This window comes from Lycium barbarum, chromosome 6, assembly GCF_019175385.1.
Source record: "Lycium barbarum isolate Lr01 chromosome 6, ASM1917538v2, whole genome shotgun sequence".
Lineage (NCBI taxonomy): Eukaryota > Viridiplantae > Streptophyta > Magnoliopsida > Solanales > Solanaceae > Lycium > Lycium barbarum.
This window is the reverse complement of record NC_083342.1, coordinates 5,682,256-5,753,646: the sequence shown is the minus strand read 5'-3', so window position 1 is coordinate 5,753,646 and position 71,391 is coordinate 5,682,256. Positions and strand designations below refer to the sequence as shown.

Below are 71,391 nucleotides of genomic sequence, written 5' to 3'. Positions count from 1 at the left end.
GTTATGTTTTGTAAACTGAAAAGTATTGTCATATTTCATAAATATACCCTATTCATACATATATATACGTCAATCTCCCTTAATTGTATCAAGTACTTCTAATACGGAGCTTAGATATACATATAAAAACTATCAAAATTTCGCAAAATATAATTTTGAAGTCGTAATTCTAAAAGTGTAATAAGTGATAAAATCATAAAGATTGAACTAATCAAATTAAAATCCTAAATCCACGGCGCACCATCATGTGAGCCACAACAAATTCGTTATTTGTCCCCTTCAAAACACATAAAGGGACCAACAAAAATCGAATAAAAAGGAAACAGCTCATGTTAATAAAGTAAGCATTTGATTTTCTTTGCTCTGAAGTATACCCCCATTATAAAAGCTGAAAAAGAAAAAGGCTGAGAATAATATATTTATTAGTTTTATTTTAGTATTAAGGTCGAAGATAACTTTGAAACAATTAAAGGATGAAGTTGCCATTACTGATAGTTATTCTCCTCCTTCATAGCCATCTTCTTCAAGTTTTCTCATTATCCTCTCGATTTCTCCTTCATTCAGGTAAATTTTCTTATTTTGTTAGCTAGTTTCTTGTCTATATTGTTATGATTTTTTTTCTTGATTCGAGTAAATTGTATTTGTGTAATTTCTCTTCCTTAAACATGTCGTCATGAGGGTGAATTAGAGAACATACTAATTACCACCAAATTAAAAGATATGGTGGGCTGGATTAGATCCGAGATCACTTCCCTAAATCGAAGGTCTCGGATTTGAGTCCTAGAAATAGAGAAATTAGTATTTCCTCCTTAAATGAGCTTATGTGGAGAGAATTCAGATTAGTCTGGCTTAAACCCCACGCCCTCCCCGTCCCACCCCCACACACAACCCCAAAAATAACACTACTACTACTTAATTTGAATGTGATTTATTAATTTTCTTGCTAGTTACAACTTTCAAGTTTAAAGAATCATATTGTCATGAGTTCTAACAAAGTAAAAAAATTACCAACCACTGAAACAAATACTCCCTGCATCTTAATCATATAGTGCCATTTTTGTTTTGGTCCGTCTAGGAAAAAATAATATTTTTTTATATTTAGAAATAATAGAACTTTTAAACGTTTCATTTCAATTAATAAGATGATCTATAGCTACACAAATATCTATTATTTATTTTTTATCACAAATGTTAAAAATTCTCTTTCTTTTTGAAAATTCCCTCCAGTCAAACAGTATCCACTAATATAGGAGGCAGGGAGTACTAGTTTTCATACTCTACCATTTCAATAACAAGACACTTAATTTGAGATGAAAAATGTTTCAGACATTAAGGTTTTAAATTCTAAATTTAATTTCTTATGTTTCAATTTATGTGGTAATTTGAATAGACATGGAGTTTGAAAAGGAAAAAGGAGTTCTAAAATTTGTAATCATGAACATGCCATTATACTTGTGTGATTATAAGACGTTTGAAACTTTTAGTCCTAAACATTTCATAACATATATCAACCCCCGTAGACAATGAAGTAGTGACGATCGATAAACGTGGAGGCGCCGGAGCCAGTGGACACGCTAGTGCCCACGGCGGCTCCTCAGGAGGACGAGCATCGGGGGGACGCGGCGGCGGGGGTTCTAGAAAGTCACCTAAAACTGGCAATGCAGGTAATAATATTCCACTGTATGCAGGTGCAGCAGGAGCTGCAGGAGCTATGAACCATCACAATTACAACAGACCCAATCGTAACGTTGGGACTACCCTCAACTGCATTTGTTTTTCTTCCTTGTTTTTTTTATCATCTGCAGTATACTTGTTATGATGTTGTAATTATATGGTACCCCTTTGAAAGTAGCGTTTGTAATTAAATCATGTTAATATGAGAGTCCAAGGCGAAAAAGGGAATGTAATTAATGTTAATACCGTTATTGTGCAATGGGGTTGCATTAGTTGGTTTGATAATTTGCTCTTTCAAGAGGAACATTTTGTTGAAGGAACTTTGAAGTGCCTTTTAACTGTTAAGTCTCTCACGCCGATTGAGAAATTTAAGGATTTTCTCGTTATATGGTCTTGAGTAATTCTTAGTTTCTCACTTCATAAGCTTGTTTCAATGGTCGAGTTAGGCCTTAGGTCTAACTTTTTAATTTGTTATCAAAACCAAATTTATCCTTATTTTTTTATTTACCTCAATATTGGAGTACTCCTATGTTATGTTATATTTATGATCCAGGTGTCCAACTTTTAATGTGCAAAAAGAGGATGTTAGCAGTGGTGACGCTAAGAATTTATATAAGACTGTTTGGACAAAATTCTAGAATTATATGAACCTATGGCTTACAATAACTTTAGAAACTCCTTGACTACTACAATAGATTTTTTCTTCACATTAAGGCAATTAAAAAGTTTCAACGCAAATTAAAATTGATCAGATCTCAAAACGAGCATCGAATACGAATGGAAAAAAAGAAAAAAAAAACTAGCCCCAATATGCCTCATGATTACATTATCCCACCTTGAGTTACCCTACTCTATCCCCACTATATTTCATACTTACCTTTTGCCATATTAATAGGAGTAGTATTTTTTAGTTTGTCAGTCATTCTACTCTATCCTCTTTGCCACATTAATCATTCATTCTTCTCCATTCACATTCCAAACTATTCTTTGTATATTTTGTTGTTATCACAAGTTAAATTTTCATAATGATAATACTCCCTCCACTTAAATTTAAGTGTCTTAGTTACATTAGGCAAGAAGTTTAAGAAATAAAAAGAGATTTTTGAATCTTATGATCCTAAATTAAAAATGCATATAATGTACTAAAATGTTCTTTGAATCTTATGGTTATAAACTTATCAGGTAGGATGTTTGGCTTGTCAACTTACTAAATATATAAAGAGACACTCTTTTTTAGACAGATCAGAAAGGAAATTATGACACTTAAATTGAGATGAAGGGAGTAGTATTTTAATAGAGTAACTGTGTTGGTTCACTTTCCTAATAATAGTAGTTTTTCATTAAACCACCAAATTAAGCTGGATTCATCTCAAGCAGCAAGCAGGGTAGCCATTTTTCTCTCCTCTTTTTTCTTCTTACTAGTCTTTATAACAAATTAACAAGTACTCCCTCCATTTCAAAAGAATTGAATGTTTTAGCCTCTAAAAGTTGATTCAAAATAATTGATACTCCCGTTTCAAAATAAATAATTTTTTGAAATTTGGCACACCCCTTAAGAAAATTAATTCATTACAATAATCAAAGGGGCATTTTACAATCTTACTCTTTGACAATTAGTGCAATTCGTGCATTGAAAAATACTCCCTCCGGATAAAAATGTCCACTTACCCTTTTTTATTTTGTTCAAAAAGAGTGTCCACTTACCAAATCAAGAAACAATTAACCTTATTCTTCCAAAATTGCCCTTATTAAATGTTAAGTGATCAAATCCTAAAACCTATTTAATTAAGGGTAGCTTAGTCAAATTATCTATGTACGTCTAGAAGTTAGTATTTTCTTAAGGAGTGTGCAAATGGCTAAGTGGACACTCTTTTTTATCCAGAGAGAGTACTATATTCCTAGAAAATTTAAAAATAGTTGAAAAAAATCATTTGAGAGAAGGTTAATTCTGGAAACAAAAGATTACTACCTCCTTGAACTTTAAACAATTTATTTATTTTGATCCATAGAAAAAGCTCCAAAAATTCATTTATTTTGGACCGGAGGGAGCATCTCATAAGACCAAGAAAGTATTTAACTTTTTTTTTTCTTCAATTTTTCCTTTAATACATTCTTAGGCCACGTTTGTCCATAGATACCAAAAAAAAATCACTTTCTTTTTGGAATTTTGGAGTTGGAGTTGTGTTTGACCATAGTTTTTGAAATTGTAGTTTTTAGTGAAATGTAGTTGTAAAAAATTGAAAAAGGAAATTTTTTTTGAAAAACAAGTTTTTTGAGTTTTTGGTATTCCTGAATACAACTTTAAGTTGTATTCAGAATTTTCATGGCCAAACACTGATTTCGAAAAAAAGTGAAAAAAAAATCCGGAATAAAGTGAATAATTCTTATGGCCAAACGGGGGCTTAATCTCTATGATAATTATGTCTACCTAAAAAGAAAAGAAACTCATAATTAAGAGTATTATTATTAAAATCCCTTTTAATTTTTAGAAATAAGTAAATCCTTTAATACATGTGTCCAAACCTAAAACATCAAATATTTTGGACTGGAGTATTTTTCCAATACAAACAATTCTAACGAGTCCGGACCAAAATGACCCAAAAAAAAAAAGAGTAAATGAACCAAAATACCCAAACAACAAAAAAATTGGTACGAAAGTAACTTTAACGCAGTAAATTACTGTGTTAAAGGAATTAACCGTAACGGCACGGTTAAGTCCAATAGCGCAGTAATTTACTGCGATATTCTGCTTCCTCTTTTTTTTTTTTTTTTTTGGTTAGTTACTCTATTTCTTCTACATTTTCACACTTTTTACGTACTTTAGCCTTAGATTAATCATGCTTCGAGACTCTGGAACTTCAATATTTTATATAGAACCCGACTTATTTTTGTGCGATTAATAAGGTAAGCTTAATATATCAAGGATACGCAAAACTTCAGATTGTCGTTTTAGTGATTGAAAAGTGCTCGAAGTAAGTTTTTGTTTGAAAACTTGTTGTCATTAGCTTTAAATTATTTATTTATTAGGGTTTAGATTTAAGAGTGTTATTTTTTAGTCAAAATTGCATCATTCATACCAATCTCAAAATAATTAAATTGCATCATTCATAACAATATGAAAATACTTAAACTAGTTCATTAATAACAAACCGAAACTAGTTAAAATACATTCATCAAAGAAAGAAAAAACTTAAAATAGATTCATCAATTCATGCCCTTGACTAGATGTTTTGTCGCCACGGGATGTGCCACCACGCGAGATTTGCCGCCACTATGGAAGTTTCTTCCGCCACCAGAGGTATTTCCACCCCGAGATGTACTTTAACCACCATGTCGTAAGGGACACTTACGCTTATTATGACCAACATGATTGCAAAATGAGCATTTTTTAGTGTATCTCCCTGGTGGAACATCCATTTCATTAGGAATACCAGAGTATGCTCGTTGTTTCAATTTACGGATAAATTCTTTGTTAGCAACCATGGAAAATGGCTCGAGTGGCCAATAACTCTCATCACCAAGTGGGTAGAACCTTTCGGCATACATTTTTGCATAATTTTTCACTGTATATTCCTTAGCCACGTATTGCGAGGAGTTCTTTCCCATTGTGATAAAACACTTGAAGGCATGAGAACATGGCATGTGGTATGATTGCCACTTGCCACATGTGCATGTTCTTGGTATGTCACAAATTGTGTGAACGTTACCTCAACGACCTTGGTGCACACACTTGTTGTGAGTTCAAATATATGCTCTGCATGGTTGTACTCATTCCTGTCGTGTTGCTGACACTTAAATTTGTGATATTCGAACAATTGTGTTGGTTTTGGCATCCATTTTAGATCGTATGCCGCAATTCCTTTGACCGCTTTTGATCGAGTCACGAACCGCTCCACAACCTGCATAAAAGTCATTCTCACCATTACGGTAACGGATAGTCCCCGTGCAGATTTCAACAAGCCATTGAATGACTCAGAGCTGTTTGTTGTTAGCATCCCCCATCTCCTACCTTCATCCTTGTGTAATGTCCATTTGTCGTTTTCGAATTTATTCAGCCAGTGGTAGGCTTCCTCATCCGTCTGCCTAATCAACTCCATCCGCATATGAAACATCTCCTCCTGATGCTCTGTTCCAGCCGCCCACATCCAATTACTTAGTTCTGGGCTTCAATATTTCTGCTGAAAATTTGCCTTCAAATGTCTTAAACAATAACGATGGTAGGCAAAGGGCGGCTGCCACCCATGCAAATCCCATAAATTGCTCAATATGCCAGCATGTCTGTCTGATAAAACACATATACCCATTCGATCCTTGACAACGTGTTGCCTCAAGTAGATAAAAAACAGACCCCATGTCTCTGTGCTCTCATTAGCTGCAATTGCAAAAGCCAGAGGGAATATATATCCATTTGCATCCACTCCAACTACAATTAGTAGCTTGATGTCGTATCTTCCGTTCATATGTGTGCCATCTATTGATATTACTGGCCAACAATGAGCAAAACCATCAATGCATGATTTGAATGCCCAGAACATTAACTGAAAAATATTACCGGCCACACCAGGTTTCGACTTGAGCTTCCATTCAATAACAGTACCAGCATTGAACTGTTGTAGAGCTGCCATGTATCTCGGCAACGTCTAGAAAGAGATATCCCAATTGCCATAAACAATATCACGTGCACATCTACGCCCAAGATATGCCTTTCGCCTACTTATGGTTTTGCGATATACTTTCAGAACTGTTGTGATGCATGTTATACCCCATTTTAACCGGGTTGAAGCGGAGTACAACATATTGGAGATTCCTAAATTGTTTTGTTTTAAGGAGTCGCCACCTAATTGATTTTACGGTGAATTAGGACACCTAATTATTAACTAAGGTAATGCTAATTAAACCTCCGTTAATAGTCTGCTTAACCAGTGTGATTCTAGGTAAGGGTTCTATATTATCTTAAAGGGAAGGGGTTAGGCATCCTTTAGAATCCGCTAACTTACGGTTATCCGACCAAACTTAGGTTAACTAATTAAAGTGGAAGATGCAAATATAGTGCTTAAACTTTAAGAAAAACGACTTGCAAATGCTGCTGGGGTTTTAAAAAGAAAATATACTAATACTTTGAAATAAGACTTATAAATGTTGTTAGGCTTTAAATGAAAATATAATAATGCTATTTAGAAAATATAATAATTTTCATAAGAGGCCATTTAAAATAGAACTTATGAAAAGTTGATAAGGCTTTAAATAAAAATGCTATTTAGAATGAGTTTTGTAGAAAATATAATAATTTGCATAAAAAAACACTTCAAATGCCATTTAAAATAAATTTATGAAATAATGCTATTTAAAATAAGATTTGCATAAAACAATAAATAGAAGAAAACGCAAGTTTGTGCAATGTTTTAATAAATACTTGAAACAAACTAAACGATGAGGTACTAATTAACTTCGCATTTTCGGAAGTATAAACAAAATTATGTTTTATTAACTACATTCGGCTAAACTTATGCATAATTTAGATAACTTTAAAAAAACATGTTTATAAAATATTCTTTAATTCTTTTCCTTGAACTAACTACCCATTCCCAAACTAAACCTTCTAATTTATTAGGATTCATCTAAACTAAGAAAATGAAGCAAACAAAGAGTTAGTCGCATGATACAAATTAAATGCACAAAACGAAATACAAGAGTAGATATATTAAGGATGGCTGATTTGCTGCAGTTGGCTTTTTAGCCCAGTAACTTCTTTGCATTATTGTGGGTTGCTGCAGTAATATGGGCCTTAACCCATAATATTTTATATGCTTGCTGCGGACAGGGGAGGCTGGACACGGAGGAGATTTCGTTGGGCTTTTTAGCCCAACACCAAATGCGGAATAAGATGAATCCGAGGGACTCGTATGCGGTGGTCCTGCTTCGGATGCAGCGAAGTGAGGCGCGGGGTTTCCAATCTATGCTCGAACACTACCAAATCCGAGCTTGCGACGCTCGATGCAACAACAAAATAAACGAATACGAACTGAACTAGTATTCTTGACCCAATATTGAAATAAGCTTACGACTGCTGAAGACAAACTGATTTTTTGAGGAATTCTAGGCGGCTTATGCTTTGTTTAGGAGGATTTTGCGGCTCGAAAAAACTTGATTCTTAGGGGATTTCATGAATCGAAAACCAAGCCCTGAAAATGATTCAAAACCCCCTATTTATAGGGTTCTTGGTTGAAGAACAAATGACGGAGGAAGAAGAGGAGTGGGGAACAGACTGTGGTGGGGTGACAGAAGCGTGGGGGTGTCAGACGCGTGGGGTGTCAGTGGTATAGTGGAAGTAACGTGGGGGTATGGGGGCGTGATGGTGTCAGTGATGAAGTGGGTGGTAACGTGGTATGGTGTCAGGGTGGTAGTGGGGCGTGATGATGTCAGGGTATGGTGGAGAAGAGGCGGAGAGAAAGGCGAGGGAGTGGAGAGGAAGTGGTGTGTCGATGGAGACGGCGGTGATGTGGAGTGGCGATGGAGAAGTGGGGGAAGGGAGAAGATGAAGACGCGGCGTAAAATGAAGAAGAAAATGAAGGGGAACCCTTTTTAGGGTTTCCCTTATTTTCATGAAAATGGGTCGGACCCGGTCCATAAATGGATTGGGTCGATTTTTTTAGACCGGGTATTAAAAGAATGGGCTAGTATTAAGACATGGACTGGTCAAAAAAAATTGAGATAAACGATATGGGCTAGTCCAAAAATATTAGGAATTAATCGGACTTTGATTTGGGGTCCGGTAAGTCAAAATACGGACAGAGTGCAAGAAATAGTTTGGCTTCTAAATTTGAATAAAAGACCCATTTAGATTAACGGTGTACTGAGGATGCCAGAATATCACCTAGTACGGAAAATATGTAATTATAAAAGATCCGGATAACAAAATTATATGATGTTGCAATGACCGTGCAATAATATTTTAACAATAAATAAACACTATCATTTTAAATGTGCGAAATAAATGCGGTGTGCATGCGAAAATCAGTAAAACGCTGAGAAATGCAAATTTCAATAATACCAAATAATAGCAGCAAATAAATAGCAGTAGTAATACTGCTAATAATAATGACAATAATGATAATGGTAATAATGATAATGCTGATGATAATGATGATAAAAAATAATAATAGATATAATAATAATAGTAGATAACAAATATTGATAATTAATAACAAAATAACAATAAGAATAATGATAATAATTAATAATAATAATAATAATAATAAATAACAATTATTGATAAAAACAATGATAATAATTAATAATAAAATAACGATGATAATGATGATTGATAATTAATAACAAAAATAACGCTGATAATAATGATTAGTAATTAATAATAATAATAATAATAATAATAATAATAATAATGATAATGGAAATAACAAGAATAATAATAATTAATGACAATTAGTAATAATGATAATTTAAGAATAATAATAATAATTAATAATAATAATAATAATAATAATAATAATAATAATAACAATAATAATGATAATAATAATAATGATAATAATAACTGCAGTAGAATAATAAAACGAGGGTGTTAATAAGAGACTAATAATTATAGTAAAACTTAAATGCATATTTTTTTAAAAAAAAATTCTCAAAATACCAGAAGTATAAATTAGGGCAAAGACGTTGACTTAGTAGCCTATTTTGTCCCGGCTAAAGGATTATGGGGCCTAAAGGTAAAGAGTATTATAGCCGAATTCTGGTCTCTGAATCGCCTACATATCTCGGGCTGTACGAGAATCAGGCCGCGTGTAGTTCTGGAATGTCTACGACACTTATGACTGGCAACTCACGATTTGATGCGAATCTTCGCAAAAAATATTGTCCCAGTGTCGAATTATGATGACACTGGGTATTGTGATAGAACCCTGAAAATTGATTGTGCTGGAATGTGAACGGGAAATTCGAATTTGGAGCCGAGTGTTCGAGGTAGATCTTTGACCCTTGTCGAGAAGTCTGCTTGTCCTTCCCGACGTATTGTCCCAGTTCGTTGCCGAAGAAATAGTTCCACGTTGCGCTAAAGCTCCTGCGAAACTAAAACTAGATGAAAATAGTCAGTAAGAATAAATATTGAAATACAGCGACGCAAATGCGGTGCAATGCGGCTGCAAGCATGTGCAGGGTACTAATAAAATAATAAAACAAGGCAGGTGCGGTGCAATGGCCTTATGCGGAAATTTAAAAGGGCGGTGCATGGCCCATGTGATATATGAAAGGCAGTGCTCAGCCTTATGCAGAAATTTACAAAGGGCGGTGCATGGCCCATGTAATATATGAAAAGCAGTGCTCAGCCTTATGCAGGAATTACAAAGGGCGGTGCATGACCCATGTAATATATGAAAGCGATGCGAAGGGCGGTGCGCAGCCCATGCGGAAATTTTAAAAGGGCGGTGCGCAGCCCATGCCTCATATGAAAGGCGGTGCATGGCCTTATGCAGAAATTTTAAAAGAGCGGTGCATGGCCCAGGCAATATGAAAGCGATGCAAAGGGCGGTGCGCAGCCCATGCGTCATATGAAAGGCGGTGCATGGCCTTATGCAGAAATTTAAAAGGGCGGTGCATGGCCCAGGCGATATGAAAGCGATGCAAAAGGCGGTGCGCAGCCCGGGCATCATATGAAAGGCGGTGCATGGCCTTATGCAGAAATTTAAAAGGACGGTGCATGGCCCAAGTAATATGTAAAAGCGATGCAAAGGGCGGTGCGCAACCCATGCATCATATAAGAGGCGGTGCACAGCCTTATGCAGAAAAATTTAAAAAGGGCGGTGCATGGCCCAAGCAATATATGAAAGCGATGCAAAGGGCGGTGCGCAGCCCATGCATCATATAAAAGGCGGTGCACAGCCTTATGCGAAAATTTAAAAGGGTGGTGCATGGCCCAGGCAATATATGAAAGCGATGCAAAGGGCGGTGCGCCGCCCATGCATCATATGGAAGGCGGTGCACAGCCTTATGCAGAAATCTAAAAAGGGCGGTGCATGGCCCAGGCAATATATGAAAGCGATGCAAAGGGCGGTGCGCAGCCCATGCATCATATGGAAGGCGGTGCTCAGCCTTATGCAGAAATTACGAAGGGCGGTGCATGGCCCTGGCAATATATGAAAGCGACGCAAAGGGCGGTGCGCAGCCCATACATCATATGAAAGGCGGTGCACAGCCTTATGCAGAAATTTAAATGGGCGGTGCACAGCCCATGCAACATGAAAGGCGGTGCTCAGCCTTATGCGGAAATTACAAAGGGCGGTGCACAGCCCATGCAATATATAAAAGGCGGTGCTCAGCCTTATGTAAAAATTTCAAAGGGGCGGTGCATAGCCCATTCAACATATAAAAGGCGGTTGAGCCCGAAATGTCCTATTTTAGGGTGGAAGAACCTGTGTATCCTGTTTTAGGGTGGACGAACTCAAGTATCCTATTTTAGGGTGGAAGAACCCAAGCATCCTATTTTAGGGTGGAAGAACCCAAGCATCCTATTTTAGGGTGGAAGTACCCAAGCATCCTATTTTAGGGTGGAAGTACCCAATATGTCCTATTTTAGGGTGGACGAACCCAATATATCCTATTTTAGGGTGGAAGAACCCAATATGTCCTATTTTAGGGTGGACGAACCCAAGTATCCTATTTTAGGGTGGAAGAACCCAAGCATCCTATTTTAGGGTGGAAGAACCCAAGCATCCTATTTTAGGGTGGAAGAATCCAAGTATCCTATTTTAGGGTGGACTAACCCAAGCATCCTATTTTAGGGTGGAAGAACCCAAATATCCTATTTTAGGGTGGAAGAACCCAAGTATCCTATTTTAGGGTGGAAGAACCCAAGCATCCTATTTTAGGGTGGAAGAACCCAATATGTCCTATTTTAGGGTGGATGAACCCAAATGCTGTGCGTTTGCGAACAATGATGTTGTGCCTTTGCGGGGCATTTGAAAGTAATAATGCAATGCAGGTGCGGTGCTTTTGCAGTGCGGGACATTTGAAAGCAGTAGTGCGTATGCAGTACGGGAAATTTAAAGCAATAGTGTATATGAAGTGCGTGGTATTTAAAATAGTAGTGCATGCAGTGCGGGGAGTTTAAAGCAATAGTGCATATGCAGTGTGTGGTATTTAAAATAGCAGTGCATGCAGTGCGGGAAATTTAAAGCAGTAGTGCATATGCAGTGCGTGGTATTTAAAATAGTAGTGCATGCGCAGAGCATTTGAAAGCAATAATATTTGTGCGTGTTATAAGAAGATTCAAACCGCTCGATGCGCAGTCTCTGCAAAGCTGTAAGCATACTTCAGCTTCCGCAACTGGAAACCTTGGTGATATTTCACCTTGCTAAAATGTTTCCATGAATAAAATTCCTACGCTCAAAGAAAATTATGAGTTTCGAAATTTGTGTTGATTTTGAATCATCATTTGCTTTATGACTTTCGTGATGTTTTCTTGATGCTAAGATTCGTATGTCGTGCATTATTGTTGAGGAGCAGCTAAAAATCGGTTCTGCGTTACTCAAAGAAAATTTGTTAGTATAAAAGGAAGTGGTTGCCTTGCGTTGAACATTGAAGCTTTGGCTTTGAATCTGTGCTTCTCGTTGCTATGTCATTGCGGAAATCTGATTATGTGAATATGGCTCGGGATAAGCCGTCTGCAAAATTTCTCCAGTTCGACTATGGGAGGAAACTTGGGATTTTTATTTATTGAGACCGGACCCAACATGGGCGCCTACGTATCCTGCTACTAACAGGAATCAGGTCGACCGTAGTTCATTTATTTATTGAGACCGGACCCAACATGGGCGCCTACGTATCCTGCTACTAACAGGAATCAGGTCGACCGTAGTTCATTTAAAGTCTAGAAAAGATTACAAGATAGCGGCTATTCCTAAAGATGGGCATGTGGAGAATGATATTCTCGAGTGGCGAGATGATGTCCCTGTCAGTCTGCGTGCTTTCTTTTCAAATGCCTTGGTGCCAGTTTCGATGAATCACCCTTAACAACAGTTGTCTTTGTGTTTGCAATATTACCGGTTGAAGGCTCTAGCTGTAGCTTTATCTTGCCACTTCCAATCATGCTTTGAATCTTAAATCTTAGTGCTGGACATTCTTCAATGTCATGTCCTTGAATGTTTGAGTGATAAGCACAACTCTTAGATAAATCAAAGTTTGGCGGTGGATGCTTAGGTATAAATCCCTTCTTTGGTTGTAGAATACTCTTAGCACTCAACCTCTTAAATATATTTGCCAATGGTTCATTTAGAGTAGTGAAGCAAAAAGATTTCCACTTCTTTTTATGTTGAGAGCTTGATTGTGCTTGGTGAACCCGTCGTTGGTAGCCTTGCTAGGAGTTTTGCTGACGAGGACATTGCATAGTGGCATAAGATTGAAAAGTTTGGTGATTTTTATGGCATTGCGCTTGATGCATAGTCGTGGAAGCAAATTGGTTTTGCTTCATTTCACTTTGCAAATTTCCTAGTATCTCCGCTTGGAAGGTTTGGTGAACGGCTTGTGTTGCTGAGCTATCTGTAATTCTCCCTTCTTGAATGGCATTTTCTAGTTCTCTACCAATCCTAATCAAATCAGAGAAGTTGTGTGCACAAGCTCCGAGCAACTTATCATAATATAAGTCTTCCTGAATTTGGATGAAGGTTGAGATCAATTCCCTCTCGGATAATGGAGGATGTATTTTTGAAGCTTCTAACCTCCATCGTATGGCATATTCTTGGAAAGACTCATGTGGCGTTTTCTTTATTCTAAGCAAATCGGCTATGTGCGGATCGCCTCCATTGTTAAACTCGAATTGCTTTATAAATCCGCGGGCCATATCTTCCCACGTAAGCCATTTGCTAAAATCTTGTTTAGTGTACCAATAGAGTGCTGATCCTGATAAACTTTGAATGAACAATCTCATTCGTACGGCTTCAATATGTCCAATACCAATTAATCTGCTGCAATAGTCTTTTAAATGAGCGACGGGATCTCCCTTCCCATTGAAAGTGTTAAACTTAGGTATTTTGTACCCTGACGGAAGCTCAACGTTTGGATGCACACATAAATCTTCATACTTCAAAATCTGGAAATTCCTTGAACATAACTCTTCATTAACGACTTTCCTCAAATTGTGGAGTTCTTTTCTCAAATCTTCATGGTAAAGCGACTTGATTTCCTTTCCAGGCCTCCTGTATGGGGATATTGCCAGTTCGTTTTCCTTACTTTTCTCGAATTGAGTGGTGGCTATGGAAAATTGAGGATTAGGAATTATCGCTACTTGATCGGGAGTGTAGGTTGAAGCCATTTGTGGAATGGTATAGGTAGGATCTAAGTGAGGCGAAATGGCTAAGGAAATGTTACAAATTGAGCTGGAAGTTGAGGTTGTGTTAGGAAGAAGGCTTAAGGTATTTCCCAGATTGACTACAATATTTTTTCGAACCACTTTTCCCTTGCTATCGTTTTGTTCTTGCACCAAACCCATACCGGTGTTGAAAGCTTCAAATCTCTCTGCCATTGTAGTCTCGTCCTTAATGCAGATTCGCAGCCAAAACAATGTTCAATGCCAGACAACCTCTAAAGAGAAAAGTAAAACTTTACAAAATAAAATGTTAGTGCATGAAGTAAATGCCCAAAATAATATATCTTTTTTTTTCTTTAAGTTAGATTAGTTCGTGATCTAATTAAGCAGGCTCTAGATTACAGACGACTTGAGTCATATAAAGGAAACGAATGGACGAAAATGAATCATCAGCTATTTAGCTCTAACGGTTGAGAATGAATCAGAAGAAAAGAAAACTACATTGGAGTAGAACATGCAATTTTGAAGAAAGGTTGACTCATATCGAACGCCAAAGCTCGGTTCTGAGTTAATTCTAACCAATTCCAGCATATTTTAAAAACATTTGCCCCAGTTTTAGGACGTATTGAAAAAATGTCTTGGTTGCATCCCAAAATTGTCCCAGTTTCATGCTCCTTCGTTTGGGGAATATTAAAATTTGTAGTAAATAAGACCGGACCTTATATAGGCTGCCTACGTATCCTGTATCCGACAGGAAATCAGGTCAAACGTAGTTCGGGCTGTGTAAAAAGTTTTTTTTTTTTTTAATAATGCAAGAGATTAGCTTAGAGAATATCATGATTGATCGGGCGCAAGACAGTTGAATTTAATGTACCCGAGAGTTACGAAGCACTGGCGGGTTGCAAAATGTCAAGGACATGAGACCTATGAGATTGTCCTTCGACTTGCATGCCAAAAATTGAAATTAATGGGTGCGCGAAGATAAATTTCAGCGACCCAGAATGACGCAATTGACTGAGCGAAGACTCCGCAGAAGCAAGGTACTTGAACAGTCATTCTTGAACAACTTGATGGCAAAAATCGAACAAATATCGAGAAGTGTCATTTGATAGATTGGACCAATAAATTTGGACATCTACCAATTTAAGAAACGATAAATGCCGAAAATGATAGAATTTGAAAGTAAAAGTTCCATGACGTAAACCGAGTGCAAAATAGATTCTACGAGGCATGGAGCTAACGGGTCAAATGTTTCGTCGTTTGAGACAGAAGATCATACCCGTAAAAGGACACAAAAAAAGCTCTAGAATTTGCAGTTTGATGCGAGACAAATTGTTCAACACTAATAGATTTGAGTAACTAAGCAAATAACGATAAGAGAATGCCTATTAAAACAAAGTTGGAATGATAAGAGTTAACTTTAAGGATTTTCAAGGCTAGTTCATGTATGTGAAAATTAGGAAATTTCCTCCGATGATTAGAAATTTGTCGGGAGTCATGCTAAGAATGCGAACGATCTTAAAGGTGCTCTAGAGTGGCTAAAGTGCGCTAACCGCGGAATAAATAGTTTTTTTTTTTTTTGAGGTGAGGATGATGCAAAAATAATTAATGAACAATATGCAATTGTGCGGCAAAGCAAATATGAATTTTACTTTTCTTCTGAAACAAAGATGATGTTAGCAAATATCAAGTAATAACTTTTCACAAATAAATTCAAATAAGAGCCTGCAAATAATTTTAAGTAATGAGCTTGGCATCAGGTGATAATCGCAAATAAATTCAAAAGCAAGCATATTGCAAATAAGTTCAAGTAAACCACTTAGCAAGCAAGCACGCAACTTAAAAGCTTATAACACAAGTATATAAAATAACAGCCACGCGTGTTAATACGTAGGGGACCACCTTATGCCCGAGGTAGGCCTAGCGTGTATTTGAGAGATGAAGGTGCCATTATATGTCATCCCATTTGCTCTTTAATTAATTAAACGAGTCTATTCCCAAAATGAAGTACATAAATATTTTTAAGCTTTATCACATGCCAAATAAGAAAAGGAAAAAATATTTCTAAAAATAAGCTAAGTTCAATTGCGTTCAAGCTTCTTTCAAAACTTGCGATCTTCATGGCTATCTGCATCACAAAAGGTTAGTCAAACCCCACCCTCCTAAAGTTTTAATTAATCAGAGCAATGGTCGATATTTGGCACAATCAACTTCAAATAATGCACACATAACATGATAAGCGTCGCTTGGGGTCATGAACCCACTTGGACATTTTGGTAACGTTTACTAATGGACTTAATACACCTTGGGTATTAAGCCTCCTAGGCTCGTGCATGTCCTTAAAAGGGTTTTAGCTTAGCTCTATCTTAGGGTTTTCTGAGATTTGGTTTACTATGACACAAGGTTCCCAAGCGGACTACTCGAGTGAGAAGGCTACACGGTCCCCGTTACTCGGGCACCCCGCGCATACGCCAACTCCCCTAAAATTTGGATTCTACGAAAAAAATTCGCGGGTGCGCAAAACACACCTCGCGTGTACGTGTGATAGTGTGAGTTTTCCAGAAGTGGAGGAAATATGAACGGAATGCCAATTTAAGGAAAGCAGTAACATATTATTACATAGAAAATTTCACATAATAAAGAAATCATTTAAAATAACATAAAGGAAACAAACAAGGCAATAATAAAAGCAAACATAAAGAAAACAGTCAAACATCCAACGAATTAATTATTAACCTAAGTTTGTTATGGTTAGAACCTAGAAGTCACCAGTGGAGTCGCCAAGCTGTTATACCCCATTTTAACCGGGTTGAAGCGGAGTACAACATATTGGAGATTCCTAAATTGTTTTGTTTTAAGGAGTCGCCACCTAATTGATTTTACGGTGAATTAGGACACCTAATTATTAACTAAGGTAATGCTAATTAAACCTCCGTTAATAGTCTGCTTAACCAGTGTGATTCTAGGTAAGGGTTCTATATTATCTTAAAGGGAAGGGGTTAGGCATCCTTTAGAATCCGCTAACTTACGGTTATCCGACCAAACTTAGGTTAACTAATTAAAGTGGAAGGTGCAAATATAGTGCTTAAACTTTAAGAAAAACGACTTGCAAATGCTGCTGGGGTTTTAAAAAGAAAATATACTAATACTTTGAAATAAGACTTATAAATGTTGTTAGGCTTTAAATGAAAATATAATAATGCTATTTAGAAAATATAATAATTTTCATAAGAGGAAATCTTAAAGGCCATTTAAAATAGAACTTATGAAAAGTTGATAAGGCTTTAAATAAAAATGCTATTTAGAATGAGATTTGTAGAAAATATAATAATTTGCATAAAAAAACACTTCAAATGCCATTTAAAATAAATTTATGAAATAATGCTATTTAAAATAAGATTTGCATAAAACAATAAATAGAAGAAAACGCAAGTTTGTGCAATGTTTTAATAAATACTTGAAACAAACTAAACGATGAGGTACTAATTAACTTCGCATTTTCGGAAGTATAAACAAAATTATGTTTTATTAACTACATTCGGCTAAACTTATGCATAATTTAGATAACTTTAAAAAAACATGTTTATAAAATATTCTTTAATTCTTTTCCTTGAACTAACTACCCATTCCCAAACTAAACCTTCTAATTTATAAGGATTCATCTAAACTAGGAAAATGAAGCAAACAAAGAGTTAGTCGCATGATACAAATTAAATGCACAAAACGAAATACAAGAGTAGATATATTAAGGATGGCTGATCTGCTGCAGTTGGCTTTTTAGCCCAGTAACTTCTTTGCATTATTGTGGGTTGCTGCAGTAATATGGGCCTTAACCCATAATATTTTATATGCTTGCTGCGGACAGGGGAGGCTGGACACGGAGGAGATTTCGTTGGGCTTTTTAGCCCAACACCAAATGCGGAATAAGATGAATCCGAGGGACTCGTATGCGGTGGTCCTGCTTCGGATGCAGCGAAGTGAGGCGCGGGGTTTCCAATCTATGCTCGAACACTACCAAATTCGAGCTTGCGACGCTCGATGCAACAACAAAATAAACGAATACGAACTGAACTAGTATTCTTGACCCAATATTGAAATAAGCTTACGACTGCTGAAGACAAACTGATTTTTTGAGGAATTCTAGGCGGCTTATGCTTTGTTTAAGAGGATTTTGCGGCTCGAAAAAACTTGATTCTTAGGGGATTTCATGAATCGAAAACCAAGCCCTGACAACGATTCAAAACCCCCTATTTATAGGGTTCTTGGTTGAAGAACAAATGACGGAGGAAGAAGAGGAGTAGGGAACAGACTGTGGTGGGGTGACAGAGGCGTGGGGGTGTCAGACGCGTGGGGTGTCAGTGGTATAGTGGAAGTAACGTGGGGGTATGGGGGAGTGATGGTGTCAGTGATGAAGTGGGTGGTAACGTGGTATGGTGTCAGGGTGGCAGTGGGGCGTGATGATGTCAGGGTATGGTGGAGAAGAGGCGGAGAGAAAGGCGAGGGAGTGGAGAGGAAGTGGTGTGTCGATGGAGACGGCGGTGATGTGGAGTGGCGATGGAGAAGTGGGGGAAGGGAGAAGATGAAGACGCAGCGGAAAATGAAGAAGAAAATGAAGGGGAACCCTTTTTAGGGTTTCCCTTATTTTCTTGAAAAAGGGTCGGACCCGGTCCATAAATGGATTGGGTCGAATTTTTTAGACTGGGTATTAAAAGAATGGGCTAGTATTAAGACATGGACTGGTCTAAAAAAATTGAGATAAACGATATGGGCTAGTCCAAAAATATTAGGAATTAATCGGACTTTGATTTGGGGTCCGGTAAGTCAAAATACGGACCGAGTGCAAGAAATAGTTTGGTTTCTAAATTTGAATAAAAGACCCATTTAGATTAACGGTGTACTGAGGATGCCGGAATATCACCTAGTACGGAAAATATGTAATTATAAAAGATCCGGATAACAAAATTATATGATGTTGCAATGACCGTGCAATAATATTTTAACAATAAATAAACACTATCATTTTAAATGTGCGAAATAAATGCGGTGTGCATGCGAAAATCAGTAAAACGCTGAGAAATGCAAATTTCAATAATACCAAATAATAGCAGCAAATAAATAGCAGTAGTAATACTGCTAATAATAATGACAATAATGATAAAGGTAATAATGATAATGCTGATGATAATGATGATAAAAAATAATAATAGATATAATAATAATAGTAGATAACAAATATTGATAATTAATAACAAAATAACAATAAGAATAATGATAATAATTAATAATAATAATAATAATAAATAACAATTATTGATAAAAACAATGATAATAATTAATAATAAAATAACGATGATAATGATGATTGATAATTAATAACAAAAATAACGCTGATAATAATGATTAGTAATTAATAATAATAATAATAATAATAATAATAATAATAATAATAATAATAATAATAATAATAATGATGATAATGGAAATAACAAGAATAATAATAATTAATGACAATTAGTAATAATGATAATTTAAGAATAATAATAATAATTAATAATAATAATAATAATAATAATGATAATAATAACTGCAGTAGAATAATAAAACGAGGGTGTTAATAAGAGACTAATAATTATAGTAAAACTTAAATGCATATTTTTTTTAAAAAAAATTCTCAAAATACCAGAAGTATAAATAGGTGTTTCGGAGGAGAGGCTGGACAAAATTGGGTGTTAACAATGCATTCTTTAATTTTGAACCTGGAGAAGTTGAAATATCAGCATATAGCAACGAGGAACCTCATATTAACATCAAAATTAAAATAAACTTAGGCAAAAGGGGTACCTTGGGCTTTTTGCAATGTCGTCAACTAAGACAGCAACAATCATATTGGTATCTAGATCGAAATGATTATCTAGGAGGTCACCCATATAAGGAGTTTGCTTTGTGTAGAACTTTGAAATAGTCCACATCTTATCAACAGTCTCCTTACCACGGAGCATCCATTGACTACTTTGATTTTTTTGCCTGCAAACCAGTCGTTAATATGTTCGAATGGAATCATCAAATTTGAACTCCCTCATCCTTGGATGTAATAAATCTTAGCAGCTCTTTGCAACGACTTTTTTTAGTTGGAAATCATGTTTTTTTCAATATGAGCATCCTCTTTTACAAGATCGTTTGGCTCTTTCCACAATCTTCGACGAAATATGATCATCATCTCTAGTAAAGTCAAAGGCATCAGGGCGATCTTAAAGATGATCAAGATAGGGAATCTCATTGTAATGCCACTAGATCGGGGTCGCTTCCGGTATCGGTTCTTGCTGCTGAAATTGGCTTTGCGGCATTGACTTTTGCGAGTGAAATATGTGCTGCGAATTCAGTTCTTCATGTTGAGACGGACTATTCATCGTCGCTTCTAACATTTGTAATTGATTTTGAGGATTAATATCCTCATCCTCACTTTCCTCTGCAATAGGTATGTCGTCACTATCACTCAATGGTATTTATATAATTCGGACAATCAACACCATCCAGAGCAGGTCTTTTCCTATAGAAAATAAGTAAAATATATTAACTACCAAACATCAATATATATATATATATATATTATTTGATATAAAAATGGAGCTACCGATAAGAATTAACATTGCATGGGTTTGAGGAATGATCCACGTTTGGTGCAACGAGCTCATTTTGTGTAAAATTTTCCCTACACAAGAAACTAGAATATTTTAACTACTAAACATCAAATATAATACTATTGACATGGATAAAAGTAGACGTACCGATAGTAATCAACTGCACCGAAACTTATGGAAGGAGCATCTTTTGAATAGTTGAATAGTTGGATAGTTGGACTGCCCTATATTATTCATATCAGGTGTATAACCCCTAAAAATTATAATCAACATCAGTGTTACCATAAACATATGCTACTAAACATAATAAACATACTAATAATAATAAACATCATAATAAACATAATAATAAACATACTAATGAATAACAATAATAATAATAATAATAATAATAATAATAATAATAATAATTATTATTATTATTATTATTATTATTATTATTCAACAACAACAACCACTGTCCATCAAATTGGTGGCTTAAAGTTTTCAGAGACATTTGACTCCTCAAATTGTCTTCATAAGTACTCATGTCAGGATAAGTATTTTCATGCATAGGCTCCGCATCAGTGACTTCAGGCTGAATTTCCTAGTGAATTCTAGACGGTAGGGCTGGGCATATTTCGGTTCAAACCAAAAAAACCGACCGAACCGAAGTTAATTTCGGTTTTTCGGTTTATTCGGTTCGGTTCGATTTAAATTTATAAGATTTCAACAATTCGGTTCGATTTTCGATTTATGCAAAATTTAATTCGGTTAAACCGAAAAATCGAATTTTAACAAGCCACTTTTTTCTTGAAACATATATATATATATATATATATCGGGCTTCTGCCCATAAATAATAAACTAAAGAGGCCCACATCCCAATCCCAAACTAAAATATCCAACCCAATTAGTAGCCCTTTTAGCTAATGTTCCGTGTTGTGACTGTGTTATATATATATATATATATTGTATGTCTCTTTTTGGTCTTTCTATATGTGACAACTTTGCTCCTGTTCAGATGTACTAATGTTGTTACTGTTTCCTATTTCCTCTGAGCTTAGACAACATTGCTCTAATTTTCGCTTATGTTTGTTAAAAATTGCTTGAAATTGTCCAAACGCCTACTTGTGGCTGTGGGAAAGTTTCCATATCTAAACCGAATAAATCGAACCGAATAAACCAAACCGAAATTGCAAAAACCGAACTGAACCAAAGTTATTTCGATTTGGTTTCAGTTCCCATTTTTTACAAACCGACCGAACGCCCAGCCCTACTAGACGGGGCTTTCCGACAAGATCTATTTTGGGCTTCCGAGGAGCTCTAGCCGGGACTTCAAGGCGATTTATGCGGACGTTCTCTTGGCGATTTATGCGGACGTTCTCTACATACATCTCAAGGACGTTCAAAGTAATACATTCCCTATTATTGTAAGACGCCTTCAAATAACCAGTCAAAGAGTCATCGTCTACGATATGCCACTGTCCATAACTAATTAAACCTTGCGGTGTAAAAGAAAATGAATATCTCCCAATTATAGTTAAATCAAATTCTCGCTTACTAACATCTAGTCTACTATACAAGGCTTGGAGTAATTTTGAGTATTTTAAGTTAAGTGGAAACTTAACATGGTATTTTGGGGGAGAGTCATAACGCAAACTATTAGACTCATAAATAATTTCTCCGTCCCAAAACAAAAAAACCCTAACAGTTGGAACATCCTCCATTTTTGACTAATTTAGAAGTACAAAATGCAGAAGTTGGATGAAATTTAGAAGTTGGATAAAATTTTGTGTTTTCCTTTCATCCAAAATCCACTTTATATAATGTGTTCAAAAGGTATCAGTGGCTTCTATTGAAAAACTAGTGGAATTATTGGCTTCTATAACGCAGGAAATGTTGTGTTATACATAACGCAGTAATTTACTGTGCTAAAGGTGTATAAAGTGGTCAAACGCGTGCACTGTGTTGTCATTCAGAAACATCAGAAATTAACCATGCGCTAAAGGTGTATAAAGTGGTCAAACGCGTGCATTGTGTTGTCAATCAGTGTTGTCATTCAGAAACGTCATAAATCCACCATGCATAACACATCTTTTTTTTTTTGACAAGGGAACCCACAACTGCTACCCTTTGGGTGCGCACAGGGTAAACCCTGCTCCTGTGCAATAGTCCGCAAACCACACAGGAGAGATAGCCCGCACTAGGCAAGCCATGTGCGACTAGGTCGACCCAGAAGGCAAATCCCCTACTTTCGTAGGCAGGGGGTTTTGAGCTTGAGACCTCCATTATGAAAGCCTCATGCTTAACCAACTGATCCACCCTTGCGGGTACCATGCATAACGCATCTAAAATTAGCGTTATACATCAATATGTGTTGTCATTCAGAAACATCAGAAATCAACCATGCGTTAAAGGTGTATAAAGTGGTCAAACGCGTGCATTATGTTGTCAATCAGAAACGTCATAAATTCACCATGCATAATGCATCTAAATTAGCACTATACATCAATATGATTGCTAGCGAGTGTTATATAAGGTAATTGACGAATAACTAGCAACCACACAAAATAGGGTTATTATGTCATTTTTTAACCAATTTGAAAATATTAGTTGTCTTACATCATTCTCTCTAGGAGACATATTCGAAGCATGGGTAGGATATGGGAAGTGGGTTAAGATTTTGAATACTAGAATAACCCAAACGAGAGATACAATCAACGCTACAACAATACAATGACAGATGAGTGGAATTGGCGTGTTAGGGAGGCTACAATACTGGAACAAAACTTGAGAACATTTGGACTTAAACACCCAAAAATTTGTGCTACGTCAATGCCTCGTGGCACTCCACAAGAGTTAATTTTGCTCTTAATCATTTTCGCGAAGAGAACAATCGAATGCAAATACGTTGCATTAGGGCCGGATATAGTCGAAATGATTACTTTACATTCAAGTGGGACTCGGGAGACGTCCGATGACGATGATTCCCCATGATCTTATTAATTTTTGTTTTAAATAAAGTAGGTGGGGTCATAGTCATGATCCCACAACCTATTGAATTTGATACCTATATAAGTAGCCTTTCGCTACTTAGTAGACTACAAAAATTCAATGTCGAATAGTAGAAATGTAGATTGGTCAGTATTCTTTTCAAAGGATCCGAATAGCAGTGGTGATGACAACTCAAATCATAGCAACTATTACGGTGATTCCTCAACCGATAACAGTGAATTCACGCTAGACGATTTGAAGCCCTACCTTTTAATAGAACGTAATGACGATTTTCGCGAGCTAAAATATTCAGATCCACGTGAATATTATCGTGGTTTACATCGTGAATGGGCATATCAGTACGCCTAATCACAACGTCTTGTTCGTGACTTGAAAAATCTTAACGCTCTAATCCCAACAAGATTTTCATTGAGCATGTATTTTCATTGAGCATGTCTCGAACTGATCACGATTCTTGCGAGGTTGCGGTACAAAGGATTGGGAAAGAGAACAATTTAATGCTAGCACGACGTTTTAGATTTTATATGCTCAAGTTGGCTGAAGAACAAGCATCATCAACCGGTAGGGAACTAACATCTATATAAAGAAGATTTGTCTTAAGAAACCCAAGATATTTATGTGAGGACGATATTGACAACTTCAATTCTGATGATTAAGAATATTGTGATTTTAATTATATTTTTAATTTATGATGATGTCGTTAATTCGAAGAATATTAGTATGTTAGTTTTGCATTTATTCATATATTTTATTATACACTTACTTAGGCGTCTTAGAATTGACAAACATTATATGCATAAATGCAAAGTGCAACGATTCAAATTTTTACAGAAAACACAAATAAACTACTACGTAAAAAGTGACGCTTACATAATACATTAGAAAAATTATAGAAAATACATGATACATAAAAAGTTAAACAACTAAAAATAAAAACAAACTACATAGGAAATAATAAACTAGCCGATAATGCAACACTTCAAAATTACAAACAACAACAAGAGACCACAAATCATCCTCCAAAATTTCACTTTCTCTTTCAAAGCATTTGCCTCGCGTTGAGAGTCTCTAAGATTGATTATCCTTGAAAATACTTTTTTTTTCTTCCAATTTTTTTAGCAACATCTGCAGAAGTTCAATTTTTTCTAGAGTTTCCCTATGTTGACACTGCAAATCAAACTTCACGGTATCTACATTGGTTTGTGAAGTTGCGGTATCTCCATCAACCGAAGGCTTTTTATACTTCGCCGCCATCGCTTTATCCGCGGGAACTTATTCTTCCCATCGAATATATGTGCGCCCACCATCTGCCTAATAAGATAACAAATAACATTAGTTTTGTAAGGTAGAAAAAGACAATGTGACAAAAACTCTATAAAAACTAGTAAAATAAACTTACTTCAAGCACTTTATAACGCCAAAAACGACCGCCCGGATTTTATGGAGTCCTTGAAATTTTGAGCCGGCAGTATACACCGCAATAACATATGTCGGGTTCTATAGCACAAAACGATGATTCGGAGTTTTGAGACATGATTTATGAGGGGGTAAAATATGGCAAAAGAGTGAAATGGAGGAGAATGGAGAAGTGTTAGGAAAATTGAGGTTCTGCCCTAGTTTTATGGAGTTATTTAACGCAGGAATTTCCTGCCTTATTAAACCTTTGACGGACTTCCTTAACGCAGTAAATTACTGCACTATTGAACTTAACCGTGCTGTTATGGTTAATTCCTTTAACGCAGTAAATTACTGCGTTAAAGGTACTTTGGTACCACTTTTTTTTTTCTTGGGATATTTTGGTTCATTTCATTTTTTTTTTGGGTAATTACAGAAAACTACGAGGGTCTATAAGTAGCCGTTCACATCCTATGAGGTGTTAATGAAGATGATCAAACTATTCACCCACTACTACAATAATTTAAAACACGCAGAAGTATGGGGAAATTCTGAATTTATCAAAATTCAGACATTATTCCTTTCTGCTCCACTAGGACCACAACCAGGGACATAACTGTAATTCACATCCCCACTCAATTTCCACTGCTTTTCTCCTCCATTTTTGTCTACTCAGAAAAGAAAAAGATAAGAACACAAAGCGGAGGGAATGAGTTAAACGGGTGGGTATCTAAAAAAATGGATATTTAAAATTGGGGTGAGTCATTTGATTCTAAATTTGTCACGTTTCTCGCCATCAAAATTAAGGATAAATTTGTGTCAAAGTATAATAGGAAGCACATATTTGAACCGGAAATATAGCGGGAGGGATATATTTGAATTGAAACTCAAATGAAAGGTATTTTAAAACTATTTTTATAGTACATAAATATACTTGGCCCTTTAGGGGTAGTTTGTTGGCAGACTAAATTATTCCGAGAATATAATCATAGGACTAATTTATTCCATCTGAGAGGTGGAATAAAATACGCCGAAAGTTAATGGGAAGGGATATCCAAGCATTGAAATTAATTTTGTACTCAATTTAGTAGAACATATAAATTTATACCTTCTATCAAATAGAATATAAAATTATTCTCAACATTTAAAAGAATCTTTAATTTAAGATCATAAAATTAAAAAATTTACCTTTTATTTTTTAAATTCTATACCCAATCAAACTAAGACAGTTAAAATGAGATTGAAGGAGTATAAGAAATACACTATTTTTGAGACAAAAATAAATAAATTAACACACTTAAATTAAAATTGCAATTTACCATAATTCAGACATTACTTACCTAACTTTTCGGTTCCACTAGGACCCCACTTAGGGACAAAAACGTAACTTCACACTCCACCAGTCAATTTCAACAGCTTTTCTTCTCCATTTTTGCCCCAATCAAAATTCAGTGTATCTTTTCCACTACCAATGAGCAAAGAAGGAAGAAGAAGACGAAACGGACCTTCATGGAGCTGGACCTCCGCCTTCGTCGGCGCGGCTACCGCCGCCGCCGCAGTAGCCGCACTCTCCTCAAAACCACGTGATCCAGATTTCCACCTCATATCCATCGACTTAACTTCCTTCAAGCTCAATTTCCCCGTCTTAGACGCCGAGCTCATACTCACTGTCCACGTCACTAACCCTAACGTAACCTCAATTACCTACTCCTCAACAGAAATGTCAATTTTCTACTCCGGCGAACACCTCGGCTCGGCTCGGGTCAAAGCCGGATCACAGCCGCCGAGGTCATGTCAAGTGTTACGGCTTCCGGCGAGGCTTAGTGGAGGACAGCTGGCACATCACGGGAAGAAATTTGTTGCTGACGTGGCGAAGAGAGAGATGGTGCTGGATTCTACTGTGGATATAGAAGGATTTGCTAAATTGTTGTGGTGGGACCATAAGTTTCGTGTGCACGTGGATAGTCACGTGACTGTTGATCCGGTTTTTCTTGATGTTATTGATCAAGAAAATAAATCGGCTTTGGAGATCTTTGTTAGATGACGGTCCGATCCGGTCCGGTTGAGCTGACGTGGTTTTTCCGGTTAGTGTATTGTATCTGTTTAATTTGTAGTAACTATATATTATTACTAATGTATTTCATATCACGTGGTTAATAAATTGTTTAAGGTTTATCAGTGCAATTCACTTGATTATAAATTCTGCTTCTCGCTTTTTTCACCGCTATGGATAATTCAAGGGGAAAAAAGTTGTGTTATGAAAATATTAGAGATGGTACCTTAAGATAGATATTTCTTCCCTCCCAATTTTAATTTAAGTGTGTTAGTTTAGTTGGCCACAAAGTTTAGGTAATTTTTAAAAGAGATTTTTTAATCTTAGTCTTAAACTAAAACTAAAGATGTTTGTAATTTAGTAAATGTCCTTCAAATTTTGTGATTTTAAATTTGTCAGAAAGGATGTTTGTACATCAATTTATTAAATACAAAAATATTTTTTTGAAAACAAACTAAAAAAAAAAATAGAATATTTAAATTAGAATGAAACTAATATTTAGTTACTAATCAAGTATACAAGAGTCATACGGAAAGCGCTGATTTAACATAAATAGTAAAGTATCTTTCTATTCACAAAATACAAAAAATCACTTGGGAATCTTCCGATGTACACATAGAAGTTTCTGGAGAACTCTATCGATTGGATCTTTTAGGAGTTAAGAAAGTACCGCACTATATTTTAGTTGGAAGTAAAATTATGAAAAGAGTCAAAGAATGAAGAAATTCCAATGATAAATTTTTGCATATAATGATATTATAGAGATTCAACGCTGTAACCAACATACGTTAAAAAGATTGTACTACTATTTTAAAAATTGGATGACACCTTGTCGCAAAGTACATGTATATCCTATGTATTAGAAGCACATTTTCATGAAATATTGTGCCCTATTCAAAAGAGGTACATTTAAATTTTGAATCACTTAAAAATAATTTCCAACAGTTTACCATTTTGAAAAATTAACTTATATTTTTTCGCCTAAGTAAATGAATTGTGTTCTATATGGTTGTTTTATTGCACCGAAATTGTCACCACCGGGCCTAAAACCTTACCTACGTAACTTTGATGCATGCTAATTAGGGGTGTATATGGACCGGATTGGTTTGGATTTTTTAAACACCACACCAAACCAATTGTGTCGGGTTTTTAAATTTATACACCAAACCAAATCAATAAAATTCGGGTTTTTCAATCTCGAATTTTCTCGGGTTATTCGGGTTTTTTTTGAAATAGTCTTGATACAAAACATATAATTTTTACTTCAAATATTTCTTTAGTCCTAGTAAGATATAACTATGTAATTAAGGTGTTTCATAAGAAAATAACACAAAATGTGAGAAGAGTGATGACATTGTATTAAAATATTCAACAAAAGCTAATAAAATCGGTTAAAATAAATATTGCTAATTAATAAGCCATAAAGAAAATGACCATAATCTAAAAATACTAAGTCATGCTAAAATAAGTGTTGCTAATAAGTATTAATTACATGGCAAGAAAAAAAACTTAAGTTATGTATTTTCACTCTCTAAACCAATTATGCAAAACTAAGGAATAAACATCCAACATTATTGTCATTCCTAGTGGTAAATTGAATTTCTTTTGTTAGTATTAGTGTTGAGTTGGTTTTTGTTTGGACTTTATATGAGTTACTAACATCCATAGGATATAAAACTTATTCACATTCAAAATTCTAAGTTCAAGCTTGAATAATATGATAATAGATAAAAAAACTACGAAAAATTTAAAAAATATTTATAAATTACATTACAAATAAATATTTTTATATATAAAATATTTTTAAAATTGAATACATGTAATGTCGGGTTGGTTTGATTTTTTTTAGCTAAAATCAAACCAAACCAATTATGATCGGATTTTTTTTTCAACACCAAACCACTAGTCGGGTTTTTTTTTTCGGTTTGACTCGATTTATCGGTTTGGTGCGATTTGTCGGTTTACTTTGTACACCCCTAGCTAATTATTGTTGTTGAGAGCAATAGTGGAAGCAGAATTTTCAGAGATAAATAGGAATTATTATGAGAAAGTACAGGTGGATGTACGTAGGTCAGATTTTAATTTAGTTTTAGTTTTTTACCCACTTCAGCCTATTTGGCATATAATATGTAAAAAGAATTATAAGTCTCATTCTTCACGTAGAAAAGAAAAATCTCAAATAGACCAACTTTATAAGACTTCTTCTTTACATGTTGCAAACTTGCAATAAACCTTTGCGGTCCGGACCTTTCCCGAATTCAGCTCATAGTGAGAGTTTAGTGCATCGGTTTTTTTCTTTTTTTTTTAATATGCTGCAATGACTTTCTTTGGAGCAAGTCTGAATGGAATCATTTGATATAAGCCGCAATAATGATGGACTAAAAATTTGGTCAAGTGTATCTCAAACAATTGCTCGAGGATCTTAATCTATGTACACCAACTCAAGCGAAAAAGAAAGTGCTCAACAAAGTTTGACAAATATGGTAGCAGATAAAAGCACCAATTTCTGTACCAGTTCAGAAAGTGCGAAGAAGGAGCTGTTTTGTTAATAGGAGCAAGCTTCTTATCGGATCGCCTGTGGTAGGAGTTGTGGTTCCTGTTAATCAAATTGTAACCTGTTCACATAAACTAAAGAACAATATGTTTATTTCGAGCCCACAGAAAAACTGTGTTTCCTTAAAGAATTTAATCCCCTCACAGTTGCCAAAGGTTTGGATTAATTTTTCCCAGGATAGAACGAAATTCTATTCTGCAATACCGGCAATAGAAATTGCAGAATTTCAGCGAGCTCAACGAATGGTAGCAATCACACGACACTTACTGAGCCGGGCGATTAGATCTTCTAATGTCATTTCCTTATGTTTGTGCTTTAAGTAGTTTTTAAAATCCTTCCACATAGGCGGCAATTTTTCAATAAAGGCCGCAACCTGGAAAGCTCCATTGACTACCATTCCTTCCGCAAGCAGGTCATGCGTAATCACTTGAAGTTCTTGGACCTGTGACATGACATATTTATTATCTACCATTTTAAAGTCCACGAACTTCACAGCAACAAACTTTTTCAACCTAGCATCCTCGGTCTTATATTTCTTGTCCAAAGCATTCCATAATTCCTTAGACGTCTTACAGCCGCTATAGACATTATATACACCATCATCCAGCCCATTGAGAATATAGTTTTTACATACAAAATCAGAATGATTCCATGCCTCCGTGACGATGAAACGTTCGTTGTCCGGAGTCTCTTCTGGTAGAACAGGAACTTCCTCAGTAATAAAATTTTGCAGACTGAGGGTTGTTAAGTAGAAGAACATTTTCTGTTGCCAGCGTTTAAAGTCTATGCCAGAAAACTTTCTGGGCTTCTCTGCCGCAGCCATTGCGGGGACAGTTGTGGTGCGACTGGAAGAGGCGACAGTCGTTGCACCAGAACCAGTAGCATTCTCGGCAGTGATATCAATCATTTTCTGTTTGACAACAAAACAGAACCAGAATCAATACAATAGAACGCACAAGGTAATAATGTCAATGAAGTTTTTATATTCATCTAATCGAACACACAAAGTAATAATCTCGATGAAGTTTTTATATCTTCAAATCGAGTAGAACACTGGAGTAGAAAATCCGAGAATTTTAGTCTCCAAACAGAACAGAATATTAGATGAACAGAAGTATAATTATTAAATTCTTTAAGTTTGTGGTTCGTGTTAATCAAATTGTAATCTCTTTACATAAACTAAAGAAAAATATGTTTATTTCGAGCCCACAGAAAAACTGTATTTTCTTAAAGAATTTAATCCTCTCACAGTTGCCAAAGGTTTGGATTAATTCTTCCTAGGATAGAACGAAATTCTATTCTGCAATACCGGCAATGGAAATTGCAGAATTTCAGCGAACTCAACGAATGGTAGCAATCACACGACACTTACTGATTTTTGGTTTTGAAAAGAATGCAATATGACAGGAAAGAAAAATGCGATTTTCAGAAAGCAATTTTTTTTTCCAGTTTTTCGTTTTCAGTGTGTAAAATGAGGCGAAGCCTCTGAAAATTTATAGCCTGCTATTTTAATCTGAACAGGTGTGGAAGTGCCTGTTCGGTGAAGGAGATGACCGTTGGTCATTGTTATGTCCGTTGGGAAAAGTTAATTCCGTTGGGAAAAATAATTCCATGAATTTAATTAATTAGGTTAAATTTCGCGTGAATTAATTAATATCAGGATTGAAAATATTAAGTAACGAAAATGGAAATAAAATAAATTTGGTCCAAAAAAATTATCAATCAAATCATTTGATCAAATCCGAAGCCGAGCGACGACAACGACACGAGGAGTGGTCCTCTTCTCAACCCTTTATGAGCTAGAGAAGATGTTGCTTAATATAAGCACACACATAACACTTTCAACCACCAATTTGGGAGAAGTGCTCACTTGAAAGATTATTTTTTAAACTTTCATTTCCCTCCACCTTTATTTCCCTCCATTTCTCATTTCATACTTCACCTTTAAAGTCCCTCACTTAATGCATTTGTGGACTTTAAACTCAACAGAAGTTATATCCTCAAAAGCAGATCAGACACACCATAACTGGAGTTGGTCCTGTGGTAGGAGGTATATATATAGCTACCTTCTTTATTCAGAGATTTGCCAGATTGGCTGCAAATCAATTTTTTTAAAAAAAAAAAAAGAGAGAGAGAAGCACGATTAGCCTCTCAACCATCAAATTATTGTCACATACAATCTTCACTCATATGTTACGATAATTATAAATCTCCGTCTTAATAAAATCAAGTAGTGAACTCTTTCAAATCCAATATCAACTATTACAATGTTGCACATCTACCACTAAGAGCCGTGGAGGCAAGGGCGGATCTACAGTGCCTCGTGTGAGTTCTGGGAAACCCATAACTTTCACCCAAACCTTGTATTTATAATGGGAAACCTTTTAACATATAAGATAATTTGACATGGGAACCCAGTACAAAGTCGCGCAGATGGCTCCACGGATAAATGGAACCAGCTATGTTTCATCCCACCTCTTGGACCAGGGATCGATATTCCTGGCCACGTTGTTTTTTTTTCCTTCTTAAACTCTCATCTATTTCTTGTTCTAAACAAAACACCTGGGGACTAGGGATCGATACCTCTGACCGTTTTTTGGATAAACTTCACTCTGTTTTTTGTTTTAAATAAAAAATCGCAGCCTTACTTTATTTCTCTTTTTCCTTTTAAAAATTACATGAGTCAAAATAAAATGAGACCACAACAAATTTAAAACTTGCTGCAAGGATTACTTTTGCCCAATCTCACTTCTTCAAATCAATTTTGAAACCAAAAAGTAATGAAAAGTGAGAAAGCTTCGCTTCTAAAACAATGTTGTTGGTTCTTTTTTTTTTTTTGTATCAGGTCCTTTCATTCTTCTTCCTCATTTTTTTTTTTTAGTTTTCCTCTTATATTGTAATACATTTCTTCTGAATTTTTTTCTAACCATTATATATTTATATATATATATATATATATATATATATATATATATATATATATATATATATATATATATATATATATATGTCGTGTTTGGGTGATTTGCAATTTTTTAAATATACATTGAATATCGGTACTCCTTTTATTCGATTATTATTGTATATTAATTTGAGATCGAAGGGAATAAGAGTGCGCAAATTTTGATTTAACCGATAAAGTGAACCGTAAAGAATGCTATTGGTTTATCGATATTAAGTTATCAGTTAAACTGGACCGTCGGCCCCTAGAAGACATTTTTTATCCGCTAAACCAATAACTGAACAGTTAAGCACCGTTAACCGAATAACTGATGACCGATAACAAATATCTTATTCGTTCGGTTATCGATTTATCTTGTGTACAAACTAATAACCGATAAATCGAATCGATAACAAACAAAATCTAACCAAACCAAGCATGCTGGTAAGCAGCCCTAACTGGGAACCTACAACCTTCAAATCCTAGATCTGCCTCTGCGTGGATGGATGGACAAGACCCTCCACCTGTTTTGGAAATGGAAAAAAAATCCTTGTAGGAAGTGCTTTCCCAATTTCCCTTATACATGGGTCTTATGCGTCGAGAATCCAATTTAATAGGCCACAAAGAGAGTACTGGACACCAAGTGAAAAAAAAAAAAAGTGTCGCACGTCTTTCAAGAAGGAATAAAAACAAAAGCAAAAATGTCAAAAGGAGCCCCTGTACTATGCGAAATTCCTCATCAATTTTTTCAACCGTTACGCTTTTGGTCCATTCATACTCTTGTCATTAGTAAATTATTTCGTATTTACCCTTGCCATCAACGAAGCTCCAACATGAAATGAGTGAACTCCACGTGTCCAAGTTCTTTGAGGAAAAGGTCCACATTTAACCCTCAAATTTTAATTAATAGTTCAGGATTCAGGTTGGAGCTATGTTAGGGATCAAGGGCAAAAAACGAGACCCTAACGGATAGTCATGAGATTGAGCCAATAAAGCCTCTAGAAGAAAGAAATGTTAAGACTCACAATTAAAAAAAATAGTAGTATGCTATATTTTATTTATATATTTGTCAAAGCATGAAATATGGATGATTTAACCGTATCTACAATTGGATTCAAGGACATTAGTAACTTGGCATCCAAAGATGTCTTCTTGCTCTTGTTGAAGCTGCTTTGCTGATTTTGCCAGGTGAACACTACACTCACGTAACTCAATCACTTGCAGTGTTGAAATATTAGCAAATTCTTGTGGAATCTCTTTTAGCCATTTGCAATGAGACAACAAAAGTCTCTCCAGGACAGGAAAATGATCATCGAGATCGACAGCTTTCCACTTCGTGAAAAATAACATATTATGTAGTGACAAGAACTTTAATCGAGAAAACATACCTCTACCGGATCTCCACGTGGTCAGAGAATAATGTCCGCATGCGTTGTCTTTCAATTCGAGTGCCTCGAGGTTAGGCAACATGCCTACAATGTCCATAGCCGCCCAATTAAGACATAACCCGCATAATGTCAGCCTTCTAAGAGTTGGCGGAAAAGCGCTCAGATTTTTAAAAAAGGCATCATGTGCGGGATTTTTCGGCCACAAGTAATCCCAATCATCAGAAGACCGGATATCATCGAGGGATTCCTCATCATTGCGGTCAACCACAACCTGCAATTTCTTCAAGTTAGGCATTAGTGCAAATATTTCTTCTTTACACCATGATGGACCAACTCCGGTTATGGTGTGTAGGTGTTCCAATATTGCATTATGCTCCCCCCCTTCATCGTTGGGAATATTCGGAGGACATCGCCATCCTGTATTCATAAACTGAACATACCTTAACTGTGGCATCCTCCAAATTTCTATACGCATCATAACGCTCCCAGGGTTTTCTCTTTCAACAATCAAAACTTGCAAATTTTGAAATTTGAAACGAGGGAGACATTTATGACCGTTAATGGACAAATGTAGGTACCTTAGATGCACCAGATAAAATAAGGTTGGAACACCATCACGAAGGCATAACATTCTCAAGTCCAACACTCTGATCATTTTGAAATTCTTGAATTCTAATATTTCGGTCTTCTTTCTTTCACAATCAGCTACAATATTTCCCCGTTGATCAACAATGTACACACGTTCACCTCGATAGAGAAAAGTGTGGATTTTATTTGGATCATAGTGATCATGAGAGTTTAACCAATGAAAACCAATAATTGATCGAACTTTCATCAGACAGACCTGTATGAATGATCGGGAGACACGTGGGGCTAATTGGTTCCATGTTTCGTTACTTATAACAGGTAGGAAGTTCTCACCTCGAGCTTGTCTCAAGCATAACTCATGTAAGAGATCATGGATCTTACATGTTTCCACCTCCCCACAAAAATTCTGCTGGCCTACGAGAACCAAATTTCTATCTATAAGTTCTTGTAAACATTCTTCAGCTACATCCTCCAAACTTTTAGTATCATCAGCTTCCTTCAAAAGTCCCTCTGCAACCCATAGGTTGATTAATCTTGTCACGTTAACCTCATCATCTCCGGGAAAAACCCCAAAATATAGAAAGCAAGCTTTTAGGTGTTGAGGTAGATAATAGTAACTTAAAGCAAGGACCTTTTCACATTGTCGACCAGGATCTTTAAATATTGCTGATTTTACATCTTGTGCAACTTGCTCCCATCCATCTAGTGCATTGTTGCATTTAGATAAAAGCCCAGCAACTATAGTAATCGTCAAAGGCACCCCGTGACAATAATCTGCAATTTTCATTCCAACTTCCAATAATTCCGGGGAAAGTTGTACCTTCGATTGCAATAGTTCCCAACTTTCTTTTGCACATAGAAAAGACATGTGACGAGGAGGCTTACCTGGAGCAGCATAACTGGCCACATTACCGCACCTTGTTGTAAGTAGGATGTGACTTCCTCTGCAATCTGGAAACCATTGACTTATATCATCCCAAGCATCAGTGCTCCATATATCATCAATGACGATTAGGTACCTGCGCTTCGACAACCTTTGTTTCAATTTGCCAGCTAGATCACCATCATCCATTTCCTCGCGGATTACATCCTTGGTTGATGGAATACAATGAAGAAGCTGCAACAACATTCTTCTAACACAGTATTGCTTTGACATAGTAGCCCATGCTAGAATGTCAAAATGTGATTTTATTGTTGGATCATCATAAACTCTTCTAGCAAATGTTGTTTTCCCGATGCCTCCCATACCTACGATTGCCACAATTTCACTTTCATTGGACAAGGTTTCCATGAGTTTACTCTTCATATCCTCAAGCTCATTTACATGTCCGACCATACAGTTGTCAAGCTGCGGAGAATGTTCTGGTAGATCAAAACTATGGACCAGAGAAGTAGTTGCTGCCTGCAAACCGGTACTCTTCATACTTTGAGTCAACTTTCCGCAGTTGGAATTAATGGACTTAGATGCTTGTTGCAACCTCTTGTAAAGCTCCTCATAAGCTTCTCTCCGAACCTTTTCATTTTCAGCCTTATATATCTTTTCCAATACTGATTCAGTTCCATATTCTGCATCACGTGCTGCAAGTTTGATCTTTCCTTCACATCGTTCGACTGCTTTACGATCATCAATGTTCTTGTCCAAGTTTTCTAGACACTCCTGTAGCAAACGAAGTTTTTCGCGAAAGGATTGAATCCGTTCTCTTATTTTTTTGCAAAGAGATTCAGTTTGCTTTTCTTGGGGAAGGTTTAAACATGAATTGGATTGCATTAGCAATCCTAGAGTAGACATAAGAGAGGTCACAGCAGCATAAGCCATAGCTCTCTTACCTTAGATAACAATAGAGATCTGTTTTAAAATGATGACAAAATGGAAAAAGTTTCAACTAGTATAATAAGTGGGAAAGTCCTCCATAAAGTCTCACATTCCCATTTCCCATTTGACTGAGTACTACTGCAAGTTGGCCATTTCCCAGTAATTGCATGATTTGAATTCCAAGACTCCAAAATTCCAAAAGACAAAGCCATTAACATTACTAATGTGGAAAAAAAGTCCATAGTCAGGCAAGCCCCACTTTGAAAAATGAAAAACGCGTGGTCCTTTAACCGTGTCTGACAAACTATGGGTCTGATTAAAAATAGCCCAGAAACATCAAGTACCTAAAAATATTTTTAGGTGCTGAAACTACTGATTATATAGAGAAGCAATTACCTATTTACATTGAAGTGTTGAAAGTGATAATAAGTAATTAGTGCGTGTGGTAAAATGCCTATAATTAAGTACTTTTACTGTTAAATTAACTGGAATATGCTTAAAACTATTTATAAAAAAAATATTAATGTAGAATTATCTTTGCATAAAAAAGAACCAATGACGAAAATAGAATAGAGAGATAATCAAATATTATGTTTTATGAAGAGTGTTCCGAAGATCACAAAAAATATTAGTAGGAACAAAACCTTAGAAACTTGGCCAAACCTAAAATGCTTATAAGGGTATAAGTTGGGGGCGACCAACCTAAGACTCTTGGCTCATTTTGATTTATTAAATACTTTTGGTAATATCTAATGGGTAAATAAGTTAAAAAATATTTTGCAAGGGTAAATAAGTGATTTTCCTAAAAAGAAAAAGTATCATTCTTTTTTTAACTACCTAAAAAGAAAAATGTGTCATAAACAAAATGACGGCATAAAGTTTTCCGTTTGTTGGTGACAATTTCGGTGCTATATACACTTGTAACCCGTCATTCTTTTCTCAACTATGAACATAGGACAATCATATGGAACTTTTTTTAATTTTATTTTATAATTGTGGTGTTCGAATCAGTTTGGCCGTACCTCGACTAATCTTACAAGCTACTTGTTATTTTCCACCAACATTACCGAATCACTATGTTCACTCAGACTTGATGAAACCTAATTCATTTACTTTTAAGTGAAAAATGAGAAGTTAAATTTTTCAAAAAGGCAAACCATTTTCCCCCCTTGAGTCATCCATACCAGTGAGAAAAATGAGCAAGTTGACGCAACCTCTGAATCTGCAGGAGCAAGTCGACGGACCGTCGACACATCGACGAGTCGTCGACCCGCTCGTCGAACCGCATCACTGGAACTTTCTAGTTCCATCTATATATATGAAGTCCCATGATTTTATTCCTCATTTTCTCATTCTCAGACCAAAGCAAACCCTTAAATATTTCCTCTCAACATATTCCATCATATTGGAGAAATTCTAGTAAGATCCGAGCCCCGTAATCCCGAGCTAATGAAGAAAAATGTTGTTCCTAGGGTTTCTTTTAGTTGATAATCTTGGGAATTGGAGTTGGAGTTTGATCCTTGGTATTCTAGTCCCTTCAAGGTATGGATATGATTCTTACCTTTGTGTTTGAGTTAGTTATCAAGAATTTTAGTGGTTTTAAGTAAAGGGAATATAGTTATGGAAGTGGTAAGTTGAATAAGGGTTAAGGTAAGACTAGGGGCTGTTTTGAGAGAGGATTTGAAGTAGATTTGATTATATTTTGATATGTGAGTATTGATATTGGTGTTGTTGGTGTTGTTGTTGATGTTTGAGTTGAATTGGAAGTTGAGGGATTATTAAGTAACAAAGGAGATGCTGTTTGAATTTCGTTAAGTTATAGACTAATTTAAAAGTTGGAATATAAGCGTTCTACAAAGTGGTGGTTAGACCGACTATGTTGTATGGGGCAGAGTGTTAGCCAGTCAAGAAATCTCATGTTCAGAAGATGAAAGTGGCGGAATGAGAATGCTGCGATGGATGTGTGGGCACACTAGGAGCGATAGGATTAGGAATGAAGTCATCCGAGACAAGGTTAGAGTAGCCTCAGTGGAAGACAAGATGCTGGAAGCGAGGCTGAGATGGTTTGGGCATGTGATGCGGAGAGATGCAAATGCCCCAGTGCGGAGGTGCGAGAGGCTGGCTAGCGACGGTTTCAGAAGAGGTAGAAGTAGGCCGAAGAAGTATTGGGGAGAGGTGATTAGACAGGACATGACGCATTTCCTGCTTACCGAGGACATGACCTTAGATAAGAGGGTATGGAGGACTCATATTAGGGTAGAAAGCTAGTAGGCAGTCGCGTTTATCCTTTCTTACGATTAGTTTTATTGCTATATAGTTTCTTGCCTCTTGATTTCTGCGAGTATTTGTTGGTTTATTATGGCTTATTTATTTTCATTGTTTTCATTTTCATAATTGCTTTGATTTGTTTGCCCGTATCTGACCTTTCATATGCCTTTTCTTGAGCCGAGGGTCTTTCGAAAACAGCCTTCCTACCTAAGGTAGGGGTAAGGTTTGGGTACACTCTACCCTCCCCAGACCCCACGTTGTGGGATTCACTGGGTATGTTGTAGTTGAATATAAGCGTTCTAGACTACTAATTGGCATACTTGGTCTTGGTCTTGTGTGTAGATCCTTCAAGCCGAGGACATAAGTATAGTTAGCTTAGGAAGCGGATAAGGTATGTTAAGGCTATTCTTTCTCTTATTTTGGCATGATCTTATGATATGAACTAACGAGCGAGTAAACGAGCTTCCATATTACTCTACTCTTAGAAGCATTAGGAGTACTTTAGTCTTTGATGTTCCTGTACCCCGCTTATGATTGTTCCTTCTGTTCATGGGTCTAGTTTTATGTATTCAGTTTATTAATGCATTACATTCATTAATATATATATATATATGACCAGAAGGCGTTATATATGAAGGGATTGAATCTGTTCTTGTACCAAAAGAAGTTTTGCACGAAGGGATTGAATCGGTTCTTGTATTCTTTTGTGAAGAGATACAGTTTGCTTTTCTTGGGGAAGATTTAAACATGAACTGGATTGCATTAGCAATCCTAGAGTTGACATAAGAGAGGTCACAGCAGCATAAGCCACATAAGAGAGGTCACAGTAGCATAAGCCATAGCTCTCTTTCCTTAGATAATAATAGAGATCTGTTTTAAAATGATGACAAAATGGAAAAAGTTTCAAATAGTATAATAAATGGGAAAGTCCTCCATAAAGTCTCACATTCCCATTTCCCATTTGACTGAGTACTACTGCAAGTTGGCCATTTCCCAGTAATTGCATGATTTCAATTCCAAGACTCCAAAATTCCAACAGACAAAGCCAGTAACATTACTAATGTGGAAAAAAGTCCATAGACAGGCAAGCCCAGTGGCAGACCCATGTATAACTTTTGGGTGCTCCAGCACCCATTAAACTCAGTCACGGAGTGTATAGTTGTATAGAAAATATAAAGGAAACAGATATAAATAGTTAATAGAGCACCCCCGAACTCAAAATTCCTGGGTCCAACACCCCCGAACTCAAAATCCTGGGTCCGCCACTGGGCAAGCCCCACTTTGAAAATGAAAAACGCGTGGTCCTTTAACCGTGTCTGACAAACTATGAGTCTGATTAAAATAGCCTATAAACATCAAGTACTTAAAAATATTTTTAGGTGCTGAAACTACTGATTGTGTAGAGAAGCAATTATACCTATTTACATTGAAGTGTTGAAGCTGATAATAAGTAATTAGTGTATTTGGTAAAATGCCTATAAGTACTTTTACTGTTAAATTAACTCGAAAATACTTAAAATTATTTATAAAAAAAAATATTAATGTAGAATTATTTTTGCACAAAAAAGAACCAATGACGAAAATAGAATAGAGAGATAATCAAATATTATGTTTTATGAAGAGTGTTTCGAAGATCACAAAAAAAATTAGTAGGAATAAAACCTTAGAAACTTGATCAAACCTAAAATGCTTATAAGAGTAGAGTATAAGTTGGGGGCGACCAACTTAAAACTCTTGGCTCATTTTGATTTATTAAATACTTTAAATACCTAATGTGTAAATAAGTTAAAAAATATTTTGCATGGGTAAATAAGTGATTTTCCTAAAAAGAAAAAATATCATTCTTTTTTTAACTAATTAAAAAAAAATGTGTCATAAACAAAATGACAGCATAAAGTTTTCCATTCGTTGGTGACAATTTTGGTGCTATATACATTTGTGACCCATCATTCTTTTCTCAACTATGAACATAGGACAATCATATGGAACTTTTATTTTATTTTATTTTATAATTGTGGCATTCGAATCAGTTTGGCCGTACCTCGACTAATATTACAAGCTACTTGCTATTTCCCACCAACATTACTAAATCACTATGTTCACTCAGACTTGATGAAACATAATTCATTTTCTTTAAGCGAGAAAAATGAGAAGTTAAATTTTTCAAAAAGGCAAACCATTTTTCCCCCTTGAGTCATCCATACCAGTGAGAAAAAAGAGAAGCAGAATTCATAACCAAAATGAATTGCAACGATAGAGCTTAAATAATATAATTAACCACGTGATATAAAGAACATTAGTCATAATAGTACAAATTAAACAAATACAATACACTGACCAGAATAACCGCCGGTTGTCAACTAACGAAGAGATCCAAAGCTGACTTATTTTCCTGGTCAATAACGTCAAGAAAAACTGGGTCGACAGTCACGTGACTATCCACGTGCACACGGAACTTATGGTCCCACCACATCACCTTAGCAAATCCTTGTATATCCACTGTAGCATCAAGAACCATCTCTCGTTTCAATATATTGGCAACGAATTCCTTGCCGTGATGAGCCAATTGTACTCCGCTTAGCCTCGCAGGAACACGGAGGACCTGTTGTTAGAAAAATAGGAAAATATAATTGAAGAAGATAATAGCTTTGAGGCGTGAATAGATTGGATTTTCTTAAAGTGATATTGCTGGTATACAAAAATACACAACAAAGCTCAAAGCCCATGTTTATATTTTTTTGTAGGCACTTCATGAAGCAAGACTTTATTCTGAATAGTCGTCTTATTTCATGAAGAGACATCCATTTAAATTCAAATTTTAAGTAAAATCTGAAAATACAAAGGATTTTACTAATATTTAAGACTTCAAACTCATTTTGCCCACGATTGTGGATCAATTTCACTTCATATATGTTATTTCCTCTTTCCTAATTTATATGATATATTTTTCTTTTTAATCTGTCTCAAAAAAAAATATTTTATATTTAAAATAATTTAATTTAAAACTTCTTCTTTTGCAATGATTTACAGTCACACAAATATATACCTTTTGTTTAGACCGCAAATTTCTTTTCTTTTGATATTTGTGGTTTAAAATAATTCATACAAATTTGTGTGGTTAGATAGGGAAAAAAGTAACTTTAGAGTTGAATTTTTACTAAATATAAAAAAGGTATTAATCTTTTTTAAACTAACTAACCAGGAAAAAAACTGTGGTATAAATTGAGATACAGGGAGTATGAGCTTGTTTGGATGGGCTTAAAAAAAGCAGTTTATAAGCCAAAAAATAATAAGTTAGGTCTTATAAGCTGCTTTTTTTAAGCTAAGCCAAACGGACAATTCAAAAAAACTGAAAATAACTTTTAAACAACTTATAAGCTAAGCCAAACGGGCTCCATATCACATAAATTGGAACGGAGCAACTGACTACAAATTATGTAGCACCTGGGAGGAACGCGGCGGTTGTGAGCCGGCTTCTACAGTTGCGGTGCCGAGTTGGTCCCCATCGTAGAAAATGGACATCTCCGTCGAGGAGTAGCTAATAGAGGTTACGTTAGGATTTGTGACTTTGATAGTGAGTATGAGCTCGGCGTCTAGCACGGGGAAATTGAGCTTGAAGGAAGTGAATTCCATGGAGATGATGGCAAATTCCGGGTCTCGCGGCCTCGCCGCCAGTGCTGCCACCACTGCAGCGGCCGTAGCCGCGCCGATAAAAATCCAGCTCATTGGTCCGAAGATTCTAAATTCTGATTCTGATAGGCGGTGTAAGTTGACTAGGGAATGGGAATATTACATTTATGTTCCCTTGATTTGTGGTTGTGTGGCACAAAAGTCGGGATATGTCCAAATTGAGGTTTTTTTAATCAATTTATCCACGGTTACAAAAAATAACAAAAGCGGGGAATTGAACCTCGAACAGTGAATTTTGAACAGATCAATTCTGCTAATTTTTTATATTTTCTCTGTTTTAATTTATATGAACCTATTTTTTTTAATTCGTATCAAAATGAATAATTTTTTTCCTAATTTGAAAACAAATTCACTCTTTTTTAAATTTCAAAAGTCTTCACTCTTTTTTAAATATCGTGCTCAGTCAAATGGATTCACATAAATTGAAACGAAGAAAGTATTTGTTTAGGATATTTAAAACTTATATATATATATATATATATATATATATATACACACATTAATATAAAAAATTTATCCTATATATACAGTATAATTATTATGGATATATATATATATATATATATATATACACACACACATTAATATAAAAAACTTATCCTATATATACAGTATAATTATTATAGATATATATATATATATACATACACATTAATATAAAAAATTTATCCTATATATACAGTATAATTATTATGGAGGTGAACATCCTCAGCCCCACCTAAATCTGCCCCTTCTTATTGTTTCACCTCATCTTTCGTTACGTTCTTATAATATCTTACTTGATTAAAAGTTCTTCAAATTTCTCAAACTTAACTAAACATGTTAACTTTTTCATCTATATTTAAAGGAGCTTGGACTATAGATAAAAAAGTTAACTGAGGGATGAATTTTATTAATAGCCGATTTGACCAAGCTTATTTTCCTCCAAAAGTTTTTTTCTTTAATAAGTGTTTATTTAAAAAAAAAAAAAAAAAAAAGTGAGGTGTTTAACCAAGCTTTTGAAAAAAAATAAGTGCTTCTGGAGAGTACCAGAAACAGTTTTCCATAAGCTAAAAAAATAGTTTTTGCTCAAAAGCACTTTTGAGAAAAATGCATTTATAAGAACTTTTTAAAAGTTTTGTCAAACATTAATTGCTTATTAAAAGTGCTTTTTTGAGTTAATTGGCCAAACATAAAGTGTTTTTAACCAGAAGTATTTTGAAAAAAAATATTTTTCAAACTAAGCTGATTTTAGAAGCTTGTCCAAACAGGCTATAAGTTTGGAAAACTTAGGAAATATTAGTTAAGTGAGATATTATAAGAATGTAGTGAAAGCTGAGGTGAAACAATAGGGTGGTCAAATAGTCGTCTAAATTTACTGAAGGGTAAAGGGTCGAAAATATCACTCAACTATTCGAATTTGATTAATTGTAGGCCCCATTTGTCCATACATACCAAAAAAAATTCACTTTTTTTTTTTTTTGAAATTTTGGAGTTGGAGTTGGAGTTGTGTTTGGCCATGGTTTTTTAAGTTGTAGTTTTTGGTGAAATGTAGTTGTAAAAAAGTGAAAAAAAGTGAATTTTTTTTTAAAAATAAGTTTTTTGAGTTTTTGGTATTCCGGAATACAACTTCAAGTTGTATTCGGAATTTTCATGGCCAACGCTGATTCCGGAAAAAAATGAAAAATATTTCCGAAAAAAAGTGAATCAATTTTATGGCCAAACGGCACCTTACTCTCCATAATACTTTGTAGATATGCTCTCGATATTAGTAAATGAGCCTAAAAGTATTTTCTTACAAATGGTTGCTCAAACACAAAGAAAAAATAGCTAATTTTACCTTTGTTTTTTTTTGTTTTTTAAAGCAGGGAGGGTGAATGCATAAGAAATATGATAACAAAAATAAGAAAACAAGTATTAGTAATAAAGACTTCTCATTGTATCAAAAGGATGATGATAAATAGTTTTGTTACTTCTAATTTCTTAGGCTTTAGGTATGAGTTATTATCTCTAAACATGAAATTAGGATTTAGGTATGAGTTATTATCTCTAAACATGAAATTATGTACACTTTTTCTTATAATAAATTTATTTTACTAGCTCTAAGAATGATACGGTAAACAATTAAAGTCAAGTATACTTGATATGTTATGTTACTTGCCAACTCAGATTTCAGTTGAGGGAAAAATAGTTTCAAATGGAGATAGTAGAATAGATATTTAATTGAAAAAAATAATATTAATAATTAAATTTATATTATATAAAGTTGGCCATGTATAAAGATTATCATTTAAATAATTAAAGTAATCTCATAATCTTCAATATGAGTACTTGATCTTCCGCCTTATCTCCATAGCTTTGGGTGACACCTTCCTGTTCTCTTTCTATTGTTTCGAAATCATTATTTGTTCATAATCAGCGATACAATAGGAGATAGTTAGTATGGGGTTAATTATTCATATTTTAATTGCTCAAGTTGCCCTCTCAGAATTAAATGTGAAAAATATATCTTATATCTTTTATGTAATTTTTAAAATTTGATTTTTTTTTTAAATTTTGTAGTCAAGTTGTTACAAAAGAAAAATACTAAGAAATTAGATCTTGTAGTCGAACTCATCCACATCAAATGAAACGAAACGAATAATATAGTAGATCTATTTTAAAATAACAAAAATCAATTTAGTAAAAAGATAATCCATTTGCAAATATACAATTCAATAAATTTCGAACTTCTAAAAAATGATTAAAATTTCCTTCAATAAAGTTGTTGAATTCCAAAATTTGGAATAAAAACATGTGAGTAAAGACCTTTTATTTTTATTCTCATTATTACAAGAAATTCGTTTCTATTAAAATAAAATAACTCCCGACACCTACCGCCTTTGCTTTTAAATATTCTTCATTTTAATGGCCCTTTTATTTATACACTGACAAAAAATACCAATTATTCCGAAAGTATTAATAAAGTAGTTCTATTTCAAAATAACAAAAAGCAACAGAGCAAAAAGATAATCCAATTACAAATCTACAATTCTGTAAATTTCAACTTCTGAAAAATGACAGAAATTCCCTTCAGTAAACTTGTTGGAGTCCAAAATTAGGAATCAAAACATGTGAGTAAAGAACTTATAAATTTATTCTCATTTAAAGAGAAATTCTTTTCTATTAAAATAAAATAAATATCTCCCCACACCTACCCCTTTGCTTTTAAATATTCTTCATTTCACTTTATTATTTTGAGAAAGTGACAAATGGTCCCTTATCTTTGACAATAGGTTCAAAATAGTCCCCTTAAGTATCACTTGAACGGTTTTGATCCTTTAAGTTTGCCAAAAATGAATACGTTTGATCCCTTTCAAAATAGTTACCAAACTCTAATTGTTAAATTTAATCAAAACTGCAAATATAAAATATATTAAATGGGAACTCACACTTGGGAGGACACATCTCGTTGTTTATGCTTTTTGCCTATTTCAAGAGTCTGGTGCAACTATTTGAACTGCAATTTCTGTTATTTTTTGTGTCTAGTAGTTTCTTGTTACGGTTTCTGGAATTTTGATAAAAATTTCACAGTCTTGGTTAAATTTAACATTTAGTGTTCGATAAATATTTAATGAAGATCAAAAGTGCTTATTTTTTACAAACTTAAAAGACCAAAACTGTTCAAGTTATACTTAAGGGACCATTTCGAACCTACTAACAGAGATACGGGACTGTTTTTGTCATTTACTATTACTATTTATACACAGACAAAAAATAATAGTAGTCCCAATTATTTCACAGTCTATGCTTCGAAGAGTCCAAAAATGGCTGAGAAGAATCGATTGGTCACTGTTTCTGCTTTGCAGTTCGCCTGTACTGACGATGTCTCCACAAACGTCGCTACTGCCGAGAGGTTTTTTTTTTTTTTTTTTAAAAAAAATTTCTCATTGCCCCTTTTGTGTATATGTGATTAATGTTATGCCCAATTTTGCTTATCTTTTTTTTATTTCCAGTAATACAATTAAGGGGTGGATTGGTTGCTGGTTAGAGATATGCAGATATTAGTAATACAGAGATTAGTTATGAGAAATAAAAAAAATGTCTCTTTCCTCTTTTTTGGCAACACTTTAATTTCAATTTTCTATATGGCATGTGTAAAACTACAAGATTAAAGGGTATTTTAGAATATTCCACATTTTATTAGTTTAAGACCACGACATTCAAAAGTTTTTTTTTTACTTTTTTAAACTTTGTACCAAGTCAAAACGAGACAAATAAATTGAAACAGAGGGAGTAGGTTAATTTCCTGTTTCAAGAGTTTTTAGGCTTCTATTTTTTTTTATTATAGCTTATTGAAGAATGGGGTTGGGATTTGGCATCATTGAGCGTCTATGTAGCACCTAACGGATCGTTTGGTAGCTGGTTAGAGTTATGCTTGTATTAGTAATACAAGGATTAGTTATGAGGGAATCTATGTATTTTTTATGTAGGGATTAGTTTTTCAGGGTTTAGTTTCATGTATTTAGTTCTTCCATCTTCTATCATGTATAAAATAATACATAGATTCCTCCATTGATTATACATGTATTAGTTATGCGGGTTTCTAAATTGCAAACCAATCACCGTACTAGGTGCGTTGAATTTTATACATAGCCAAAGAATGCTACCAAGGATGGTATATTACTTATGCTGAATTCAATACGTGAATAACTTAGCTCCTAACCAACAACCAACAACCCCTTAGGGTTCACAAAAAAAAGTTGAAGACTTTTGTTTTGTCCTCATTTTTCAATCGCCGGTAGAGTTGTTTAAGTTATCTAAGAGGTTAATTTCCTGAGTTTTTATTTTAGGCTTCTAGCTTTTTTGGCTCACTGAAAAAAGGGGGTTGGGATTTGGTATCATTGAGTAGCAATGTAGTAACCAAGAGTGTGGTTCAAATCCTGGCGGTGGAAAAAGCATTTGTGATTTCTTTCCATTTGTCCGACTGCAGAGGCGGATCTAAGATTTTGTAACATGGGTGTACCACTAAAGAAAAGAGGAAAAAAAATTATTGAGTGGGAATTGATCCCTACTCCTCTAGGTAAATAACTCAGCACTCAACCAAGTGCACTAATTAGCCTCTTTGGAGCATGGGTACTAGTAGATAATATTAGATCAATTCTTGCAAATATGAACATAAAATATCTAGTTTGGTGGAGAGACCATGACTTCACGTGCCCCATATGTAGGACTATAATTCAGCCCGTGTTCGAGCCTTGTAGATAGAGTTACTCGGTATCTGTCCTAGTAGCAGGTACCTTGTGAAATTGGTCGAGGTGCGCGCAAGCTGGCCTGGAAACCACGATTATCAAAAGAAAAATCATTGAGTATCTATGTATTCTTTAGATTTGTAAAAAGGAACTACTATTTTATTTTATTTTCTTGGTGACATTTATATGTTCTGGCTCTAAGATTATCGCCTTGATGCAGATTGGTTAGAGCTGCTCATCAGAAGGGTGCAAATATCATCCTCATACAGGTAACAGATCACCTCATTTTTGGAGTATCTAGCTACTAGATAAACTATATTTTTTTTGGGAAGCTTTATGCCTTTGTCGAGTTACAGTATTCATTTCTCTTGATGCAGAACATTTCGTCAGATTTGTTAACTTTATTCCCGAGCTGTTTGTTTTCCCTCGAATTGTCTCATTACTTTCCTTATGTGGTAGCTTACACTGAGGCTCTTGAAAGTTATATTCAAAAGTTTTGGTGGTCCTTAATAGATTGGAGAAGCGGAGGCGTTTGGCCTGTTTTATGCATTGATAGGGCGTAACTAAAATGGAATGCTAGTCTTGTTATCCATGTTAACTGACACTTGGGGTTGCTTGGCTAGTCGTCCATTTGAATTCCAGTTCTTAATCCAAGTGTCCTCAAATTTGGGAGTAGATCTATTTCCGTCAATATAATATAACTCTGAGCATATTTGAGTGCTTTTGGTCTCCGTTAACAAACTCAGTTAAATGTGATAGAATGGTAGTTGAGCTTTGTTATTTCGTCCTAAAGGCATCTTTCTTTAACGTCCTGTCAATTCAACTGCGGATAGAAAGTACATGTTCAATTGAGATTGTCAGTATCATTTCTAGGTTACAACTTACAACAAGCCAAATATTAAATTACTTCAACATTTTCAGCTCAGAATGGTTTTAATCAATCCAACAAAAAAGCAGCCAAATGATCTTGGCTAGTGGAGAACTGTTCTTTATTCAGGATAGTAAAAACAGTATAAAAAATGCCTAAACCCAAAAACATTAAGAGAGAGAGAACAGGATAAAGACCTATCGAAAAAAGGGGAGAACAACATAAAGAACAAACTATATATCAGACCATTATACTTATAGAATAAGCAAATGTTCAAACTTTTAAGTGAAAATAAGTATTTTTCATGAATACTACGCACGAAGCATGTTACAACCAGATGAAGAATTTTCACATAATAATATATAAGCTGAGATAAGGGAGGTACAAAGGAAGAACCTAATAAGTGAGTCGAGAGGAGTTACTAGAAATCAAAAGGCTTGATATTCAGAATTGAAGTTTCTTTGACCAGTTATAGTAGGATGATGATTCTCCTTATTTGTCCTGTATCTTATCCTCTTTGGGCTGTCCTGTCAACCCTTCTTTTCTCTGTGTGAATATATTTCGTATGGGTTATGTAAAAAGTAAAAACTGTCTCTTTCTCCACTTGATTTATGTTTCGGTTGCTTAATCTAATCATTTCCTTCTCCTGCACCCCCCAATTTTTTGCATTTAAAGCTTTATCCAGAAATAGTTTTGAAAGTTCCCGATGATTGCTAGCTCCTTCATAGCTGTTGTGTGCTTCTTGGTCCATACAATGCAAGCGTGGAAACTTAGTTTGGATGCAGAGAGAGCAAGTATAATGGCCAGGAAGGATGGAGAATAATGGCAGGTCTTTAACAGAGTGCGGGATCATTTCATAGACTCACAACAAGCTTGTCCTGTTATTACTTGCTCTTTTCCATGGACAGATGTGAGAATTGAGGATAATTGCTGAAGTAGGGAGGTGGTTTTGGATGGAACAACCATGAGCGGAGCAGCTACCATTCCATCACATCAAATGGAGCTTGTTAACTGATAGCAAAAGCACTTTTTTGTGAACTTAAAAAAGCGACCAATGATTGCCATCAAAACTTAAGGGATTAAATGCTCAAAGTCATACTGCAAGGACGAAGATAAACTTACCTCTAAGCTTCAAGGACCATTTGAGTAAATTTTTGTAATTTCCTCTTGTCTACTTTATTGCTCATGCTAATGCGTAACAAAATAGTTAAAGAAATCTGTGCCGCTTCTGTTCCAGATTGGAGGCATCTTCTGAATATGTGTTGGTACTTGACTTGCTTCAAACAGCCTTGAAATAGAAATGTTCATCAGGTTTAGCTGGTAGATTCAAGAGAACATGATTGGGAAGTTAGCTAAACTGAACGGAGAAGAATGTTAAAATTGGAAATATTCCGGTTCCTCCGTTAAGTAATTAGATCTTACCAAGGGTTTTTGACAGTAATCTTTCCCCTTGAAGTTGACCAAAGACTGTTTACTTCAAAGTTTCATCATAACACATTAATGAGGTTTCGAGGTTGAACAAGAGTAATGTAGTGACTAATTGAATTTGAGACCGGTTGTAGCTATGAAAGTGATTTAAACATTTGCAGTGTTGGTTACAGTACTATAAATGCAGCAGTATATACTGGTTTTCTTGAATCTTTATTTGGGGCAGTCTAATCTTCGATTATTTAATATCATTTTCCTTTACTATAAGTATCCATGGGAGTGAGGCTAACAAAAAGATCAGGATTTATAGTCAAGGTGTTGACAATGTTATGTAGGTGTTGGTAACTAAGAACTATAGAATGAGGCAAAAAGTAATTAGATCTTACCAAGGGTTTTTGACAGTAATCTTTCCCCTTTAAGTTGACCAAAGACTGTTTACTTCAAAGTTTCATCATAACACATTAATGAGGTTTCGAGGTTGAACAAGAGTAATGTAGTGACTGATTGAATTTGAGACCGGTTGAAGCTATGAAAGTGATTTAAACATTTGCAGTGTTGGTTACAGTATTATAAATGCAGCAGTATATACTGGTTTTCTTGAATCTTTATTTGGGGCAGTCTAATCTTCGATTATTTAATATCATTTTCCTTTACTATAAGTATCCATGGGAGTGAGGCTAACAAAAAGATCAGGATTTATAGTCAAGGTGTTGACAATATTATGTAGGTGTTGGTAACTAAGAACTATAGAATGAGGCAAAAAGTTGTGTTGTATGTGAGTGTTTACCATAAGGAGGAGTTGTCAGATCAATTTGAGCTGACCTATTATTTTACCAACTAATCCTTGTTTAGCTCAGCGTTTAGCAGTCGTGCTTAATCTTGATGCGCGTAAGCTAGACAATCAAATCAAACTTTGTCTCATGTATTTTCTACATACCATGACTCAAATTTTTATCTTAAAAAATTTCCAGTATCCTTTTTACATCTACTTTTTTAGGAAATTGCTTCTCTTATTTTCGAGTTTCAAATGATATTTTATGGAGTCAGGGTGATGCTCTTGAAGTTCGTCGCCCTATGAACTTGTACTTTTTGAAGCTATTTGGTATTCAGCTGCCATGTCTGCAGTTCAGTTTCATTGGTACTTTCTGGTTTACATCTCAGGAGTTGTTCGAGGGCTATTACTTTTGTCAAGCACAAAAGGAGGAGTTCTTTCATCGGGCGAAACCATATCAGGGGCATCCAACCATTGCGAGGTGAGAATTCTGAGTGCTTCAGGTGTCTGTAGCCGGTTCCATTAGCATAAATGTCAAGATTCCAATAACAACTTGACTTATTTTCTTTATGTGCATGTTTGTAGGATGCAGAAGCTTGCGAAGGAGTTGGGAGTAGTTATACCAGTTAGTTTCTTCGAAGAGGCGAATAATGCACATTACAATTCTGTGGCTGTTATTGATGCTGATGGCACGGATCTTGGACTTTACAGGAAGTCTCATATTCCTGATGGACCTGGTTAGTAAACTTGGAAGAACATTCCTAATTCATTGTGCTACTTGTCATTATTCTGTTAGATTTACTTGAAGCACTGTCTTTAATACTCCTTTTTCATCCTCTTAGTTGTTTCTCTCTGCAGGTTATCAGGAAAAGTTTTACTTCAATCCTGGTGACACTGGTTTTAAGGTAAGGAGTACAGAATATTGAAGTCCTATTACGAAATTGTGATAGTGATCTTTCTCTGCTTTCCCCTTCCTCATGGACGTTATGGTGTTCGTAAACAGGTGTTCCAGACTAAATATGCAAATATTGGAGTTGGTAAGAGATATTTGTTGTTGTAGTTGTTCTTTGTGTTTCATTATGTTCTCTACCTTTGATGAACATTTGGATAAATAGGAGAATATTAAAATTTGCTGCTGTGGCAAAAACGTTAAATCTCCAAAAGTTACTTACACAGGCTTCCTTTTGTTATTTCAATTTTTTTAATAAAGAGGCCAAAGATTCCCATGTTGTAAAATACAGTAAACACAGAAGATACATTAGAGATAGTATTGACTGTTATTAAATTCTTTCCAGCAATTTGCTGGGATCAGTGGTTTCCTGAGGCTGCTCGAGCTATGGCACTTCAAGGTGCAGAAGTATTATTCTACCCTACTGCAATTGGTTCTGAACCTCAAGATGATGGACTTGATTCTCGGGATCACTGGAGGAGGGTGATGCAAGGACATGCTGGAGCTAATGTGGTAAGTTTTTTTTTTCCTCCCCCCTTTCATTTGACTTTTTTGTTAAGAATGATGAGGCAAAAAGGAAGTTTGTGTTGACATGACCGGGATAGCTTAGTGGGTTTCTTCTCCAGAACTCTAGGTCAATCGCTGACATTAGTTTTGTGCCCCATTTGGATTCATTTTTTTTGTTTGATCTTTCAACATGCACATGCACCGGTGCTGTTGTAATTAGCCATTTCTTAATGGAAAGCGTAGCATTTACTGTAACACCATTCTCAGTGTAGATTCTTCTTGATAAGGTAAAAGTATTATTGCTAGACTAAGTTACTCGGACTCTCCTAAAATGTCGTCGGGTGCGTGTCGAATCCTTCAAAAGTAATGAATTTTTGGAGGATCCAACACGGGTGCGGCAACACTTTCGAAGAGTCCGAGTAACTTAGTTGCTAGAAGGTACGAAGAAAGTACACCAAATTACATCAGAAACAGACAGTCCCTACAATTGCAACGGACTACAAATTTCGAAGAGAATCCAAAAAGTCCATATACTGGCCCATGTTCTCTAATATACTCTTGTTATACCATACAAACAGATTGAGCAGATCTTGATTCTAGAAAAATGATTCTATTTATTCTCAAAGCAAAATAGTCCAGAAAATACACAAAAGAATGGTCTTTCCCATAGACTTCTAACATTGGAGGTTCCAGTTGTTGCCTTATTGTTTTCAACGCTTAAGACCAAAACCAAACCAAGGTATTAAATACAACAGCTTAAGTTGATAGTAAATTTTAAGCCAAAAAAAAAAAAAAAAAAAAAAAAAAGAACAAGAAGAGGAAAAACCACATCTCTAATATAAGAGGCTTTGAACAATTACTACCTAAATATAGCAAAGAAATTCCTCCAACCATGCAAACTTTCTCATACAAATAATCTTTTTAAATATTGAAAAGAATGAAAGTTAATTAATGTAGGATAAGAAGTGAAACATAAAAATTTATTTATGAAAGGGAACTAACAATTTTATGCAACACATACTCCTCAAATTCATAATTATTTGTAACATGTAGAAAAATAAGTCGATTCAATTTTCTTTTCTATGGTTTTTGATTGCCAAAACATAAACCAAACTCAAAAGTGTTGGTTCTCATTTTTCAAGACCAAAACCAAGAAGGTGATTTTGAAATTGCTGGTTTGGTTTGATTCATTTTTGTTCCGTCGGGTTTTAGGTGACCTTAATTTTTGTTGTGTTTAGGTACCTTTAGTAGCTTCAAACCGCATTGGGAAGGAGGTAATTGAGACGGAGCATGGGAATAGTGAGATAACATTCTACGGCTACTCTTTCATAGCAGGTAAGCCTGACAGAAAACTATAGCTTATATAAACGATAAACATCTATTGCCTTGTTTTTTAAGGGGCTGTGATTTGTGAACCTGGGTTAAAAATGAACAGGGCCCACTGGAGAGTTGGTAGCATCTGCTGGTGATAAAGAGGAAGCTGTTCTTGTAGCACAGTTTGATCTGGACAAAATCAAGTCTAAAAGGCATAGTTGGGGGGTGTATCGTGATCGGCGTCCTGATTTATATAAGGTTCTTTTGACATTAGATGGCAGCAATCTAGCCAAGTGATTCAAGATGGTCCGGTCCAAGTACTGCAGTTTCTCCTGCCTTTTTTTTCCCCAATCATGGCAATAAAAAATGAGGACTAAAACGAGAATTTTGTATTTGAGTTCTGTTGTAATGTAACTCGTTATTCTCCGTAATCTATCACATGCTACACTTTGTGTAATGAATGGCGGAATTTGCGGGAGTTCAAATCTCGCAATCTTTCATCAGTAGCATCAATGTGCAACTTTGATAGTTTTTGTCACATTCAAGTAGTAGTAAGCATATTGATCAATGAGCAGGGGCGGAGGGAGGAAGGGCCGAGGGGGTTCATCCCAACCTCCTTCGGTGGAAAATTACACTGTTTATACATGGTTAAAATTATTTTCTATGTATATATAGTAGACGTTAAATTCCCTTTAACTTCTTTGTATGCTTACTTTTTCATATTTTGAACCCTCTTGGTGAAAATTTTTGGCTTTGCCACTGTCAGTGAGACTTCGATTTGTATTCCTTTTCATTGGTGTATGTCTGTTCTGGAAGATCTCATTTTGAAAGAACCATTTCCAGATATAAAGCTTGGGATGTCAATTTCTCAATTCTGTGGCGGTCCACAAATATCTTCATCTTATCACTTTCTTGATATATTGATAGGATAGTTGCATATTTGGTCCCCTCTATCTTGTTCTAGAGCCATCTGTTGAAGAAGGTATGTCCAATGCGCTTTACCACACCTTTATGCTTCAATTAAGATTGTCACTTTAGTTTTTGGTTTTAATCCCATTCTAACTAGTTTGTGAATTATTTCTCGTGGAATGAATGATCCTATTGCTACAGCCACTTGGAAGCACCGTGGCCACATATATGATCTGCCTAGCAGCAAGTCATCTATTGTTTTATGAAAGATTATTTCTGTGTAGGAGGAGATTGTTTTTAGTTTTCAGAGAACTTTAGTTAATTTATCCTGTCTCTGTTATAGAAATGCATTTTTTCTAGATCATATGATGCTCCATGAAGTGATTGAGAGCATCCATTGGAAGCATCTATAACTTCAGGGCTAAAGGTGACTTTTGCTTACTAGCCCTTCGTCTCTAGAAGAGTTGGTGATTTGCAAGAATGGCCGTAAGTGGTGATCTTGAACTTTTGGTCCCACTTCGTAAAATATATAGAAAGTGACTTTTGTTGCAATTGGACATAAGTTGTAAGCATAAATCAGTGTTGCTTATATGCAGGAGTTCGAGATATTTTAATGCAGTGAATCTGCTCAATTGGCCACAAGTTCGACCTCACATGCAAAAATTGTCTGTGTTTCTCAACTGTTCACAAGTCAATACAACTGAAACTCCTATCTAATAGGAAACACGTTACACTAATTTCTCACTTGTAACTTCTTGATATGTCCGGAACTCTAATCTCATAGGCAAAACTAATTTATGTGCACATTAAAATTGAAAAACTTATGTCGGATCAGCAACATAGACAATTTTGAAAGATTTTGTTAAGGAGGACCAAAAAACTCAAAACCGCCCCTTTCTGTAATTTGTTGAAAGGAATCTCCTCTCAGTCAAACAAATATTTTACTGGGAGCCATTGTTGTGTAACAATTCCTCTTTTGTGGGTTGCCCTTCTAGTGATGATTCTCTTCTCTTTGGTTCTGTGTAGTGTTATCTTTTCTCATCCAAAAAATACCAAAAACCAATCTTTGCTTGAAAAGGGCATCATGATTGTCAAGTATCTTATCAGAGGGAAAGTGTTCTGTTTGTTATACTGATTTGAGTGTGTTTGAGACTGGAAATGTAATGACGCTTCTTCATTTTTACATTATGATAGTGAGATAAACTGATTTTTTTGTTTGGTCAACTCACGTGGGGCGATTTTTCAAATTAATGTCTCTTCTCTTTATCCTAAGGACATAAGTAGATTTGAGGATGTCTAATTAGTGATCCAGACTGTTACATGTGTCTATAGAAATTAGAATATAGGTGGCTTCTTCTTTAGGTCATATTCATATGCTTTCGGTTGGAAAAAAGTTGGGTGACAGATATTTTGCAATCCATTAGTATCTAAACATAGGATGAATGTGTCCCTTGAGCTACCTCTCTTCGTGTCTCACATAACCCCCCCCCCCCCCCCCCCCTCTCCCCCACACTCACCCCTCCCTATGCACATTCAACTTCTACCCGCTGATGGTTTAAAAGATATTTATGAAATCAAGTCACTTAAAAGGTATCTATATGTGATTCTTTATAATGGACTATAACAAGCTTACTAAGAAGAGTCACCTGTCGTTGTACGTCAATTAAGTTAGGTGGTACAAAAGATTTATATTATAAACTATAAAAGCACAAGTAGTTAGGCAGATGAGAAGAAGTTACTTAGTACTTTTTATCAAGGCAATTCACTTTTGGCCAATTTGTGCATATCTTGGCGATTTTACAAGATACCTATTACTTCTCACCAGCACGGTATTGCAGTATTGATCATTAGGTCTTTTGAAACTTTATCATCGGATCATTTGATGACCCTGCCCATCAATAGGGCTGGGCATATTTCGGTTCAAACAGAAAAATCGACTGAACCAAACTTTTTTTAATTTCGGTTTCAGTTTTTTGATGTGTTCGGTTTTAATTTATAGGATTTCAACAATTCGGTTCGGTTTTTGGTTTATGCAAATTTTAATTCGGTTAAATCGAAAAAACCGAATTTTAAGTAAACCATATTTTTCACGAAACATATATACATAACAATTAATATATTGGGTTCACTTCTGCCCATGAGTAATAAACTAATAACAATGAGACATATATCATTTAACATTTGTTAACTACTGGTCAAAGAACATGTAATAACAATGAGCCATATATCATTAACATATAAGATTGCACTAGTAGCAATTTCTTCCTCTGCCATTTCCCATGACCCAGACCATCCCATTACCTGTAGCTAGTTTCTTACTGTAATCTCACTTGTAGGCAGTAGCACTAGTTGCTTTCTCTGTTTGTACTGTTTCCTGTGAGCTTAGCATCCCGTTACCTGTAGCTAGTTTTAGCTTATGTTTGTTAAAAATTGCTAGAAATTGTCCAAACTCCTACTTGTAGCTGTGGGAAAGTTTCCATATCTAAACCGAAGAAATCGAACTGAATAAACCGAACCGAATTGCAAAAACCGAATTGAACCGAAGTTATTTCAGTTCGGTTTCGGTTTCCATTTTTTACAAATCGAAAACCGAAAAACCGAACCGAATTTGTGAATCCGAACCGAACCGACCGAACGCCCAGCCCTACCCATCAAGGTTTAGATAAATGAGAAGAAAACACTTAGTGTATTTTTGTCTCCATTAAAAATTGAACCTAAGAACTCTTGATACTTTTTTCACTTCATTAACTATTAGGTCAATCTTTGGGTGCTAGGACCTAAACTTCTTTACCATTAGTATTATTGGTAATCTTGGAAAATATAGTAAGTTACCTCCGATAACAAGTTAAGCTACATCAATAATGTAAAAATATTTTCACACGTGTATATGACTTAAAAACTTTTTTTTTTTTTTTTAAAAAACTTTTGGAAACAGATCCCATTTCATTTTTTTGCGTGGATTGACCTTCTTTCGGGGTGGTATTTAATTTTTGCCCTTCGCTTCAAAAGGTGGCCGAAAATACTCTAAGGTTCTGGGTTCGAACCCCAACTCAGTCAAAAAAAAAAATCGCAAGGCAGGGCTTTCTCCTAAAGTCTGCCTTATGCGGCAAACTTTGCCTTAAGGCATAACTAAAAGTCTGTCGTCTCGGGCATAGGTTCTATGTAACTTCGCCCGAATAGATATAGGTTCATAGAAACTCGGGATATTTTCCGCCACCTTTTTAAGCGAAGGCCAAAATTAAAGACCAGCGAAGTGAGGGGCCAAAATTAAAGACCAGTCCTTATGAAGGGTAATCGTGCAAATTGCCTGTTGGATTTTTCTAGGTCTAGTGGACCAAAATACTACGTTTATACCACCTGAAAAAATTAACAATCAATTTGGTTTCCTTCAGATGAATTGATTATTGTTATGAACTTTGCTCTCGCTTTTTTCCAAGACCAACTCTTTAACTCTCTTGGTGCCCTTTTCTTAAGCAAATGGACATAAAAAAATATCTAATGTAAAAGACATCCAAATATGGAATTAAAAAATTCTGTTGGGCAATTTCTCTTTATTTGCAGATTTTGCTGAGAAAAGAAAAAAAAAACAGAGGTTTCCTGCAGGTTTCCTGCGACTTTGGAACATAGAAAGACTCAACAAAAAAGAAAAGAAAAGAAAAGAAAAAAAAAAAGAGAACAAAATTAACTATGAAACAAAAACAGCATGTGTTAATGATCTTCAACTCCTATACATGCTTTGCATCATGATTATCATCATGTCCTTCTTCAACATTCTGCTTATCATCATCATAAACTTCGTCTTCATCATCTTCATCTTCATCTTCGTCTACAATCTCATCATCTGATTGAATAACATGCATCATCAAACGTCCATCTTCTCTGCATGCATGCAAGAATTCCTGAGTGGGAATTCGAATTTCTTTAAGAATAAACCTTCCATCTTCCCTAAATGATTTGAAGCAAACCCATGGCTTCCCACTTCTCCCTATGCAAGAAATGGGAGGCGGAAATGACAACCCCTTTTTCGTTCTTGATCTCTTCAAATTATAATCTTGATTGAAAATCACTCGGTTCTCTAGCCTGCAGGGAATGCGCGTTCTCCTCAGCTTTTCTTGTTCTCGTTCTTCTTGTTGTTGTTGATGATGAAGATCTTCATTGCTCAAATCGTTCATTAGGTCCTCAATGTCATCAGAGCTCTCGAATCCGAGTCCTTCTGTGCACATCGATAGGCTATCCGATGTTCTTGATGAAAAACTATCACTATGTCTGTCCTGTTTATTCTTGTGGCTAACAGTTGGAGAGTAACTTGAAATAGGGCTCTTGTTTCTTTCATACTTGTCCTTATTATTGTCTAGCCCTTCAATTTCAGATTGGTGAATTGCATCAAGGAAAAATGACGACGAAGAAGAAGAAAATGATGATGAAACAGATGATGAGGACAGAGGAAGGCAAGAAGAAAATGAAGATGAACCAGATGAGGAGGAGGAAGAGGAAGAGGATACAGAGTTGTTTTCTTTGAAATGTAATTCGCCGAAAATCTCAGTAAAGGAGGAGTCATCTATATTTTTGAAAGATTTAGACTGATTCCATGAGGAGGAAATGGATTCAATGAGTGATGGATTTTCAGGCAATGGTTTCTCAAATATATGTTGTAAACTTTTACAGGCAGCAGTCATTGTGTTCTAATTTTTTGTACCTTTTTTTCTCTTTTGTTGGTTGGCACAAGACAAACAAATGAATTGAAAAATACTAGTGAAGTTTTAGAACTTGTATAGAAGGGAAATTAAAAGGTTGCACAAGATGGGAATGAAAATCTTGGTGATGAAGTCTAAGAAGAGAGAAAATTGCTGTTTTGTAGGAGTCCCTCTCTCAACTTTAGAGCATGGGTGGTTATAAATGTTCTATTTATTTGGTGGTCTCAATTTTATAGAGAAAAAGACATAAATGGTCCCTTAATTATGAGAGTAGGTTCAAAATAGTCCCTTAACTATGCACTTAACGGTTTTGGTCCTTTAAGTTTGCCATAAGTTAACAAAAATGGTCCCTCAACTATGAGGGTTGGTTAAAAATAGTCCCTTAAGTATGTACTTAACAGTTTTGGTCTTTTAAGTTCGCCAAATGTTAACAATTTTAGTCTCCGACAAAATATTCATCGAACTCTGTTTGTTAAATTTGACGAGAACTATGAAAAAATTAGCGAGAACTCACATTTGGGTGTACACATTACTAAAGAAAATGCCAAATACCTCAGGATAAAACCGACGGACATCAGTCGGTTATAGGAAAAAACAGAGGAAAAACCTACCGACTTGATAATGTCAGAAAATAGTGTCTCGGAACACAAAGACCGACGGACTCTATCGATTAAAACCGAGGTAGTCTATCAGCTAAGTAAAATACACTAGACCTTAGAAATAAATTAGAAATAGCAGAAACTACAAAAATTATCACTACTAAAAACAAGCGAAAAAAACGATGGACAGAAATCGATGGATAAAATCGAGGGACACTATTTTTTAATTTTTTTTAGCTTTTATTATTTTTTACGAAAACCAACGAACGTCCATCGGTTATTTTCAAGGAAAATGTGCAGAAACTTTTTTTTTTTTAAAAGAATCACTATGATGGAAGATTTTTTTTTCCGGTTTTCAGTAAAAATGAGTCTAGTGTATTTTACTTAGCCGATGGAGTTCTTCGGTTTTAATCGACAGAGTCCGTCGGTCTTTGTGTTTCGAGACACTATTTTCTGACATTATCAAGTCTGTAGGTTTTTCCTCTGTTTTTCCCTATAACCGACTGATGTCCGTCGGTTTTATCCTGAGGTATTTGGCCTTTTCTTTAGTAATGCGTACACCCAAATGTGAGTTCTCGCTAATTTTTTTATAGTTCTCGTCAAATCTAACAAACAGAGTTCGATGAATATTTTGTCGAAGACTAAACGTGTTAACATTTGGCGAACTTAAAGGACCAAAACTGTTAAGTGCATACTTAAGGGACTATTTTTAACCAACCCTCATAGTTGAGGGACCATTTTTGTTAACTTGTGGCAAACTTAAAGGACCAAAACCGTTAAGTGCATAGTCATAGCTAAGGGACCATTTATGTCCTTTTCTCCAATTTTATATGTCAAAAAACTGTAAAAATCTCCCTTTTTTCTCTTTCTTTTTTTTCTCTCCTTATCTTTTATTAGTAGCCATTGATATAAATACATATAACAAATTATTCAACTACTTTTTACGCGTTTGGAATATGCTGCAATATACTGCAAGTCCAACAGGACTACAGACTGTGAATGATAAACTTAGGGTGTGTTTGGTATGAAGGAAAGAATTTTCACGGAAAGTAAGTGATTTTTTTACTTATTTGTTGGTGTACAGTAAGTAAGTAGAAAACATTTTCCCAAAAGTATGAGTGTATAATCTTGGAAAACATTGGGGGTGGCGGTGGGGTAGAGGTGGTGGTGAGGGCGGGTGTGTTGGACGGTGGGAAGATGCCATTAGTGTGGAACGTCACCTATGAAATTTGTATTTCCTATTTTTACTAGGGAAGTTAATTTACTCATTTTTAAGCTACTTGTTTTTTCTAAAGAAAATATTTTCAGAAAATTTGGTCAATCAAATATTGAAAATTTTGAAAAATATTTTTTAGACCTCCATACAATGACACACCAAGGGTGTGATCTAGAGGCAATAAAGCGGGTGCAAATCTTAGAGGGTTCAGATCATTTCTTTTCATCTGTCTAAGCTTTGCTGGGTCAGAGTTACACAGTACTTACGCTAGTAGGAGGTATCAAGTACGTGGTAGAGTAGTCGAGATGCATGCAAACTGAATCCGACGCCATTATTATCATTAAAGAAAATTACTACACGTGTTGGTGGGAGCTTGAGAGGTAGCAAGTAGCCCATAGAAGTGTACGCAAGCCGGCTCGAGAGCTACTATTATCATTAAAAAGTCCACTACTATAACAACTACGCTTGAATCTCAAGTTAGTTTGGGATTGCTTCTATAAATTTTCACTGTCTATTTCGCTCCATTTAAGTTTGTCTCGGTTCCATACTGTTATTATAATTTTTCCATCCGAAGGTTCTCTACATTTTCTATAATCCCTGACAAAAAATAAAAGACTCAATAATTGTGGGACCTAAAGTAAACGCACTTATTTATTTGTTTATAAGGTGTCTATGAGAAAAATCTAGTGGTTGGATCCAAAGCCACTTACATAAATGAGGACAGCACTAAAAAGTCTCCAGGACCTCAGCAACTTTTTGTATTTTTTCATCTCATCATGCAATTTGAAGTAGTGTTCCATAAGTATCTTTTTATGTGATTGTTGAAAGGTTATACACCAATAACTAACACATCCAGAGTTTGATTTCTCATTTGATTGTCAAAATTGCTGGATTTTGTCAATTTTCAGATACACCCTAAACTAGTATATATTTCACATTCTAAAATAGTATACTAATGTCTGTAGTTTTCAACTAGCAGATTATATTCCCAGTGGATCCAATGACTAGCCACTACACTGGAGTTTATTGCACAAAAATACTGGTCCCAACCAAAAATTTGACTTTTTCTTAGTTAAGGGTGTTTTCGTCGATCAGTTTTTGCTAATTATGAGAATGTTATAGCATCCGAATATCAGAAATTTTATCTTGATTGTGGTCCTGAAGCATCAGCATTTCTAACTTATATACCAAATACGACTCATCACAAGAAAAGTAAAAGCATTGATCCTCCGCGGAGATTAGGCAATGAGGTACAAGGAAATAGACATCACACATCCACATTGTGCAAGTGCAGATCAAGTCATATTCGCATTTCTAGTATTCAGAAAGATAGACAGTATAATGTACACATCAAACCGTAACCAGTTAAACAAACCACCCACAGTACACTAAATCACATACATGAAGTGTTAGGATTCACATTTTCACAACCAAACAGAAACTGTTACCATCTTAGTCAGCATCGAAAGCTTTTCAATCCACTTCACCGCCAAGCTTCTGTCCGCTCTGTCATTGAATTTATTCGGCTCAAGTTGCTTATTCCTTTTGATTTATTGTCAATTGGCTCTAAATCAATTTTCAGAACATCCTTAGTCTGATTAGAATCGCTTGATTGGCCTATCCTTTGGGTGTCCTCTTCAAGATTTGGAGTTTTTGTCACAAAGGCTTCTCTTGCCTTGATATTAATAACATGAATAGGAGTTTCACAAGCATCGGATTCCTCTGAAGAAGTTGTATAACTAAGATATTCATCATCAGTGATGTTATCTACTCGATTAGATGATTCAGAAACACTGGCTGAATCAGGTTCATCTACAGTGTACGCCTGCTCAGTTGGTTCATTTGATTCATTGGAGTTCTCCAAAGAGAATAGTGGTGGACTTTGACGACCATTCTCATCAGGCCGGTCTAGGTTAGAGGCAGAATTTGGTTCAACAAGGGAATCTTCTCTTTCTGTTAAGGTCTTTTCGATGAGTGTCCTCAAGAAATTCATTACTTGGACAGCATACATCAGTGCAGTCAATGGATCTGCCATCTGCAAGGAACAATTGACTGATTTAAAAAAGAAAAGAAGAAATAAGAATAGCAATTTTCTCTAAAAGATTGTGGTATTTTTCTTTCTTTTTCTTCCAAAAGCTATGGAGTAGATTCACATGAAAGATTGTGTGCCAGTTCAAAGAAATAACTATCGAAAACCATACACCTGACCTTCCAAATTCAAGTCATTCTTTTGCATTTTGTTATAAAATCTTAGCTTAGAAGGCAAAAATTGCCCCATGGATGTTTTACGCGGAGTATTGAGGAGAGAACCCCCTCCTCCCCTTGTTAGTTACTCCCTCCGTCCCAATTTATATGGCACAATTTCCTTTTTAATCTGTCCCAGAAACAACTTAACTTTAAAATTATCATAAATGTCTAAGGTTTGTTTTAGACCACAAATTTCAAAAGTCTTACTTTCTTTCTTAAACTTTGTGTCTAACGGTGCACATAAATTGGTAAGAAGGGAGTATAATTTTGCTATTTTTTTTTCTTTTTCGGGATGGGGGTAGATGTTAAGTTATTTATTAAATGTTCCACTACCAAGAGAAAATGCCAACAATGTGTCTGCGAGACGAATAGCCCACCTGTGTCATGTTAGGAGCAAACACCATTGCGATATTGCGCGAATTCATCTTGTTGAGGTGTTCCTCCTGGACAACATCAGCCATGAGATTGATAGCCCAGTCCAGCAGAGCAGCTTCTGTCGGTGGCAGAAGTCTCACGAGCGCAGTACAGTCCTCTTCTGATTGGGCTTGCATGACCTGCTCGGGAGAAAGAGTGTCCAACACCCCACTTGGGAGTTCCCTGAACCAAGCCTGTTAAGTTACATGAAGTCAGATCAAGAATAAATATAGGGCTTTTTTCATTTTGGCCTGTTGGCCAAAATTAATTACGGGCGTTAGCCAAAATATACAAAACCTATACGTTGATTATGTATATTATAGGTATATTTATATTTAATATACAAAACATAAACATTTACTGGCAATTATGTTTTAGAGCAATCCAAAAATGTAATTATCCCATAAATATACCAAGAAAAGAGAAAGGCCGTCCCTTGTTTCTTCTTGCCTCAACAGCAGAAACATCTAAAGTGTGGCAATGATGACGCGATCACTCTTAACGCCATAGAAACCATGACACGTAAATGCTACATTTACAGCAGAACGTCACAGGACATTTAAAATTACCAAGGACATAAAATGAAGTTGTTTTAATTAGGTGCATATTAAGAATTACAAGTGTCTAAAAGTTTGCCTTCACTAACACATGATCTAGCAGCCAATGAGGTAAAATCTAAAAAGCAAATAAAAACTAAGTTTTTTCCTTTTTTTTTTTAATAAGGGGTAAAAATGGCATTTTTATAAATTGTCACCTATAAACTTTTTTTGAAATGGAATTGTCACCTATCCACTTTGGCCTCCATATTTCCTTTTCAGTAAATAATTTATTTTATAGAACTCCAAAATATGATCCCAGATTATCTTGTTGTCTTCCACCAGCTTGCCAGCGCTTTCAAGGTTACCAATATTATTGAACCTCTTGTGAGCATTGCAATTTTGTGGAAAGGCTAAGTTGTGTCAATCTTAATCAACACGAGTCTTCAAAATAGAAATCTAAATCTCTATATGTTCATCAATTCTAGGATATGATCAAAAGTCGATGCCTTGAGTTACCAAGAACTCTGAAAACATGTGAAGAGTAGGCTGATTATTTCCACTTCTCTTATTATCAACACTGCTTTTGCAAGGAGGACGGTTACAACACTTCTATTGCTTGCTCGTGTTCAAACCCTTTTAAACTCCAAAAGAAACAAAAATATGGTGATAGATTAGGTGGCAGCTAAAATAACCAAATGCCACCTGTATAGTACCACCCACGAGTGCCCTGTGCACCCAATATTTATAGCACTTAAGTTAAGATAACCAACTTCATATTGACTATATCTCCCAGTACAAATAGCTCACAACCATTCTATTTCAAACAATCCACAATGGTTAGAAGCATGAGTGTGCAACCCCCCCCCCCCCCCCCCCCCAAAGTATAAATTGTCTTCGTGCCTTCGTTTCAGAGCGGGGGCATGAATTATTTAACAAATAAAAGCCACGTAAGGATCATCATTAATTTGCCAGGCGCAGAAGTGCATAGCAAGAAGTATACATTTATACTAGTCCCAACTATGTATGACCAGCAGCACAATTTTGAGCAAGGTATCATATTACTCCCTTTGTCCCAATTTATGTGACTCTTTCCTTTCCCAAATAGAATGACACTTTTCTATATATTTAGTAACAATATAATTTTAACCTTTCAATTTTACCTTTAATGAGATGATTTATAGCCACACAAATATCTATGGCTTATTTCAGACCACAAGTTTTAATAGTCTTCCTTTCATTCTTAAACTCTATGCCCAATCAAACACCTCACATAAATTGAGACGGAGAGTACATGCTAAAAAAATGGAAGTATTTCTTTTAATCATTAATTTGCGATTTGTAGCACATAGCAGGTTTTCCAAAGCACCAGTAGGCGCGCGTGTGTGTGTGTGTTCACACGCACAAATGTGCACGAGTGAACTGCATGTATATACATTAATGCCTATATCAACATTTTTTCTGTGCATGCACAAAGGACGAAATAATCTCAGATAAGATTACTCAAAGAGTGTTGTTGAAGAGGCATACCTTAATGAGGCCTGCCAGACAATGTATATCAATGCCATCCGGAACTATTCCCTGGTTTAATTGCTCCCTAACAAGCTCCTCCTCGCTGTTTTCAGCATTTATTCTGAAAATCCCTTCTGCCTGCTCACATAATAAAAACAACTCGCATATGATAATGAACATTTATTAAGTGATAGCACTAATAATATTGTTAATGCAAGATTTTGAATATTAGAAAGAACGAGACAACACACGGCATGTACCTGTAGACCCCCTTGAGCATACAAACGCCTTTGCATTAGAAGTAGAATAGTTGGGACACTGTTCCCACGGGAGTCGAATGACAATTGCATGGACTCCGTTGACACTCCAAATACAGTGGTACTACAGACAGAATATCAAAATCAATACCGCAGCAAGAGTTTAAAATCTATATGACGTATAATAGTAGTGATGTCATGCCATTTTTTCCTAATAATTTTCTATCCTTAAAAAGTCCAAGCAACTCGTGTACCAGAAAAAATGCAATTGTAGTAGTTTCTTTTTGATGAAGTTTTTTTTAACAAAAAAAAAAAAAAATTGATGAAGATAGCAGTTTCTTTTCATGAAGACGCTTTCAAGACCTCTAATACAGATTAACATTATTAACATTCAATATGTTCCTTCTAATAGTCCTTATAAGAAAAGAAAAAACTTTTTTCTAGTTATCCCACAGACTAATACTTGAACGTTTACATAATCTAGAGATACATTAAGCTGCTTGGTTTGCATATAACTTGCTCCGTAATCTTATAATGCAAAACCCACAGAGGTAATCTCTTTTCCATATTTCGTTGCTAATTGTCTTTACTTTCTTTTCTACTGGATGAACCACTTATATGGCTGATTGACTAGGACTCCACCTTTATTCTCAAAAAAGAAGATTCACAGTGAAGAGTACATTATTAACTGTTATCTGAGGTCAAAAATATAGAGTTCGAAATATGGTCAAGAACTGAGAAATTAACTTACAAGGAGCCAGTTCACTAACTTGTTTAAAGATTACAGTTAAGAGTCAAAATACAACAAAGACATAGTATATCATCTACTTGTATTTGACAGATGAATTTCATCCATAACAATATTTACCACATTGAATGTCTATTCTCGTAACAAGGGACGCTTTGAAGATTACAATAACGGTCACACACAGAAACTTGCTGTAAGTAGTTCCATGAAAAAGATAAACTTAGAGATTCAATTAATAAAAAGGATGAATTGTCATCTCCTTCATCTTTCACCACAATCTCTATTAACTATATTAGGTTCACAAAGCCAACAAAAGAAGTATAAATGTAAGAACTCTCTCTTAAAATGGATCCTAGGATGTCTCCGATGGGATGGAATGGTGGTTGAGGCACAGAAGTGATAACCTGGCATTATTAGGTTTGAATCTAAACTACGAAACTTGGTGCGAGTTTATTAGGTTTGAATCTAAACTACGAAACTTGGTGCGAGTCTATCTTCTCCAACTTTAGCGGGGAGAATTACCTTAGCAAACTGTGGTTGTGGACTTAACAGGCTACTAGTGAATTAGTCAAGGTGCAGACAAGTTCCCCCCCATACCACTGATATATAAAATAAAAAAATAAAAAAAAGGATCCTTGGATTTGATTCCCAAGTGTAATATCCCGATAAATCTTTCCCACAAATTCTATACAATGAGAATAACTGCAAACAATTAAATTTCTATTGCTAATAGGGGATTACATACCACATTTTTCCACTGCCAAGCCATTATTAATAGGAGGAGGAACTTAGTAGAGCAACAGTGGTAGGAGAACAACTTACAAGGGAAAAATAAAGCAAGAGGGCTGATCGTGAGTTTCTACACAGATGTACACAAAAGAGGTAAATTGGAGGTCAATCTTGGAGGAATAGACTTCAGTCAAGTAGGGAAGAGATGAAAGATTGATTGGAAAGGGAGTCCGCACAGGAAGAAGTGTGGGGAGCAGTCTACAATTGTGTTAGTAACGAGACACAGGGACCGGATGGATTTACAATGGTGTTTATCTAGCAATGACGGTGAAGGACAACATAACAGAAATAATTCATTCCTTATTCAACAAAAAAAGAATTTCATAAAAAGGGAATATTCAAAGGAAAAAAAAAACATATGTTAGACGGTGCTATGTGTAAGAGATCTAGGAAAGGTGTGGACCATCTGCTATTACATTGTCAAGTGGCAAATCAACTATGGTGGAATGTGCTCAACCTGTTCAGCATACAGTGATCATCGCAGCCACTATAGGCCTGCTACTAAGTTGCATATATAAGCAAGAGAAAGAAGAAGTAGAGCATGGTAAATAGCTTCATTAGCACAACTGCAGACCATTTGGAGAGAAAAGAATCGGATGGTTTTGAGGAAAATTCTTTTGCCGCGTATTGGTGCATGTTTGTTCGTTTTTGCAACTTTTTGGAGCACCGATGAGGTGTCAATAGCACAGAGGACTGGCTGCTATTCATGAAGAACCATATATTCTTAAGGTTCTCTACTTTTTAAGTTATCACTTGCATTATGGGTTTCACATTGCTTTACTTTATTGGCATAAAAAGTAGCCTTTAAGATAAGGTTTGAATGACGTATCAAGTGGTATCTACCTGAATGGAAAAATCAAAATGAACTCAAAAGTCAAAACCATCTAGTAATAATTAGGCGACTTCCTCAATCTCTCTTGATTAGTAATAAGTAGTCCCTAATAAACTGCATACCATTTACAGAAGCAGTTTAGTTAAGATCCTAAATGACTACACAAACTCCAAAATTGAGGTTGAAATTTTCTATCAAGCCTAAACAGAATTCTACAACTCAATGTTATGAGACAGCAGAAAACACAAACTATCTGCTTATAACTTTAACCACAAACCTAAGCCACCAAAACTTCACAATGTCAATCAAAGTAGGAAACAAATAGCATAAGAGGAAAGCAATTCATTCCACATTTGCAAATGATAAATTTCTAAATTCAGTCAGCACAAAAGATATCAACATTACAATACCAGCGACAAGAAAAAACACAAAACAAAACAAAAACAAAAAATCAAAAAATTGTGAATAACTTCATCAGAATTTTGAATGTTAAAACTCATCAACAATCAAAAAGTTAACAATAGTAAAGCATTTCATTCCACATTTCCAAAATAATGAATTACTAAATCCAGTCAGCACAAAGTATATCAACATTACAATACCACCAACAAGAAAAAACACAAAAAAATTCAAAATCTTGTAACTAACTTCATCAAAAAAAAATTAACAATGTACCTTGCACTGGGTGCCCTTGTGGAAACTTCAGGTTCAAATTCAACAGGTAATCCCAAAAATCCATTAAACCTATCAAAGGTAACATGTGCAACGTGGCGCACATTAGTTGGCCATCCAATTTCCATACCCCTACCACCACACAAATCTCCTCCTCCTTCCTTATTTTTACAAGCTAACCAAAAACTCTTCCTAAACAATGTAACCAAAAGTGCTAACAATGACAAATGATCTCTTTCTTTATCTCTCCCTTTTTCCCTTTCTTCTTCTCCTATTTCTTCCTCACTATCACCACCACAAACAGCAATTTCAGAACCACTAATTTCTTCTATAAAAATTGTGCCATTGTGTGTAGGTGTAGTTATTGAAGGAGAAGAAGATGAAGGAGAGGAATGAAGAACCTCTGTCATGGTTTTAGTATAAAAATGTATCAAGAATCCAATAAAAAATTGATTTTTTTCAGATTCTTGAATTGATATTGCAAGAATAACCAAACCCCAGCAAAGACCAATTCAACAAAATGGGGTAAATGGGGTGAACATGGATATAAAAATGTACCAAGAATCCACTAAATTTTTTTTTTTTTTTTTTTTTCAGATTCTTGAATTGAAATTGCAAGAATAACCAAACCCCAGTAAAGACTAATTCAACAAAATGGAGGAAATGGGGTAAAGATGGAAATTTTTCCCTTAACAAAGAGTTTTAAAATGTACCAAGAATCCAATAAAAAAATGATTTTTTTTTATTGGATTCTTGGATTGAAATTACAAGAATAACCAAAACCCAGTAAAGACTAATTCAAGAAAATGATGGAAATAGGGTTAAAGATTGAAATTTTTTTTCCAAGTTAAGAGATGTGGGACGTGAGAATCATGATGTTTTCATATTGTTTATTGTTTTATGAAATGGCCTTTTTAATGGCGCGTTGAAGAAGCAACAAAGACAGAGTCTTTTTAACACTAAACTGATAGGAAATGCTTTGCTGTGTGAAGTTGGATTTGAAGGTTACTTGTTTATATTTGTTTTTATAATTTTGGTATCTTGATTTTGGTTAGTGGGTGAGGGGTTCTTGAATCTGAATCAGTACAGTTTTTTTGTTGGAGATGAAGAAGAGAGGGGTATTTTGGGAATTTTATTTTGCTTTTAAGAAATGTTATTTATGGTGTTATCTTTGAGTGCCAATGGGTTGTTGCCAAATAAGCTTTAGGCTCATTTAAGAGTTTTTGAGGAGAATATAAAGATGATAGAGTAAACAAAAAAACATTACTTTAAAGAGCATTGAATTGAAGAAAAGGAAATATTAATAACCAATACTTTAAAGAGCATTGAAGGAAAACAAATGTTACTCACACTCAATGTCCTCGTCAAAATACATTAGTTTATCATAGTTTAAGTGTTAAATTGAGGAGAGTCTAATTAATCACGGTAACAACAACAATAATTACGCTTCAGCCCTAACAAGTTGAAAAATTAATCTTTTACCATTATTATACTAGATAAAATAAGATTTATAATAGAAGTTCTCTAATAAGTCTAATACATATTCTTAATTAATAGGTATCGCCTATATAGATTTGTTTCTTTTATTGTGTAACATATTTAAGTAAGTCTACATCGACATCAAGAATTTATGGGTCTTTCGAGACAACTTCCTTCTGTGTTTGATTTTAGATCAATCTTGTCCCCTTTTAATTCCTTCACTTACTATAGTTTCACACTACGGACCGTGCATCTATAGGTCGATGCAAGACAGTCCAAACCATTCCACGCGACCTTTTCATATTTTATTTTTAGCAGCGGCGGGGGGAGGGGGGGGGGGGGAGGTTCTTGAATCTGAATCAATATAGTTTTCTGTTGGAGATGAGGAAGAGATAGTGGAGAGGGAGAGAGGGGTATTTTGGGAATTTTATTTTGCTTTTAAGAAATGTTATTTATGGTGTCATCTTTGAGTGACCAATGGGTTCTTGCCAAATAAGCTTCTTTTTTTTTTGGCTCATTTAAGAGTTTTTGAGGATAATATAAAGATGATAGAGTACACAAAAAACAATACTTTAAAGAGCATTGAAGAAAAAGAAATATTAATAACCAATACTTTAAAGAGCATTCAAGAAAAGAGACATTAATAACCAATACTTGAGCATTGAAGAAAAAGAAATATTAATAACCATTACTTTAAAGAGCATTAAAGGAAAAGAAATATTAATCACACTCAATGTCCACGTCAAATTACATTAGTTCATCAGAGTTTTAAGTGTTGAATTGTGGAGAATAGAATTAACCATGGTCACAACAACAATAATTACAACTCAATCCTACAAGTTAGGATTGGCTTTACAAATTTTCACTTCTTTATTTAAACTAAGTTCATATTATTATCATACTAAATAAAATTAAAATTAAGTTTTATAATAGACGTTCTCTAACATATCTATCTAAACATATTCTGAATTAGTAGATACCTTTTTTCCATTATGTCATATCTTTAGCTAAGCCCACATTGACATCATGATCTGTAGGTCTTTCGACACAACTTCATTTCATGTAGTATTGCCAAATAAGTTTTTAGCTCATTTAAGAGTTTTTGAGGAGAATATAAAGATGAT

The 71,391-nt window shown here is 35.3% G+C and overlaps 7 protein-coding genes and 1 long non-coding RNA gene across 9 annotated transcripts; 3 read left to right on the top strand and 5 right to left on the bottom strand.

The window, feature by feature from the left end:
• Positions 1-239: 239 nt before the first annotated feature.
• Positions 240-2,019, top strand: LOC132599487 (uncharacterized). Its single transcript, XR_009566838.1, has 2 exons — positions 240-564; positions 1,521-2,019. It is a non-coding gene; the product is annotated as an uncharacterized LOC132599487 (long non-coding RNA).
• Positions 2,020-13,042: 11,023 nt separating this feature from the next.
• Positions 13,043-14,206, bottom strand: LOC132600326 (uncharacterized). The gene has a single exon (XM_060313390.1). It carries the CDS (start codon positions 14,204-14,206, stop codon positions 13,043-13,045), a length of 1,164 nt encoding a protein of 387 aa, XP_060169373.1.
• Positions 14,207-26,440: 12,234 nt separating this feature from the next.
• LOC132600605 (uncharacterized) lies at positions 26,441-27,204 on the top strand. The gene has a single exon (XM_060313887.1). The coding sequence runs from the start codon at positions 26,492-26,494 to the stop codon at positions 27,062-27,064; it is 573 nt and encodes a 190-aa protein (XP_060169870.1). The 5' UTR covers positions 26,441-26,491; the 3' UTR covers positions 27,065-27,204.
• Positions 27,205-30,133: 2,929 nt separating this feature from the next.
• On the bottom strand, positions 30,134-40,742 carry LOC132600603 (putative late blight resistance protein homolog R1B-17). 2 transcript variants are annotated; one of them, XM_060313885.1, is made up of 2 exons: positions 33,957-40,742; positions 30,134-30,537 (listed from the first exon to the last, which is right to left on the bottom strand). In XM_060313885.1, the coding sequence occupies exons 1-2, from the start codon at positions 36,358-36,360 to the stop codon at positions 30,527-30,529; spliced, it is 2,415 nt and encodes an 804-aa protein (XP_060169868.1). In that variant the 5' UTR covers positions 36,361-40,742; the 3' UTR covers positions 30,134-30,526. The 2 variants fall into 2 exon arrangements, with proteins under 2 accessions (XP_060169868.1, XP_060169867.1); XM_060313884.1 differs by lacking the exon at positions 30,134-30,537 and having other exon boundaries at positions 32,836-35,318; positions 35,430-40,742.
• Positions 40,743-40,881: 139 nt separating this feature from the next.
• On the bottom strand, positions 40,882-42,456 carry LOC132600604 (uncharacterized). Its single transcript, XM_060313886.1, has 2 exons — positions 42,070-42,456; positions 40,882-41,227 (listed from the first exon to the last, which is right to left on the bottom strand). The coding sequence occupies exons 1-2, from the start codon at positions 42,349-42,351 to the stop codon at positions 40,982-40,984; spliced, it is 528 nt and encodes a 175-aa protein (XP_060169869.1). The 5' UTR covers positions 42,352-42,456; the 3' UTR covers positions 40,882-40,981.
• Positions 42,457-46,037: 3,581 nt separating this feature from the next.
• LOC132600602 (N-carbamoylputrescine amidase) lies at positions 46,038-53,869 on the top strand. The gene is made up of 9 exons (XM_060313883.1): positions 46,038-46,189; positions 47,746-47,794; positions 50,983-51,074; positions 51,179-51,330; positions 51,452-51,498; positions 51,597-51,630; positions 51,889-52,055; positions 53,288-53,384; positions 53,485-53,869. Exons 1-9 carry the CDS (start codon positions 46,101-46,103, stop codon positions 53,658-53,660), a joined length of 903 nt encoding a protein of 300 aa, XP_060169866.1. The 5' UTR covers positions 46,038-46,100; the 3' UTR covers positions 53,661-53,869.
• A 3,934-nt stretch (positions 53,870-57,803) lies between these two features.
• Positions 57,804-59,171, bottom strand: LOC132600601 (uncharacterized). The gene has a single exon (XM_060313882.1). It carries the CDS (start codon positions 58,946-58,948, stop codon positions 57,998-58,000), a length of 951 nt encoding a protein of 316 aa, XP_060169865.1. The 5' UTR covers positions 58,949-59,171; the 3' UTR covers positions 57,804-57,997.
• A 2,899-nt stretch (positions 59,172-62,070) lies between these two features.
• On the bottom strand, positions 62,071-70,009 carry LOC132600600 (rho GTPase-activating protein 5). Its single transcript, XM_060313881.1, has 5 exons — positions 68,792-70,009; positions 65,751-65,871; positions 65,509-65,628; positions 63,406-63,636; positions 62,071-62,816 (listed from the first exon to the last, which is right to left on the bottom strand). Exons 1-5 carry the CDS (start codon positions 69,196-69,198, stop codon positions 62,265-62,267), a joined length of 1,431 nt encoding a protein of 476 aa, XP_060169864.1. The 5' UTR covers positions 69,199-70,009; the 3' UTR covers positions 62,071-62,264.
• Positions 70,010-71,391: the final 1,382 nt, after the last annotated feature.

What these genes read in the sequence shown, in the direction of transcription:
- LOC132600602 (XM_060313883.1), top strand. Translation starts at nt 46,101, where the DNA reads ATGGCTGAGAAGAATCGATTGGTCACTGTTTCTGCTTTGCAGTTCGCC. An exon ending in CTGGTGACACTGGTTTTAAG is followed by an intron (nt 51,499 to 51,596) that starts GTAAGGAGTACA and finishes GTTCGTAAACAG; the next exon opens with GTGTTCCAGACTAAATATGC. An exon ending in GACATGCTGGAGCTAATGTG is followed by an intron (nt 52,056 to 53,287) that starts GTAAGTTTTTTT and finishes TGTTGTGTTTAG; the next exon opens with GTACCTTTAGTAGCTTCAAA.
- LOC132600600 (XM_060313881.1), bottom strand. Translation starts at nt 69,198, where the DNA reads ATGACAGAGGTTCTTCATTCCTCTCCTTCATCTTCTTCTCCTTCAATA. An exon ending in ACAAGGGCACCCAGTGCAAG is followed by an intron (nt 65,872 to 68,791) that starts GTACATTGTTAA and finishes TTCTGTCTGTAG; the next exon opens with TACCACTGTATTTGGAGTGT. An exon ending in TTGCTCCTAACATGACACAG is followed by an intron (nt 62,817 to 63,405) that starts GTGGGCTATTCG and finishes TGTTCCTTGCAG; the next exon opens with ATGGCAGATCCATTGACTGC.
- LOC132600605 (XM_060313887.1), top strand. Translation starts at nt 26,492, where the DNA reads ATGAGCAAAGAAGGAAGAAGAAGACGAAACGGACCTTCATGGAGCTGG.
- LOC132600603 (XM_060313884.1), bottom strand. Translation starts at nt 36,360, where the DNA reads ATGGCTTATGCTGCTGTGACCTCTCTTATGTCTACTCTAGGATTGCTA. An exon ending in GGCCAGTTATGCTGCTCCAG is followed by an intron (nt 35,319 to 35,429) that starts GTAAGCCTCCTC and finishes TGAAAATTGCAG; the next exon opens with ATTATTGTCACGGGGTGCCT.
- LOC132600326 (XM_060313390.1), bottom strand. Translation starts at nt 14,206, where the DNA reads ATGGCAGAGAGATTTGAAGCTTTCAACACCGGTATGGGTTTGGTGCAA.
- LOC132600604 (XM_060313886.1), bottom strand. Translation starts at nt 42,351, where the DNA reads ATGAGCTGGATTTTTATCGGCGCGGCTACGGCCGCTGCAGTGGTGGCA. An exon ending in AACCGCCGCGTTCCTCCCAG is followed by an intron (nt 41,228 to 42,069) that starts GTGCTACATAAT and finishes TTCTAACAACAG; the next exon opens with GTCCTCCGTGTTCCTGCGAG.
- LOC132600601 (XM_060313882.1), bottom strand. Translation starts at nt 58,948, where the DNA reads ATGACTGCTGCCTGTAAAAGTTTACAACATATATTTGAGAAACCATTG.